General features: G+C 47.4%; 1 protein-coding gene across 1 annotated transcript; it reads left to right on the forward strand.

Moving 5' to 3' along the window:
- Positions 1 to 21,429: 21,429 nt before the first annotated feature.
- Positions 21,430 to 60,202, forward strand: LOC134350034 (neuronal acetylcholine receptor subunit alpha-2-like). The gene is made up of 7 exons (XM_063054943.1): positions 21,430 to 21,592; positions 22,226 to 22,469; positions 33,644 to 33,795; positions 44,196 to 44,240; positions 46,569 to 46,678; positions 49,535 to 50,504; positions 59,932 to 60,202. Exons 2-7 carry the CDS (start codon positions 22,400 to 22,402, stop codon positions 60,055 to 60,057), a joined length of 1,473 nt encoding a protein of 490 aa, XP_062911013.1. The 5' UTR covers positions 21,430 to 21,592; positions 22,226 to 22,399; the 3' UTR covers positions 60,058 to 60,202.
- The last annotated feature ends 11,887 nt before the right edge of the window (positions 60,203 to 72,089 follow it).

Here is a 72,089-nt window from a genome sequence, read left to right on the forward strand (position 1 = left end):
TGTGGCCCACACTAATGCACTTCCTCACAACAACCCCATGATACAACCAACCTTTGACTTATCCGTGGAGTACGTGGACGTCTGCTGTTCGAACACCAAGGAGCACTGAAGGAAGGCCCGGCACTTCCCCAAGTCTCCAGTGTAGTGCTCCGCTTCAGGTAGGTGAGGCTCTCTTGGTGGGGTTGTTGCTGACACGTTGTCGGGGCGGGGGGCGAGTTGCTGCTACTGACTGTCCGGTGTTGGCTTGGCTGGGTTCCAGGAGTAGGTTGAGTGAAAAGAGTGAGGACACAGTCGACCTGGTTACTGATCTGCGTGACGTGACCAGACAGGGAACAAAGGATTCTCCATGACCTCCCGGAGGAGTTGGTTGTGCTGTCCCAGTATAGTACCCAGGCTGGCGAGGGCTTGTTGAAGAGTGTTTGTGTCCATGGTGGCCAGATCGTTCTGTTACAGCGGACGAGGCGAACCTAAACGTAGGACACAGGCACGAAGACTGAGTTAGGATGCAGACGCGGGCGTGAGCGTTGAACGGCAAACAGTAAGAAGTGCAGGAAAGCAGGAGGCAGGCAGAACTTATCTTGACACGGAGCATAGAAGGGAAAACGGCAGACAAAACTTTAGTTTAGTATGGAGAGACGGAGTTACGCAGGTAAACCTCAGTGCTGAAGTAAAACTTAGAATACTTATCTTGACACGGAGAGACTGAGTTTCACAGATAAATCTCGGTACTGAAGCTAAACTTAAAACACACAATCCTAAGTAGCCTGGAAATGTTAATTACCACACTGGTAAAACCAACGATCTGGCAACTAGTGGGTGCAAACCCGGGCTTGTTATGCCGCCATCAAAGGGAATTAGGAGAAAATGGGGAATTAACGGTCGTTACCGTGACAGTTTTATTTGCTCATTCTGGCCAGGTCTTCAGTCGGTTTCAGATTGGACTGAGGGAATGATAGATACAGTTAGAATGTTTAAAAGGGAGTTACATTAGTAGGGATGATTTAAAGGCAGGCAAATAGGACTAGCTCAGGTGGGTTGGTATGGATGTGTTGGGCCGGAAGGATCTGTTTCCATGCTGTGTGATTCTATGATGTCAAATCCAAATAGTGACATTAGCTGCTTTTGATTTTTTTTCCACAAGTTGAGGAATTGTGTGGAAAGAGAGAGAAGGGTAAAGGTGTCTCACAGCGTGGGGAAAGGTAGACGTTTTGTTGTGGATCACAAAGCCTCAGGTGCGGAGAACAGACGGAGTGTAATACCTCAGGATTATTGAATATTTCCTAGCAATAATCTGTAAACTGAGGTTCTAGGGAGAGGTTGGGAAGGCTGGGACTTCATTTCTTGGAGGTTAGCAGATGGAGAGAAGACCTTACAGAGATGTATAAAACCTTGAGAGTAGATGTTCACAGTCTTTTTCCCAGGGAAATGGAACCAAAAATCAGAAAACACATGCTTAAGGTGAGTGACTATAAGACGATAAGACAGAGAAGCAGAATTAAGCCACTCAGTCCATAAATTCTCTCCGCCATTCCATCATGGCTGATTTATTATCCCTCTCAACCCCATTCTCCTGCTTTCTCCTTGTTACTTTTTTTAACAACGTTTCTAATCAGCAAGCTGTCGATTTCCACTTTAAATATGCCCAATGGCAAAGAATTCCACAGATTCTCCACCCTTCTGCTAACTAATTATTTAGTTCATCTGCCATTTCTCTGCCCACAAAGTGCATCTACTTGCCATTACTTAAGGAACAGGAGCTGCAGCTTGATGACCTTTGGATCATATGGGACAATAAGGAGGTGATAGATTGGAGTTACAAGGAGGTAGTCACCCCTATGTTGCAGGAGGCAATGCCTGGGTGACTGTCAGAAGAGGAAGATGGAATAGGCAGCCAGTGCAGAGTACTCCTGTCGTTGTTCCCCTCAATAATAGGCATGCTGCTTTGGATACTGTTGGGAGGGATGACGTACCAATGGGAAGCTGCAGACGCTGCATCTCTACACACTGAGTCTGGTTCAGGTTCAGAAGGGAACCGGGAAGAAGAGGAATGCAGTAGTGCTAGGGGGTTGCATAATTAGAGGTGCACAAAGTTGACTCTGTGATCGTGAAAGAGACACCTGGATGGTATACGCCTCCTAAGTGCCAGGGTCAAGGGCATCTTGGATCAGGTCCATGATATTCCAAAGCAGGATGGTGGTACATACTGGCACCAATGACATAGGTAGGAAAAGGGTGGAGGTCCTCTAGAGAGAATATAGGGAGTTAGGCAGACATCTGAAAACTAGGACCTCTAGAGCGGTAACCTCTGGATTGCTGCCTGTGCCACATGCCAATGAGGGCAAGAATAGGATGATTTGGCAGATGAATGCATGGCTGAAGAATCGGTGCAGGGGTCATTATTTCAGAGTTATGGATCATTGGGACTTGTCTGGGGAGGTTCTGACCTGTACACAAGGGACGAGTTACACCTGAAACCAAAGGTGACCAGTATCTTTGCAGGCAGGTTTTTTGGAGCTGTTTAGGAGAGTTTAACCAATATGGCAGAGGGATGGGAACCAGTATCATAGGGCTGAGGATGGGCCAGTTGATATACAAGTAGATGCAGTGTATAGTGAGACTGTCAGGAAGGGCAGGCAGATAATCGAGCAAAATTGCAGTCAGTGGGATGAGTTAAAGTGTGGCAGGGGACCAAAATTTCAAAGATAAGATTCAAAGATAAAAAGTGTGAGGGATACAGGACTGAAAGTGTTATATTTGAATGCGCATGGTAATATGAAATAAGGTGAGCTTGTAGCGCAGTTAGAGATTGGCAGGTGTGATATTGTGGGTACCTCTGAGTCGTGGCTGAAAGAGGATGATAGTTGGGAGCCTAACATCCAAGGACACACATTGTATCAAAAGGACAGGCAGCTAGTCAGAGGGATTGGGGTGGCTCTGTTGGTAAAAAAGAAAATGAAGTCAAATTGTTAGAAAGAGGTGATATAGGTTTGGAAGATGTAGAATCCTTCTGAGTGGAGTGAAGAAACAGCAAGGGTAAGAAGACCCTGGTGGGAGTTACAGGCAGGCCTCTGAATACTACCCAGGATATGGAATACAAATTACAATGGGAGATAGAAAAGGCATGTCAAAAGGGCAATGTTGCAATAATCATGGGGTTTTCAATATGCAGGTAGATTGGAAAATCAGGATGGTGCTCGATCCCAAAAGAGAGAATTTGTAGAATGCCTATGAGATGGCTATTTAGACCCACTTGTAGCTGAGTCCACTAGGGGAACAGCAACTCTGAATTTGGTGTCCTGTAATGACCGAGATTTGATTTGGAATTTTAAGGGAAAGGAACTCTTAGTAGGTAGTGATCATAATATGATATAATTCACCTTGCCTGCAATTTGAGAAGGAGAAGCTAAAATTGGATAGAACAGTATTACAGTGGAGTAAAGGGAATTACAGAGGCATGGGAGAGGAGCTGGCCAAATTTGATTGGAAGGAGATCAGGGATGATGGCAAAACAGCAATGGCTTGTGTTTCTGGGAGAAATTTGGAAGGTGCAGGAAAGATGTATCTCTAAGATGAATAAGTATTCCAAAGGGAGAACGAAGCAAGCATGGCCTGACAAGAGAAGTCAAAGACAACATAAAAGCTAAATATAGAGCATATAATATAGCAAAAATTAGTGGGAAGGTAGAGGATTGGAAGCTTTTAAAACCAACAGAAAGAACAAAAAAGCCACAAAGTAAATAAAATATGAAGGTAAGCTAGTTAATAATATAAAAGAGGCTACAAAAAGTTTTTTCAGAAAAAAGAGTGAAAGAGAGATGAGTGTGGATATCAGACCACTGGAAAATGATGCGGGAGGGGTAGTAATGGGGGAGAAAGAAATGGCAGATGAACTGAATGAGTTTTTTGTATCAGTCCAGCATAATGCCAGAAATTCTAGTGTCAGAGGGCAGAAATTAGTGTCATTGATATTACGAAGGAGATGATGCTTGGGAAGGTGAAAGGTCTGAAGGCAGATACGTCACCTGGACCAGATGGATTACACCCTAAAGTTTCTAATAGATGTGGATGAAATGATTAAGGAGCATTAATAATAATCTTTCAAGAATCACTATGTTCTGGAATGGTTCCTGAGGACTGAAAAATTGCAAATGCAATGCCACTCTTTCAGAATGGAAGGAGGCAGAAGAAAGGAGATTGTAGGCCAGTCAACTAGACCTCAGTGATATTGGAGTCAATTGTTAAGGTAGAAGGCCAAAGTCAGCATGGCTTCCTTCAGGGAAAATCTTGCCTGACAAATCTGTTGAAATTCTTTGAGGAAATAACAGGCAGGATAGACAAAGGAGCATCAGTGGAGGTTTTTTATTTAGATTTTTTTTTTAGATTATGAGGACACACAGTCCTCTTTTACTGTCATTTAGTAATGCATGCATTAAGAGATGGTGCAATGTTCATCCAGAATGATATCACAGAAACACAAGACAAACCAAGACTGAAAAACTGACAAAAACCACATAATTATAACATAGTTACAACAGTGCAAAGCAATACTGTAATTTGATAAAGAACAGACCATGAGCACGGTAAGAAAAAGTCTCAAAGTCTCTCGAAAGTCCCATCATCTCATGCAGACAGTAGAAGGAAGAAGAACTCTCCCTGCCATGAGCTCCCAGCGCCACAAACTTACCGATGAAGCACACTGGAAGCACCTGACCACAGCTGACTCTTGAGTCCGTCCGAAAATTTCAAGCCTCCGACACCGAGCACTGAGACCCATCTCTGCTGAGCGCTTCGACCCCGGCCCCGGCAACAGGCAAAGGGCAAACCCGAGGATTTGGGGCCTTCCCCTCTGGAGATTCTCGATCGCCCAGTAGCAGCAGCAGCGAAGCAGGCATTTCAGAAGTTTCTCCAGATGTTCCTCCCTGCTTCTCACGTCTGTCTCCATCAAATCAAGATTGTGTATGGTACCTACTTACAAATACGATATCATTTTGGAGCAGACGCGCGCGCTGCGTCGCGCCACCATCTTCTCCTCCCCTCCCTATTTTCATAAGGCCTTTAACAAGGTGCCACTCATGAGACTGCTTAACAGGATATGAGCAGGACTGGGTGCAGGTAGGAGGCAAAGAATCAGAATAAGGGGGTCCTTGTCTGATAAGCTGCCATTGAATAGTGGTGTATTGCAGGGGTCAGTGCTGGGACCACTTCTTTTCACAGTAAATGTCTATGATTTGGATGAAAGAATTGATGGTTTGTGGCCAAGTTTGTAGACAATATGACGGTAGGTGGAAAGGCAAGTAGTGTTGAGGGATCATTGTGTCTGAAGAAGGACTTAGACAGATTGGGCAAAGTGGCAGATGAAATACAGTGTTGGGAAATGCATGGTCAAGCACTTTAGCAGGAGGAATAAAGGCATAGCCTACTTCCTAAATGGGGAGAAAACTCAAAAATCAGAAATGTAAACGGACTTGGGAAACCTTGTGCAGGATTCTCTAAAAGTTAGTTTGGACGTTAAATCACTGTTAAGAAAGACAAATGCAATGTTAGCATCAATCTTGAGAGCACTAGAATATAGAAGTAAGGATTTAATGTTGAGGCTTTATAAGCATTAGTCAGACTGTACTTGGAGTATTGTGAGCTGCTTTGGGCCCATTATCAAAGAAAAGATGTGTCAGCATTGGAGAGGGTTCACAGGAGGTTCACGAGAATAATCCCAGGAATGAAAGGGTTAACACGTGAGGAACTTTTGATGCCTCTGAACCTGCACTCACTGAAGCTTCGAAGATTGAGGGAGTGTCTCATTGAAATCTATCAAATATTGAAAGGCTTAGATAGAATGAATGTGGATAGGATGTTTCCTATAGTGGGGGGAGCTGAGGATCAAAGGGTACAGCCTCAGAACTGAGGGTTGTCCATTTAGAGCACAGATGAGGAAAAATTTCTCTGGCCAGAAGAGGTGAACCTGTGGAATTCATTGCCACAGATGGCTGTGCAGGGCAAATTGTTGGGTATTTGTAAAGTGGAGGTTGATAGATTCTTGATTAACCAGAGTGTCAAAGTTTACGGCGAGAAAACAGGAGACAGGGTTTGAGAGGGATAATAAATCAGCCATGATGGAATGGTAGAGTAGGCTTATAGTGTGAATGGCCTAATTCTGCTCCTCTGCCATATGATCTTACAGTCTTTGCCTGGAAGTCATAGGAAGCTGATGCCAAGAAAATGAGATATACCATAAGACCATATACCTGGGAACAACTTGAAAGACTGACCCAAGATGGCAGTCTGGGAAGTTGTTGTCAGCAGCATATGCCCCATCAAAGGTGATGAGCTTAAGTAATGAGATCTCCCCTCATTCTTGTAAACTCCATGAAGTAGAGGTACAGGGCCATCAAATGCTCCTCATATGTTAACCTTTTCATTCCCAAAATCATTCTTGTTTGATCTTGGGAGTGCAAAGACTATCAAGAGTGGACCTGATGGATAATTTTTTTGTAACCCACAGGCTCGGCCAGCACGCGTTCGTCTCGGGGAAAACAACTTCTGGCCCCGCCAAAATGAGAAATCTCGTTTGTGTGGATGTTGCGTGATGTGTTGCCCGGATACTTGGTAGTGTGGAGGAGCAGAGGGATCTCGGGGTACATGTCCACAGATCCCTGAAAGTTGCCTCACAGGTGGATAGGGTAGTTAAGAAAGCTTATGGGGTGTTAGCTTTCTTAAGTCGAGGGATAGAGTTTGGGTCACGATGTAATGATGCAGCTTTATAAAACTCTGGTTAGGCCACACTTGGAGTACTGTGTCCCGTTCTGGTCAGCTCACTACAGGAAGGATGTGGAAGCATTGGAAAGGGTACAGAGGAGATTTACCAGGATGCTGCTTGGTTTAGAAAGTATGCATTATGATCAGAGATTAAGGGAGCTAGGGCTTTACTCTTTGGAGAGGAGGAGGAGGATGAGAGGAGACATGATAGAGGTGTACAAGATAATAAGAGGAATAGATAGAGTGGATAGCCAGCGCCTCTTCCCCAGGGCACCACTGCTCAATACAAGAGGACATGGCTTTAAGGTAAGGGGTGGGAAGTTCAAGGGGGATATTAGAGGAAGAGTTTTACTCAGAGAGTGGTTGGTGCATGGAATGCACTGCCTGAGTCAGTGGTGGAGGCAGATACACTAGTGAAGTTTAAGAGACTACTAGACAGATATATGGAGGAATCTAAGGTGGGGGCTTATATGGGAGGCAGGGTTTGAGGGTCAGCACAACATTGTGGGCCAAAGGGCCTGTACTGTGCTGTACTATTCTATGTTGTATGTTACAAATCTGCACCACAAAATATCAGACAGTACACCATATGCAATTAAATGATTGAACTTTATAAATCTTAATCTGCATAGAGGGTTGGTAAAGAAAGTAAAAAGTAAAAGGGCCCATTTTAAGGAAAAAGTCTGTTGCGCATTGTTGGAGTTCACTGTTTGTTCATTTGTTCCTGTCAACCTCCAAGCGTAGCCAGCCCTTGGACCCTCATTCCTCAGTCCACTCCATCCGGTGGTCTTCTGACTCTTTCCATTTGTGTCCTCTCTCTCCATTGCTCCCCGATGAAAAACTGTGAAAAACCCGGCTTCCAGACACACAAAAAAGAACAATATTTCCTCATTGGCTAACCCCTGCATTCCAAAGCCCCATTATCTCTAGCCATAACCCAAACATTGCTGCTAGAGAGAAATAATTTCCTTAGTAGTGGAACAATACATTGAAGCCATTACATTAGCCTTACCAGTGAAACCTTACAGTGTGTTACACCTTCATGCAGAGAAGGGTCACTGTATGTAATGAGCTGCCAGGGCGCAGGTTGTCTATGCAGTTACATTAACAACATTTAAAAGTCACTTGAACCGGTATATGGACAGGAAAGGTTTAGAGAGATAGGTGCCAAATGGGATTAGCTTAGATGTGAATCTTGACATGGAGCAGATAGGCCAAAAGGACTGACTCTTTACTTTCTGCCACTAAGACTTCATGACAATCTATAATCACCTCCCTTCTGCAACACATTTGTCACCTGGAGAGTTTCTAAACTTTGCTGGTGATGAGTGAATGTGAAATTTAAAAAGTGAGTGGAACCTGTCGGGGCTTGAGATCGTTGAGCAATTAGGCACTTGGCAAGGACCAATAAAAGGAAGTGAGGTTTAAGCAATGCAGCCATTAAGGGAGTGGCCACAGTGTGAGTGGGACAGAATTAAAGTGGGCTACTTGAGGCTTTGGTGAGGAGAGATGGAGGCTAAATTAAGTATGCGTTCAGATTTTTTTCTTTTTTATTGCACAGTAGAAGCAGAGGAAATGCTCGGCAGAATAGTGGATTGCTTCTCCAGTAGGATCTGGGAAGGCAGGGATACTTCCAGTGTCCCTGATGACTGCACCTGCAAGAAGTGAATCCAGCTGCAGCTTCTTCCAGACCGTGTTGGGCAACTGGAGCTGGGAACTGCACGAACTCCAGATCATCCCGGAGGCTGAGGGGTTGATAGACAGGCGATGCAGGGGGGTAGTTACACATAAGGTGCAGGACATGGGCAAGTGGATGACAGTCAGGAGGGAGGACACAGCTAGACAGCCCAGCCAGTGCACAATGCGTCTGTAGCCGTTCCAGAAAATAACAAGTATACTGCTGGTGGAATGAACCACAGCAGTCTGGCACTGAGTCTATCTCAGTGGCTCAGAATGGAAGGGGGCAGAAGAGGTGAGCTGTACTGATAAGGGTTTCCTTGGTTAGTAGAACAGAAAGGAAGTTGAATTGAATTGACTTTATTTCTTACATCCTTCACATACATGATGAGTAAAAATCTTTACATCTCCATCTAAATGTGCAATGTGCAGTCATAGCAAGTTACAATAATTTATAATAAATCAAACAGTCAATGTAATATAGAGTACACTCAAGTCTGTGTGAGTTCATCAGTCTGATGGCCTGGTGGAAGAAGCTGTCCCGGAGCCTGTTGGTCCTGGCTTTTATGCTGCAGTACTGTTTCCCAGATGGTAGCAGCTGGAATAGATTGTGGTTGGGGTGACTCGGGTGCCCAATGATCCTATGGGCCCTTTTTAGACACCTGTCCTTGTAAGTGTCCTGAATCATGGGAAGTTCACAAATACAGATGTACTGGGCTGACCGCACCACTCTCTGCAGAGTCCTGTGATTGAGGGAAGTACAGTTCCCATACCAGGCAGTGATGCAGCCAGTGAGGATGCTCTCAATTGTGCCCCTGTAGAAAGTTCTGAGGATCTGGGGGCCCATACCAAACTTCCTCAATGGTGGAAGGTGAAAGAGGAGCTGTTGTGTCTTTTTCACCACACATCTGGTGTGTACTGACCACAAGGTTCTCGATGACCTGGATGGCGAGGAACTTAAAGTTCTTTATCCTCTCAACTCCAGATCCATTGATGTCAATAGGGGTTAGCTCAACTCCATTCCTCCTGTAATCTACAATCAGCTCCTTTGTTTGTGCGACATTGAGGGAGGGGTTGTTTTCTTGACACCACTGTGTCTGAGAGATGACCTCTTCCCTGTAGGCCACCTCGTTATTGTTTGAGATAAGGCCAAACAATGTAGTGTCATCGGCAAATTTAATTAGCAGATTAGAGCTGTGGGTGGTGATAGTCATGGGTATACAGGGGGTAAAGGAGGGTGCTCAGTACACAGCCCTGAGGGGCTCCTGTATTGAGAGTCAGAGGGGTGGAGATGAGGGAGCCCACTCTTACAACCTGCTGGCGATCTGACAGGAAGTCCAGGATCCAGTTGCACAGGCAGGGTCAAGGCCAAGGTCTCTGGGTTCTTGTCAAGCCTGGATGAAATTATGGTGTTGAGTGCTGAACTGTAGTCCAAGAACAGCATTCTCACATAAGCATCCTTCTTCAGATGTGTAAGGACAGTATGTAGAGCTGTGGCTATTGTGTCATCTGTCGATTGGATGTCAGTAGGTGAATTGCAGTGCGTCTTGTTTGGGTGGTGGCAAGCTGCAGATGTAATCCTCGACCAGCCTCTCAAAGCATTCTGTAGATGAGAATGAGATTTCCAGATGGTGTGTTGCCCTCTGGGTGCCAGGGTCAGGGACGTCTCAGATCAAGGTCACAGTATTCTAGAGGAGGGTGAGCAGGCAGAAGTTGTGATTCATGTAGATACCAATGACATAGGCAGAAAAGTTGACAAGGTCCTGCAGAATGAATTCGGAGAGTTAGAGTCATAGACAGAAACAGGTTCGTCAGCTCAACTATTCCATGCCTAATCCCAACAACCTGACAATAGCCATGCATACCCTCACATCCACGTACTTTTCCAAATTTCTATTGAATATTGAAATCAAACTTTCACCCACTACTTCCACTGGCAGCTCATTCCACACTCACACCACCCTCAATGAAGAAATTTCCCTTCCGGTTCCCTTAACCATTTCACCTTTCACCCTTAGCCCATGATCTCTGGTTCTAGTCTCACCCAACCTCAGTGGAAAAGCCTGCTTGCATTTATACTATCTCTACCCTCAATTGTGCATACCTCTGCTGAATCTCTGCCCATTCTCCAACGATCCAGGGAATCAAGTCCAAATCTATTCAACCCTTCCCTGTGACTCAGGCCCTCAAGTTAGGCCACATGCTTGCAAACTTTCTCTGCACTCTTTCAGCCTTATGGAGGGCTATGGTTTGAGTACAGGCCAATGGAACTAAGCAGAATAATGGTTCAGCAAACATTCGATGAACCAAAGGATTTGCTTCACTGCTACAATGCTCTAAGACACTTTGACTTTGATTTTCTACATACCAAGAGCTACCAGAGATCAAATCCTTCTTGGGGATAGAGAGGTTCCTCCCCCCATTCAGGGACAGAGAGGTTCTCCCCCATTCTAGGGGACAGAGAGGTTCCTCAACCCATTTAGAGGCACAGAGAGGTTCCTCCCCTTATTCAGGGGCACAGAGAGGTGCCTCCCCCTACTCTTGGTGACCGAGAGGTTCTCCTCTGGCAGATAGAGGTTCCTCCCCCCATTCTGAGGAACAGAGAGGTCCCTGCCCCCATTCCGGAGAGATAGAGAGGTTGCCACCCTCCCCCATTCTGGGTGACAGAGAGGTTCCCCTCTGGCAGATAGAGAGGTCCCTTCCCCCCATTCTGAGGGACAGGGATGTCCCCCTCCCCTTTCTGCTGATAGCTTTGTGCAGCCAGTGAGAAGTACTAGAGGTTTTTTACTGTCCTTGAGGACATACAGTACATTATTCATACAGTCTACATTAAAGCAAAATGGAGATTCCTCGTTTGCTGATCACTGTACCGAACAACCCATCGCATCCACTAATGGAGATGTCAGCGTGGTGTCACTCTCACTCACAGAGCCCAACAACAGGAGGAAAAATATACAGCAGAAAACTGAGCTGCCCCATGTTCTGACCTGGCCACAGTGTGTATAGAACACAGAGCAGGGAGAGGACATCGAACCCTGCTAGAAGTTTATACAGTTGTGAGAGACAGTGTGCATGTGTGTGTGTCTCTCTGACTGTGTGTATCTATATGTGTATGTGTGTGAGTGAGTGCATAGATATGGGTGTTCTGAGGGAGACGGTGTGCAACTGAGTAAAATTTCCACCAGTCCACCCGCTCTCTCCACAATCCTTCGTTCTTTCATTTCCCCTTTTCTCAATCCTTTCCTCCTTTCCCCTCTTTTCTTATTTAATCTCTACCTCTCCATGTCTTCCCCCTTCATTCTCCTCTTCCAGTGGTTCCCTTTTTCACTCTTTCCATTGACAGTCTCCAGCTGTGTCCTCCTCTGCATTTCTCTCTCCACCCCTCCCTATCCCCTCTTTCTACATCCTCTCCCCATTCCCCCCGCTTCTCTTCACTCCTTGCTTCAGGATATGGGACACAATTGTAGAACATAAAACATAACATTATAACATAGTACAGGCCCTTCAGCACATGATGTTGTGCCAAACCGTTAACCTACTCTAACATCAATCTAACTCTTCCCTCCCACATAGCCTTCCATTTTTCTTTGATCCATGTGTCTATCTAAGAATATCTTAAATATACCTAATGTATCGATCTCTACTACCACTCCTGGCAGGGTTTTCCACGCACCCACCATTCTCTGCCTCTTCCCTACCTGTTATATATTCATGCAATCTCCTTAAAATTACACCCCCGGTATTTTCTATTGTCCTCTTGATCATGCCTCACACTCTGAGGGAGCCAGATTTTGATCCTCTCTCTCAGTTACTATGAACTTACATTTTCTTTTGATCATTGTTCACCATCAACCTCAAAGTTTCTGTCTGTCTCAGTCCACAGACACACAGACACACCTCCCTCCCTAAACCTGTGTGTTCTAGTTTTAGACTCCCCTATCCTGAGGAAAAGGCTGACTACTAAGGTCTCTTTATCAACACTCCTAAGGACCCTACCATTTAGGTCTGAGAATCAGAATCACTATCACTAACAGATGTCATGAAAAGTGTTGCTTTATGGCAGCAGAACAGTGCAATGCATTAAAAATTTCTACGCTGCAATGAGAACTGTCTAAAAACACAAGTACTGAAAAATAGTGAAGTAGTGTTCATGGGTTGTTTGTCCATTCAGAATTCTGATGATGGAATTGAAGTTGTTCCTAAAAGGTGGTTCTTCAGGCTCCTGTGCCTCCTCCCTAATGCAGCATTGAGAAGGGGGCAAGTCCTGAGTGGTGGGGGTCCTTCATGATAGATGCTGCCTCCCTGAGGCAATGCTTCCTGAAGATGTCCTCACTGGTGCACTGGCAGGGTCTACAACCCCCTGCAGCTTTCTCCAATCCTGTGCATGGGGCTGCCAAGCCGGACGGTGATGCAATGAGTCAGAGTGTTCTCCACCGTACATCTCCCAAATCCCTTCTCCTACAACTTGACTTCCTAAAGCGAACATAGACAGTACAGCACAGGAACAGGCCATTTGGCCCAGTGTTGTGCTGAACCGACTATAAAGCAAATCAGAAACACTCAAACACTAATCCCTCCTACCTATAGCATGTCCATATTACCCCATCTTTCTTACATCCACGTGCCTATCTAAACGTCTGTCAAAAGCCTCTGTTTGCATCTACCACCGTACCAGGCAGTGCATTCCAGGCATTCATCACTCTGAGTGAAAAACTAACCCCTCACATCCCCCTTGAACCGACCCCCTCTCACCTTCAATGCATGCCCTCTGGTATTAGACATTTAAACTCCGGAAAACAGATACTCCCTGTCTATTCAATCTATGCCTCTCATAATCTTATAAAGCTCGATCGGATTTCCCCTCAGCCTCAGCTGTTCCAGGCTGAGGGGAAATCTGTGCATCTTACCTGGTTGAATTCCACCTGTCACCTCTATTTTCCAGCTGATCTATATCCTGCTGTTTCTTTAGACAAACTTCCTCACCAACACGAGAGATTCTGCAGATGCTGGAAACACAGAGCAACACACACGCACACAAAATGCTGGAGGAGCCCAGCAGGTCAGGCAGCATCTATGGAAATGAATAAACAGTCAACATTTCAGTCTGTGACACTTCATCAGAACCGGAAAGGAAGGGTAAAGGTGGGGGGAGGGGAAAGAGGACAAGCTGGAAGGTGATAGGTGAAGCCAGGTGACTGGGGAAGGTAAAAGGCTGGAGAAGAGCCAATCTGGCAGGAGAGAAGCGTGGATCATACGAGAAAGGGTGGAAGGGAGGGCAGCGGGGTAGATGATAGGCAGATGAGGAAAAGCTTATGGGGTGTTAGCTTTCATAAGTCGAGGGATAGAGTTTAAGAGTCACGATGTAATGATGCAGCTCTATAAAACTCTGCTTAGGCCACACTTGGAGTACTGTGTCCAGTTCTGGTCACCTCACTATAGGAAGGACGTGGAAGCATTGGAAAGGGTACAGAGGAGATTTACCAAGACGCTGCCTGGTTTAGAAAGTATGCATTATGATCAGAGATTAAGGGAGCTAGGGCTTTACTCTTTGGAGAGAAGGAGGATGAGAGGAGACATGATAGAGGTGTACAAGATAATAAGAGGAATAGATAGAGTGGATAGCCAGCGCCTCTTCCCCAGGGCACCACTGCTCAATACAAGAGGACATGGCTTTAAGGTAAGGGGTGGGAAGTTCAAGGGGGATATTAGAGGAAGAGTTTTACTCAGAGAGTGGTTGGTGCATGGAATGCACTGCCTGAGTCAGTGGTGGAGGCAGATACACTCGTGAAGTTTAAGAGACTACTGGACAGGTATATGGAGGAATTTAAGGTGGGGGGTTATATGGGAGGCAGGGTTTGAGGGTCAGCACAACATTGTGGGCCGAAGGGCCTGTACTGTTCTATAAAAGAGGTGAGAGGCCAGAGTGAGCTATAGAAGAAAAGAAAAGGGGAGGGATAAAGAAAAAAAAATGAAAAAATAAATTACTGGAATGAGAATTCAATGTTCATGCTGCCAACAGGTTGGAGGCTACCAAGACAGAATACGAGTTGTTGCATCTTCAATCTGAGGGTGGCCTCATCTTGGCAGAACAGGAATGGGGATAGGACTGAAAATGTTTGGCCACTGGGAATTTCCATTTAAGGCAGATGGAGTGGAGATCCTCAACAAAGTTTTGGGGCTTACAAGTACAGAAGAGGCCGCACTGGAAACCAGAACAGATTCGTTACCTGATCTGGAAGGACTGCTTGGTACCTTCAGTGGAGGTGAGGGAGCAGGTGAATGGTCAGCTGTAGCACTTCTCTCACTTGTGCCAGGAGCAAGATTAATGGGGAGGGATGAACAGACAGGGGAATCAAGGAGGAAGCGATCCCTGCAGAAAGTGGGAAAGCAGAGTGTTAGGGGGTGTACTATTCTATGTTCTATGTTCTTAAGGCAGTGGGAAGATGGGTGAGCACAGATGTCTGGAAAATGGTGGAGATGCAGAGGAGAAACATCCTCACTAATCACAACTCCAGCAATGTTTGTGTCATCTGCAAACGTGTTAATCACACCACCTGCATTCTCATCTCACTGAATTGGATAGATATATGGACAGGAAAGGAATAGAGGGTTATGGGCTGAGTGCAGGTCGGTGGGACTAGGTGAGAGTAAGAGCTCGGCACTGACTAGAAGGGCCAAGGTGGCCTGTTTCCGTGCTGTAATTGTTATATGGTTATATGGTTATATGATTTATATGTTACAAACAGAAGTCCCAGCACCAATCCCTATGGAAAACCCCAGTGAGACAGGGATATGCCTACCGCAGCATCCGCAGCCAGTTCCAGCGGACTGTGCAGATGAGATCCAACAGCCAAGAAGGCTGTGCTGCAGTGCTTCATGGAGTGCAAAGAGCATGACAGGGCACAGAAGGTGTCATGGTTACCAACTGCAGCAGCCAAGGAAGTCTCCAGTCATGGTGAATTTTTTTTTGTACCAGTAGACCAAGATTTTTGAGGCCGAGAGAGTGGACCTGCCACAGTGCAACGGCTTTTTCACTGTAAAACACTTCCCACACATCGGAAATGGACAACCAGCACAATCTCCATCAACACAGGAAAGGTACTATTCATAAAGTTTTGCTTTATGCTGATGACCTGTTGCTTTTTATATCTAATGTTACAACTTCTTCACCCTTTATGTTTCTTTTACTGACTAATTTTAGTCCTTTCTCAGGATATAAATTGAATTTACATAAGAATGAATTGTTTTCTTTAAATAATTTGATATCAACCGATATTAACCTTCCTTTTAAAATTGTAAGAAAACAATTTACATATTTGGGTGTAACAATCACTAATAATTATAAAGATCTATTCAAAGAAAGTTTTCTAACCTTAATGAATTATGTGAAAAAAAGGCACTTTCTAATTGGTTGCCTCTCTTTATCATTGATTGGTCGAAGTAATTCTATTAAAATGAATATTTTACCCAAATTTATTGTCATGGTCCAGTCCATGAAGTCCGTGTTCCGGTTCACTGTCTGGTCCAGGTTCCTTGTTCCGGGGTTGCTGGTTTTCCCCATTTACTGTTGTGGGCCCACAATTCTCATTTTGGGGCTGACATATAAATACCTCTGCAAACCAGGGATTCCCTGCTGGACTGGACTGTTCCACTTCTTGTCTCCCCCCCCCCCCCGCCTCACCTGAATCTCTGCCTGGATACCTCACCTGGATACCCCACCTGTATCGCTGAAGTCTTACTGCCGGAGCAAGACCGGAGCCTTGTTAGGTCAAGATAAGGAACTGTGTCACAATGGGGGCGTCGGGAACAGACCCAACTGCAAGACACAGACACTGAAGTACAAGGAACAGGACTTCACTAGAGTAGGGACGTGACTGGATTCAGGCAAGGAGCAGGGACAAGAATGCAGACTTGAGCTAGGGAAAGCGGGACCAGGACTAGGAACCATGGAATAGGAGACAAGGCTTGGACTCCGAGCCCAAGACGGGACAAGGACCCAAAACCTGGGTCTTGCCTCGGGCTCAGACCCCTGAACCAGGCAAGGACATGACATGGCTTCAGGACAGGATGTGGCTGGGGTCTAGAGCCTAGAGCTTAGCTGCAGGATCCTCGAGGCTTGGGTTCTTGAGTCTAGAGCTTGGCTGCGGGATCCTCGAGGCTTGGGTTCTTGGAGCTAAGAGACAGACTGGGAACCGAACATCAACATAGAGCCAGGACTTATCCTTCAACAAGCTAGGACTCACCTTTAACACAACACTAACATGAGACAGGACAGAACATAGACATAGATCCAGGATTTATCCTAAAACAAGCCAGGACTCAACTTCATCTCCACACCAAGGTGGGACAGGTCTCTCCATCAGGTAACAGCAAAACAGCCAGACTTACCCAATAGAGGTAAGGACAAGACAAGACAGATCCCCCCCACAGGGTAACAACAAAACAGCCTGACTTACCCCACAGAGGCAAGGACAAGAAAAGACAAACACCAAAGAACAACAGACAGTTCCATCTCTGCTCTGGGGTAGCTCCAAGTCTCAGTTCAGCCAGAAACCTCAGCTGGCTACAGAAACAGCTAGATCCCTACCTAGCTCAGAGGGGTTGGCACCACTCAGCTGGCCCAGGAAACAGCCAAATTTCATCCACAAAGACTACTCCAACAAGTGGCAACAAGGCTCAATGAGGCAGTGATCCTCCAACCAGGCCTAGAGATCACAAATGGTTTCACTAGCCTTCCATCAGCAGGTTACTCCAAGGGGGACTGACAAGACAAACCAGCAGCCCATACTCACTCCCAAGGCTACTTATATTGCAAGCCCAAAGATGGGAATCAGGTGCCTATGATTAACTCAAACAAGACACAGCTGGAAGACCTGGAGTCCAGAGTCCACGGACCGGACCGTAAACCAGAATGCGGACTTCACGGACCGGACCATGACACTGTCTTTCATTGTGTGGAATTGTCTCTCTGTGTCCTCGCCTTCGCTAGGTGGGTCCAGCCATTTGCCGCCACCTTGTGTTGGGATCCGTCTCTTCATGTTCAGCGTTCTGTGTATGAATCCCGGCCCTACGTCCTGTTCCCAAGGAGGGGTCCTGGCTCTGTATTATGTGTATGAGTCCCAGCCCTATGTCCTGTTCCCAAGGAGGGGTTCCGGCTCTGTGTTCCGTGCTCCTGTCTCTCCTAGTCCAAGACCTCATGCTCCCGTCTCTTCTAGTCCAAGGCTTCGTGCTCCTGAAGGCCCTCGTCCAGTCCGTGCCTAGTCCAGTCCTATCCGAGTTCTGTCCATGTGCCTTTGCCTGTCCTTGTGTCTTGCCCTGCCCAGGAGTTCCTCACCCAAGCCATGTCCAGTCCTGTAGCCTCATCTTGTCCTCGCCTAGTTCTGGAGTCCGAGCCCAAGTCAAGTCCCAGGTTCTGGGTCTTTGCCCAGTCTCTGGCTCGGAGTCCTTACCCAAGCCTCAATTTACCCTAGACTCAAGACCAAGACCCCAACCTCAAGCCTCAAGACCCCAAGCCTGTCTCCAAGCTCAAGCCTCAAGATCCCAAGCCTGTCTCCAAGCTCAAGTCTCAAGACTCCAAGCCTGTCTCCAAGCTCAAACCTCAAGACCCCAGCCTCCAGTCCTGCAGCCATGTCATTTCCATGCCTGATTCTGGGGCCGGAGCCTAAGGCAAGACCCAGGTTCTGAGTCCCTGTCCAGTCTCTGGCTCGGGGTCCAAGCCCAAGTCTGTGTCCCTGTCCAGTCTCTGGCTCGGGGTCCAAGCCCATGTCTGTGTCCTTGTCCCTGCTCCTTGTCTGTATCCTGTCACATCCCTACTCTAGTCAAGTCCTATTCCTTGTACTTTCAGTGTCTGTGTCTTGCATTTGGGTCTGTTCCCGACGCCCCCATTGTGACATTTATATAGCTTTTTCAAGCCGTACCTGTTTTTATTCCTAAGTCTTTTTTTTTGATTCTTTAGATTCAATTCTTTCTTCATATATATGGAAGAACAGGAAACCCTGATTAAAGAAAGCCCACCTTCAAAAAATTAAAAAGAATGGAGGCCTAGCTCTCCCCAATTTTAGGTTATATTGTTGGGCAATTAACATACAAAATCTTACATTCTGGTTATATTATAGTATATTAATTATGAGGATTGTCCAATATGGGTCTTTTTGGAAGCCAACTCTGTTATGAAATTTTCTATTATTTCTCTTCTCGGATCCTCTCTTCCTTTATCTTTAAATAAATTAACTGACAGTTTGGCGGTTAAACACACTTTGAGGATCTGGCTACAGTTTAGAAAACATTTCGGCTTATTGAGATTTTCTCTTTCTAGTCCTATTTTTTCTAATTTTTTTTTAAACCATCTACGACCGATCTTTTTTTAGAGAATGGGATAGATTAGGCATTAAACAATTTCAGGATCTGTTTGCGGAGGGAATCTTTCTTCTTTTAAGCAGCTCTCAGTGAAATATAACTTATCAAATACCCACTTTTTTGATATCTGCAGATTAGAGATTTTTAAAAATCTAAGCTACATATATTTCCTACCAGGCCGGAAAAGAACATAATAGATGTAATTTTTAATTTGAAACCTTTTGATAATGGCCCAATATCTTATATTTATGGTCTGTTGTTGGGACTGAGAATGGCTCTTTTAGAGAAAATTTAAAAAGATTGGGAAAAGGATTTACAGACTTCATTATCTGATGAGACCTGGAGGGCTATTTTCAAAATGGTTAATTCTTCATCATTCTGTGCTCGTCATTCCCTCCTACAACTTAAAAGTGGTACATATGTCTAAAGATAAGCTCTCTTGTTTTTTTTCAGATATATCTCCTTATTGTGACAGATGTAATAATGGAGAGGCTTCATTAATTCATATGTTTTGGTCATGTTCGAGCCTTGAAATATATTGGAAAGATATATTCCAAACTTTTTCTGTACTTTTAAAGTTAATTTGAAACCCAATCCTTTGACTGCCTTATTTGGTATTGTTGAGGAAAGGGTTATAATTTTGGAGCCTTCTCATTTGCGGTCACTGGCTTTTATTTCTCTTATGGCTAGGAGGGCGATCTTGCTTAAATGGAAGGAGGCTGCCCTCCCTCCATACATATGCTCAATGGTTATGCGATGTTACGTCATGTTTAAATTTAGAGAAGATTCGTTGTTCGATTTCTGATTCTAATCAAGATTTTCAAACGTTATGGGAACCCTTTCTGAAATATTTTGAAAATCTTTGAAGTATTATTGTTATTAAAATATAGACTGGGCTATTATTACAAAACACTACATGGTAAAGTATTCTTTTTTTTCTTTTGTTTTTTTTTTACCAACCAGCTTTGTCTTGGTAGTGGATGTAGATTTTTTGTATAATATAATTAACCATATTATTGTATTTCATAATTCAATTTATTTTATTTGATTAATCAGGAATATGGGATACTGTGATTGTATCAGTGTGATTTATATACAGTGCATTTTGTGCTACCTTATTTTGATTTATAATAAGTATCCTTATGAATTCTGTTTTTGTGAATATGAAATTTAATAAAAATATTGGAAAAAGAAATAAAACTAATCAAACAATCAGCAATATACTTGATATATGGCTCACTGCCCTCCTGTTCCAGGCTTATCCTACCGAACAATGGGACAAGGTAAACTATCTGCTGGTACCTCACAAAGGCACAGAAACATCTCCATCAGAGCCCTAACAACTTCCTCCCTCTCTTCCCTTAACATCCTGGGGGGGGGGCACAGATATCAGAGATAGGTTATCGTACATAGCGTGGTGGGTGTGTGGAATACAATGGCAGTGGTGGTGGAGGCAGACACATTAGGGACATTTAAGGTGCTCTTCGGTAGACACTTGGATGATAGCAAAATGGAGGGCGATGTGGAGGGAAGGGTTAGATTGATCTTAGAGTGGGTTAAAAGGTCGGCACAACATTGTGGGTCAAAGAGCCTGTACTATTCCGTGCTCCATCGTCTCAGGTGAAATTCACCCTCGGATTCAGTCACTAACTCCAGGACCAATGTTATCTTACTCCACTACCTCTCTGGAGCTTACTAAGTGACGATCACTGGTCTCGCACACCCTGCACAGTGGGGGCCCGTCCCATTCAGTTGGGCTGAGGAGAGATGGATGCTGGTTTGAGCAGCCGTGCCCTGGGATGGGATCGGGAGAGCCAGTGGCAACTGCCCCTGCTGGGTGGTGGGCAGAGCCCTTGGTGACGGGTGGAAGAGCCATGGTGGTAGGGCTAGAGCCGGTGGAAGGTGCCCGCAGTGGGTAAATGAAAAGCTGGCGGGCGGTGTCAGTGGGCGAGTGGGAGAGCCGGTGGAGGATGTGATCCACACTCCGCCTCGGCGCAGTCAGTCTCCGAGGTCCAAGCGCCGGAGTCCGATTCTTCCGGCTGGTTTGCTGGTTGATTTCCAGAGTTTTGCTCTGTCAGTTTGGATTATACCTCTCCCCAGGAACAGACGAATTGCTCTCCGCTCAGGTGCTTCTAATGGGATTGTTTACGGGCTGACCCATTGCTCAGACCTGTTCTCACCCTACCTCTCTTGTCTCTCTGCCTCCCCTCCCTTCCCCTCCTCACCTCTCCTCTGCCTCTCCCTACCACAGATCGCTCTCCCCTTGCCACACTCGAGGCTGTCCTGCACAATCCTCGCCGATTTGATTTGACACAAAAGACGCATTTCACCGTAAATTCGATGTACTTGAGACAAGGCTCAACTCTTTTCCTCCCTCTCCCCCATCATTTCTCCACCTCTCGCCCTATCCTCCGTCCTTTCTCCACTCCACTCTCCTTTCCTCTTTCCCTTTATCCCGTCCTTCTCTCTCTCTCTCTCTCTATCTTCCTCCCCTCTCCCTCTTCTCTGGTCCTCCCCACTCCTTCTTCGCTGAGGATGTCAGTCTCCTGCTGTTTCCGTTGTTGAACCCCCTCCCTCGCTCTGTGAGAGGGAGTTTGGGTGGGGGGAGCGAATGCGCCCTCCTCCCTGCCACACCCCCTCCCCCCTTTGTCTCAGTCGCTCCGCCGCCGAGGAGATGGTCGGAGCTACGGATCGAGCTTGGCACCAGCTCTCCGCTTTCGACCGAGGTCTCCGCCGTCTCAACCCGCTCACCCTCGGGAAAGTGACACCGTCGTCCCTTCACACCATAAGCCGTGCAGCGACCGCAGTAGGCACAGCACTCTGTGTGTGTGTATCTGTGTGACTGTGTATTGTGTGTGGAGTGCACCTGTATGTGAGAGTGTATGAGAGCACGTGTGCACCGTGCAGATGTGTCAGAGAAGGAAATGTAAGGGAGAGGATGTGTGTGAATGTGATCGTGAGTGCAGATGCGTGTATGTGTGTGTGTGTGTGTGTGTGGTGAGTCTGTGCGATAGTGGGGTGGTTATATGCTGTACATGAGTGTGTGGGGGTTGTTTGCGAGCGGTGAGTTTATGCGTGTGTGAAACAGTGTGAGAACTTGAAACATTGTGTGAGAGAGATACTGTGTGCGTGTGTGTGAGAGAGGGAGAAAGACCTAGACAGTGTGAGTGTGAGAGGGGGTGTGAGAGAGGGGGAGTAAGAGTGGTTGTGAATGAGTGCGGGGGGGGGGAGAAAAAGAGAAAGAAAGAGACAGAGAGAGAGGGAGTGTTGAGTAGCTGGGGTGTGAATTGATCCAGTCTGGGACCGACTCTTGCTCATTGCCGTTGTCCGGTGCCGCCTCTCGGGACGCCGGCCCAACAAATCCCTCTCACCGCCCGCCCGCCCAACACTTTACTTTCCTCCTACCCCTCAGCATAAACATCTCTCTCCTACCCTTCAGAGCCGCTTTTAACTCGTTGTGCCCCCAACCCCCCGCGGGGCTCCAACATATCCCCAGAGACGGGGACAACGGTGAGACCGATTGTCGGTGGGGCGGCGGCCACTCGGCCCTTCAGCGCCGTATTAACGCTGGCGCCACCCGCCCGGGTCTGCAACGTGTCGGCGTGAGATTCTGATGAAGAACACAACGGTCGGAGGCGCCTGCCTCCTCCTCCTCTCCGTCTCCGCCGCTTTCCCGGGACGCGGTGAGTAGATAATGACCATCCGGAAAGTCAATATCCCCCTCCCTTCCCTTCCCTTCCCACTGCCGCACCATCACTCTTCATCCCGAACCTGTCGTCCTGTTACGTTAGTTGTGGGAAACACTGAGGAGAAAAGTGAAGACGCAGGACAAACTCACCACCCCCACATATTGTGATCAAGCCTGGATCTCACCCTCACCTTCCCCGCTGGGGCGGACACAATGATGGTGAGGAAGAGAGGGAGTGGGCTTGGGGGGGGGGGGTGCGGTCGGGGAAGAGAAGGGGTACGATTGCATGGAAAAGATTCTTAGAGATAGGATCTCTGTGCATTTAGAGAATCATGGTTTGATCAGGGACAGTCAGCATGGCTTTGTGAAGGGCAGATCGTGTCTAACAAGCCTGATAGAGTTCTTTGAGGAGGTGACCAGGCATATAGATGAGGGTAGTGCAGTGGATGTGATCTATATAGATTTTAGTAAGGCACTTGACAAGGTTCCACACAGTAGGCTTATTCAGAAAGTTAGAAGGCATGGGATCCAGGGAAGGTTGGCCAGGTGGAATCAGAATTGGCTTGCCTGCAGAAGGCAGAGGGTGGTGGTGGAGGGAGTACATTCAGATTGGAGGATTGTGCCTAGTGTTGTCCCACAAGGATCTGTTCTGGGACCTCTACTTTTCGTGATTTTTATTAACGACCTGGATGTGGGGGTAGAAGGGTGGGTTGGCAAGTTTGCAGACGACACAAAGGTTGGTGCTGTTGTAGATATTGTAGAGGATTGTCAAAGACTGCAGAGAGACATTGATAAGATACAGAAGTGGGCTGAGAAGTGGCAGATGGAGTTCAACCCAGAGAAGTGTGAGGTGGTACGCTTTGGAAGGACAAACTCCAAGGCAGAGTACAAAGTAAATGGCAGGATACTTGGTAGTGTGGAGGAGCAGAGGGAACTGGGGGTACATGTCCACAGATCCCTGAAAGTTGCCTCAAAGGTGGATAGGGTAGTTAAGAAAGCTTATGGGGTGTTAGCTTTCATAAGTCGAGGGATAGAGTTTAAGAGTCGCGATGTAATGATGCAGCTCTATAAAACTCTGGTTAGGCCACACTTGGAGTACTGTGTCCAGTTCTGGTCACCTCACTATAGGAAGGATGTGGAAGCATTGGAAAGGGTACAGAGGAGATTTACCAGCATGCTGCCTAGTTCAGAGAGTATGCATTATGATCAGAGATTAAGGGAGCTAGGGCTTTACTCTTTGGAGAGAAGGAGGATGAGAGGAGACATGATAGAGGTGTACAAGATAATAAGAGGAATAGATAGAGTGGATAGCCAGCGCCTCTGCCCCAGGGCACCACTGCTCAATACAAGAGGACGTGGCTTTAAGGTAAGGGGTGGGAAGTTCAAGGGGGATATTAGAGGAAGATTTTTTACTCAGAGAGTGGTTGGTGCGTGGAATGCACTGCCTGAGTCAATGGTGGAGGCAGATACACTAGTGAAATTTAAGAGATTACTAGACAGGTATATGGAAGAATTTAAGCGGGGGTTATATGGGAGGCAGGGTTTGAGGGTCAGCACAACATTGTGGGCCGAAGGGCCTGTATTGTGCTGTACTATTCTATGTTCTATGACGAAGGGATAGGAGGTGAGGTGAAAGGTAGAACAGAGCAATGGGAGAGGAGGAGGCCGTACGGAGGTAAGGCGAGGAAGGGGAGGTGAAGGAAGGGGCGGAGTGGAGAGAAGGAGGAGGACGAAGGGTGGAGATAGGAGGACGGAGGAAGATGAGGGGGAGGAAGGATGGAGAAGAGATGAGGGTAGGGGTAGGATGCATGATGGGTCTGAACTCTGGCTCTCCCCATCATGAACATCACACCCTCCTGTCACCGAGGCTGGGGTTGGGGGGATTCACCTGGCCTATCCCACCCTACAACCCACAGCTGGGGGGCGGGGGGGGTGTGGTTTGTGACCGTGATCAGGGACTTCATTCGCTTGGCGGTTTTATAAGGCTTCAGGCTTCGGTGGGACCCACGCTGTGCCGACTGACTTACCCCCTCTATACTGAACAGTAGAGCCCAGGAACAGGCACTTCGGCCTATCGTGTCTGTGCCGACCGTGCTGCCAAATTAATCCAACCCCATCTCCCAAGCAATGACCATAGGCAGGTAAGGAGAGGCCAGCGAAGGGAACAGAAGAAGAGGGAAGGGTGAGGGAAAGAATCCTGCCATCAGGTTTGAGGGTATCCAGACGGAATATTAAGTGTGGCTCCTACACCATGAGGGTAGTCTCATCCTGGCACAAGAGGAGGCTGTGGACCGACATATCGGAAAGGGATAGGAATTAAACTGTTTGGCCAGCGGGAAGTTTCGCTTATGGTGGAGGGAGCGTGGGGGGCTGGATAAAATAGACCTGCAGTTTCTGACGGGTCTTACTAGTGTAGAGGAAGACGCTGGTAAAGTGTTGCCTCACCTGCGAGGACTATTTGGGGCCCTGAATGGAAATAAGAGAGGAGGTGAATGCGCAGGTCGAGCACTTTGGCTGCTTGAAGGAGTAACAGCTGAAGGGAGATTAGTGGGGTGGGATGAATGGACAAGGGAATCACGGAGGAACAAAGGGAATGACATTTTACAGGAGATGGGGTGTAAGGGGTACAGTCGAGATAACAGTGGAATCTGGAGGTTTATAAAAGATGCTGATATACAGTTTGTCTCCGGACATGGAGGCAGATCGAGAAACGGAAGGGAGTGTCGGAAATGGGCCAAGTGACTTTAATGGCAGGGTGGAAGTTGGAGGCAAAGTTGATGAAATTGACGAGTTCAGCAGGCATACGTGAAGCAGCACCAATGCAGTCGTCAATGCAGCGGAGGAAAAGCTGGGGAAACATTTCCGGGGAAGGCCTAGAACTAGACTGTTCTACATAGCCAATGAGAAGACAGATATAACCGGGGCCCATGGGGGTGCCTATGGCTACCCCTTATATCGAAGAAAGTGGGAGAAGCCGAAGGAGAAGTTGTTGAAGATGAGGACCATTTCTGGAGGAGGGGAACTGGTTGGCTCTTTTTTTTGACAAAGAAGTGGAAAGTTTTAAGTCCATCTTGATGCCGGGATAAAACTGTATAACGACTGGACATCCACAGTGAAATTGAGACGGTCAGGGCAGGGAATTGAAAGTTGTTGGGGAGATCGAAAGCATGTGAGGGGGAAGGGGACGTCGACTCAGACCATGAGAGGCCTGCGTCGGGCATCTTCATGCCTTACAAGGCGCAGATTGGAAGTCTGTGTGGGGCGCCACTCCTCGCACAGACACTAGAGCAATGTGTGATTAAGTGTCTTGCTCAAGGGCACAAACACGCTGCCATAGCTGAGGCTCGATCTAGCGACCTTAAGGTAACTAGACGAACGCCTTAACCACTTGGCCACGTGCCCTACATGTGAAGTGTCGTGGATGTAAGTGGAAGGGACTGAACCAAGGGGGATAGAATGGAATCGAGACTTGAAGGCACCAGTTCAGTAGGACAGAAGCAGGCAGAGACAATGGGCCTGCACGAACAATCCAGTTTGTGGATATCGGTAGGGGGTAGAAGCGAGCAGAGCGGGGTGAGGGAGCTATGTGTTTGGTAGCAGTGGATGGGAGTTCTCCAGAGTGCATGAGGTTAGTGATGGGTCTGATTTTCTGATAGTCTGGTGTGGGGTCCTCTTCAAGAGAAGGTGTCTGCGAGTTGCATCAAAATGTAGAGGTCAGTCCGCTGCATTACAACAGCAACCCTTTGGTGGGTTTGGCGGTCAGTTTGGGATTGGTGCGGAGAGAGTGCGTTCAGAGTGGTGAGGGTCGAGGAATAGTGAGGAATGCTGAGCAATGCCTCGTTGGCAATTGGAGATGAGAAGATGCAAGGCAGGCAGTGAACCAGAGCGGAGTGTCCAAGAAGAAGAGGGGGGTTGAAGATGGCAGGAGGGGTCATCCGTGCGGGGTGGGGAATTCTTGACGAACAGGGAGCTCGTAAGTTGTAGGTATATTGGCGTCAGAAACATGGTGATAATTATGGGCTGCCCAGCACAATCCTCGGACTGCGATGGTCGTTGACGCAAACGACACATCTCACTCTGTGTTTCGATGCTTCGACGGACATGTGAGAAATAAGGTTAATGTCTAACACGCGAAGTGCAGCCTAACGCAAGTTTATACGGCTGCAACAGGATCTCCCGTCTTTAAATTGTGCAGGTCGGTGCGAGGGGGCGAACGGAGAATAAAGCTGGAGTTAGTGTAGCACAGCTTTCTTAAGGTTGTCATAGCGGGGAGTGCGGAGTGGGGATGGGCTCCCCCTGATCCACCCCCAAATAAATGCTCCCAAGCTTCTCAGATAGAGTCTCACAAACAAGTCTGACTCCTGGCCCGCACTTGCGGTTTAGCTACTAAGCCCGGTGGAACCGTTTCTGCTGATAGGAGAAGGGGCAACTGCGCCTTAAAACACGTCGCTCCGGGCAGATGGGGCTCGTCAGCTCGTCTTATCCTTAAATCTCAGCTGCCTTGCCGCTATACCCATTCACCTCGAGAGGAAAGCCGGAACAAAAATCCCGAGCTGGAGTTCTTAAGAAGTTCAACTCTGATTGGCAACTCGCTGGTGCCAAACCGGATCAGTCTCCGCCGCTCTTTCGGGTTCAGCAGCTGCATGGGGGTGGGGGTAATTCTGCTGCATGGGCAACAGCTTCCTTTTCATATTGTACCGTCCTGGCTTCCGTATGAACCACAGCTTGGGCACAACATCCGTGGTCGATCAACGGAGGGCCACTCTCCATTGTAGGAGAAAGTAAACGCACTGCACGTTCCACACTCCAGAAAATCTGCAGATGCTGGAGACCCGGAGCAACACACACACACACACACACACACACACACACAATGCTGAAGGGACTCAGCAGGCCAGGCAGCATCTGTGGGGAAAGCGCGAAGAGTCCGGCTTCTCTTCCTTTCCGATCATGATGGAGGGTATCGGCCTGAACCTTTGCCTGTTTACTCGTTTCCACAGATGTTGCCTGGCCTGCTGAGTACGTGGCCAAGTGGTTAAGGCATTGGACTAGCGATCTGAAGGTCGTGAGTTCGAGCCCCAGCTGTGGCAGCGTGTTGTGTCTTTGAGCAAAGCACTTAATCACACATTGCTCTGCGACGACCCTGGTGCCAAGCTGTATGGGTCCTAATGCCCTTCCCTTGGACAACATCGGTGTCGTGGAGAGGGGAGACTTGCAGCATGGGCAACTGCTGGTCTTCCATACAACCTTGCCCAGGCATGTGCACTGGAGAGTGAAGACTTTCCAGGCACAGATCCATGGTCTCGCAAGACTGAAGTACCTTGAAATGCGTGTCTTGTATTTATCCATCCAGATCAAGTCCTTGCACAGTGCACAAGGTGAAACCAAAATAAAAACTGGAACCCAGCATAGTCAGACAGCATCTGTGGAGGGGAATACACACAGCTGATGTTTCGGGTCGAGAGCACTAGTCCCGAAGAAAGTCTCGACCCGAAATTTCGGCTGTTTATTCAGTTCCATAGATGCTGCCTGACTTTTCGAGTTCCTCCAGCATTTTGTGGTTGTTGCTCTAGATTCCCAGCGTCTGCAGAATCTCTTGTGCTTGAAACAGTAAGAGAAAGCAGAATAAAATACATCAGGTGACCGAGACGGTACCGTGCAAATAAATCGATCATTACGATGACGATTATGAGGTCCATTTTGTCGTTCCGGGGGAAAGAAAGTCATTGGGTGTATTTAAAGCAGGTAGGCTCTTGATTAGTCAGGGCGTCAAAGGTCAGGGGAAGAAGGCGGGGTGGGGGGTGGGGAGGGAATTATAAAACAGCCGTAATGGAACGGCGGAACAGACTCGAATGGCTAAATGGCCCAATTCTGCTCCTTTATTTTATAATCTTATGGTCTTTACCAGTCTTGGTATAACGGTGTAGCAAATGTCCTTGAGTGCGTGTCTGTCTCCACAGACGCTGCCTGACCCACCGGCTGAGTGCTTCCGGCAATCTCTTTGTTCCGGATGTCCAGCAACAGAGCTCTTTGGTTTTAACCACTTCTCTTTCCCTCAGCACCTGACCTCCCCCAGCACGACAGCGCCAGGTCGCCTGGGCAAGAGTGGAAGGGTTCATGTTCCTGAGCCTCCCCGCGGCTGCTTCAACCCCCATCCTTTGCGACAATTCACCGCCCCATTTAGCAAGAGGGACTTTTCCCTTCCCACCCCTCTATAACCCCCACCCCCATCTTCCTGCAGCCATGGACTGCGGGAAGGGAGCGGAGGAGGAGAGAGGAGACACAGTGGGGCAGCGAGAAGGAGCTGACAGACACGGCTGGGGCGGGGGTGGGATGCCGTGATTACGGTGGGATTTGTCCAAGTTAATTCTCTCTCCACATGAGAGGCACGCAACAGTGTTCAGCCAACACCTGGATTCTGATTTAATTAACGGCCTGTAAGGGAAGTAAAAGTGAGTTAAATAGAAGAGTGATTCAATATTTATAGAATACGGCATAGTATGGTAGCGGTTAGTATAGGTTTTACAGCGTCAGCGAAGCGGGTTCAATTCTTGCCGCTGTCCGTAAGGGATTCGTATGTTCTCCCCGTGATTGCGTGGGTTTCCTAGAGTCATAGAAAAGTACGGCACAGAAACAGGACATTCGGCCCATCTAGTACGTGCCGAACCATTTATACTGCCTACTCTCATCGACCTATACTGGGACCATGACCCTCCATGTACCAATCCAAGCTTCCCTTGAGCATTGAAATCGGGCTCGCAAGCACCACTTGTGCTGGAGGCTCATTCCACACTCTCAGAACCCTCGGAGTGAAGAAGCTTCCCCTTGTGTTCTCCTTAAGTTTTTCACCTTTCCCCCTAACCTATGACCTCTAGTTGTAGTCCCACCTAACCCCAGTAGAAAAAGCCTGTTTGCAGTTCCTATCAACTCTCTCTCTGTCTTCTACGTTCTGAGGAATAAATTCAGAGCCCATTCAACTGCTTTGGTTTCTTCCCAAATTCCAAAGAAAATTCCAGGTTAATTGTTTGGGGAGGGAACGTCGACCCAGACCATGAGTGGCCTGCGTCAACGACCTGCACTCAGCCCATAACCCTCCATTCCTTTCCTGTCCATATAGCTGTCCAGTTTAACTTTAAATGACAATATCGAACCTGCCTCAACCACTTCTGCTGGAAGCTCGTTCCACACAGCTACCACTCTCTGAGTAAAGAAGTTCCCCCTCATGTTATCCCTATGTGCAGGCATTGGACAGTGTCCAGAGGAGGTTCACAAGAATCATTCTGGGAATGAAGGGTTAACGTATGAAGAGCGTTTGATGGCTCTGGGCCTGTACTCGCTGGAGTTTAGAAGACTGAGGAGGGACCTCATTGAAACCTATCGAATATTGAAAGCACAAACACGAGGAATTCTGCAGATGCTGGAAATTCAAGCAACACACATCAAAGTTGCTGGTGAACGTAGCAGGCCAGGCAGCATCTTTAGGAAGAGGTACAGTCGACGTTTCGGGCCGAGACCCTTCATCCTGACGAAGGGTCTCGGCCCGAAACGTCGACTGTACCTCTTCCTAGGAATATTGAAAGACCTGGATGTGGGGAAGATGTTTCCTATAGTGGGGGCTTCCAGGACAAGAGGGCACAGCCTCTCTTTAGAACGGAGATGAGGAGGAACTTCCTTTGCCAGAGAGTTGTGAATTTGTGGAATTGAAGCCACGGACTGTGAATACCAAGTCATTGGGTATATTTAAAGCGGAGGTTGATAGGTTCTTGATTCGTCAGGGCGTTGAAGGTTACAGTGAGAAGCCAGGAGAATGCGGTTGAGAAGGATAGTAAATCAGCCACGATGGAATGACGACAGACTCGATGGGTCAAATGGTCTACTCCTTTTCCTATGTCTTCTGGTCTTATTTATACCGTGGGATGCTGTCTCCGACAGTCTACCCTGCCTGTGCCTCTGATAACGTAACGGTGGACCGCCGTCCATGCCCTCCCGCTTCACGGCCTTTGTCGGGAAGAGTGCGAGATAGATCAGACCCCGGGGACGGTGCTCATACCATACCAGGCAGACAGAAACAGTTCGCGTTGCAGGTGCAAGACCCTTCGACAGAACACAAGCTCATCCGCAAAGTGTGTCCCTCTGCACCGAGGCCACCAAACCAGCCGCGTTTTACCGGCGAACGGTTCACACTCCCGACATCTCGCAAAAAGTTTGGTTACGTGAAGGCGTTGACTCCCGGGAGAGGGGTACTGAGGGATACTATGTGAGAGCGGTACTGAAGGAGAGTTACGCGCCGGGAGGGACTGTACTGAGGGAGCGCCGCACCTCGGAGGGGCAGTACGGGGCAGTAATTAGGGGGTATCACACAGCGGTAATGACAGAATTCCACTGCGGGAAACACGGTACTGAGGGAGCGGCGCACGGCAGGGGCAGTACTTGAGGAGGTGTCACCCTGCGGGAACAATGGTAATATAGGAGGTTCGCAGTGTGGAAGGGTCGGTACCGAGGGAACACCACACTGTGGGGGAGCAGTAGTGATATGGAGCGCCTCATTTTGCAAAACCGGTACTGAGGGAGCGTCACACTGTAGGAGAGGCAGACCGAAGACATTGGCCCCAAGCATTCTATATCACTACAGCGCCAACATTAACTCGCCGTCCACATGGAAGTCCCAATGCTATCGAAGTCCACGATACGGGAGTTGTACAATCATTAGTCATAGTCATAGTCGTAGTCATACTCTATTGATCCCGGGGAGAATTGGTTTTCGTTACAGTTGCGCTATAAATAATAAATAGTAATAAAACCATAAATAGTTATATAGTAATATGTAAATTATGCCAGGAAATAAGTCCAGGGCCAGTCTATTGGCTCAGGGTGTCTGACCCTCGAAGGGAGGAGTTGTAAAGTTTGATGGCCACAGGCAGGAATGACTTCCTATGATGCTCTGTGTTGCCTCTCGGTGGAATGAGTCTCTGGCTGAATGTCCTCCTGTGCCCAACCAATACATTATGTAGTGGATGGGAGACATTGTCCAAGATGGCATGCAACTTAGACAGCATCCTCTTTTCAGACACCACCGTCAGAGAGTCCAGTTCCATCCCCACGACATCACTGGCCTTACGAATGAGTTTGTTGATTTTGTTGGTGTCTGCTACCCTCAGCCTGCTGCCCCAGCACACAACAGCAAACATCGGGCCAATTAACGGTGACATCGAAGGAAAAAGCTGATATTGTGGTCCAAAAGGTAGAGAGCACTAGGGTTTGGATAGTTTCCGGATTCTGCAAAGAAAGATCACCACAGGGAAATTTGAATCCAGAGCATCTGACCAGAAAGATAAAAATAAGTTGTAAAAGCAGATTTAATAGAAAGGGAAGTATTAACAGGGGTTAATAAGGGTCACCGTCTGAAACAGCACAATCTAGGTTAGGTTAGAATGAAACAGCCCCATCATGGGCACTAGCGTCCCCAGCGTCGAGGACATCTTCAAAAGGCGATGCAGGACTGAAGGTTCTGAATCTAAGTGTAGGTGATATTTAGAGCGAGGTGGATGAACCCGTGGCGCAATGAGAGATTGGTCAGTATGACATTGTGTGCGTCACTGAGTCCTGGCTGAAAGGAGGTCACAGTTGGGAACTTAACATGAGCATCGAAAGGACAGGCAGGGAGGCACAGGCAGGGTGTGCCTCTGTTGGTAAGAGATAGAATTACCCCTTTAGAAAGCGGTGACATGGGGTCAGAGGATGTTGAGTCTTTGTGGGTGGAGTTAAGAAACTGCAAGGGTGAAAAACATTATGGGAATCAGAATAGACTTCATATATAGATTGTATTAGGGTGCTTAAAATAAAGCAAACCTGAAGAGGCAGTGATTATAATAAGATTGAATTCATACTGCAATTTGACAGGGAGAAGCACAAGTCAGATGTATCAGGATTGTAATGGAATAAAGGGAATTACAGAGGCATGAGAGAGGAGCTTGCCCAGTGGATTGGAAAAGGATACCGGCGGGGATGACGGCAGAGCAGAGATGGCTGAGGTTTCTGGGAATAGCTCACAAGGTGCAGCGTAGATACGTCCCACGGAGGAAATTGTTCTCAAATGGCAGGGATAGGCAACCGTGGCTGGCAAGGCAAGTTAAGGACTGCGTAAAAGCCAAGGAGTGGGCATATAATGTAGCAAAATTGAGTGGGAAGTTGGATGATTGGGATGTTTTTAGAATCCAACAAAAGGCAACTAAAAAGCTATAAGAAGGAAAAGATGAAATATCAAAAATCAGAATCAAAATCCTTTATTATCGCCAAGTATGTGGACACACACAGGGAATTTGATGCCGGTTTCCCTGAGCTCTCGCTGTACAGAATCAAAAAGCAAACAAAACAATAGTGCAAATAATCGTGAACTATATACAAAAAGGTGTGCCCGTGTATGTACAGGTGGACTTGGTTTATAATAGACTAAAATTCAAGTGTTCATAAGACTGATGGCATACGGAAAGAAACTGTTCTTGTACCCATTTGTCCTGGCATACAGTGATCTAAAGCGCCTACCAGAAGGAAGGAATTGGAACAGGTGATGTCCAGGGTGTGATGGGTCTACAATGATGCTGCTGGCTCGCTTCCTGACTCTAGATGCATATAAGTCCTGGATCGAGGGCAGCTTCACACCAATAATCCTTTCCGCAGCCCTGACGGTTCTTTGGAGTCTATTCTTGTTTGGTAGCTGATCCAAACCAGACAGTGATGGACGAACAGAGAACAGACTGGATTATTCCTGAATAGAATTGAATCAGCAGCTCCTGAGGCAGGTTGTACTTCCTGAGTTGACATAGAAAATAGAAAAAGATGCAAACCAGCCAATAATATAAAGCAGGGTACTGAACGTTTTTTCCCCAGTTATATAAAGAGTAAAAGGGAGGTGAGAGTTGATATTGGACCACTCGAAAATCATGCTGATGCGGTAGTAATGGGGGACAAGGAAATAGTGGATGAAGTTGATGCATACTTTGCATCAGTCTTCACTGTGGAATACACTAGCGGTGTGCGAGAGATCCGTGAGTATCAAGGAGCAGGAGTGAGTACAAAGAAAAGGTCCTAAGCAAACTGAATCGTACGGTATTCACTGCGACAGTGTGATCCCCTGACAACTTAACCTCTCTGTCTCTGGTTTGCTTCCAGTCTGTGGTCAGGAGAGGACGCACTCCCAGACCGAGGAGCGACTTTTCAAGCACCTCTTCACCGGCTACAACCGCTGGTCCAGGCCTGTGGCCAACAGCTCGGACACTGTCATCGTCAACTTCGGCCTCTCCATTGCCCAGCTCATTGACGTGGTGAGATACGAGTGTTTCTTTCCTCAGTGTGGGGGTAGGGTTGGCCTTTGTACTCGCACCGGGTAGATGGAGACCGGAAGGAGAGGAAAGGATTGTAGCGGGAAAACACGTCAGGCTGTCCCAGGTAAGTGGGTCTCGGGATTGGATGTCTGTGCGAACAGGAGGCACAAGGGCCAGTGCTGGCAAGCCCAGAGTTCACGAAGCAGTCCCGGCGTCGGTACAAAAAAATTGGAGCCTGAAAGTTGAATGGAATCCTGATTGCCAAAGGACGGAAACTTGGAGACCTGTCTGAGTGTGAGTGTGTGCGTGAGAAGGGGCTGTTTCTTGCAGCTGCTGTTATGTTGCTAATTGTGTTCCGTGTTAGTCTGTTGAACATTGTGGGTGGGCTGTTATGGCGCTGGAATATACGGTGACACATTCAGATCCAGTGGTGCCGCATCCAGCTATCTCGGTGATATTTGCTGCGTTCTTCATGCCTGTCCGGGGCCGCGGTTCCCTGATCTACTGTCCAGGGACTCAGTTCTCTGACCCACACTTTCCGTTCTGGACGCAGCTATTCAGATCGACAGGTTCACAATACACTGCTGAGTCTTTTAAAGGTAAGGAGGATGGAGTATGCTTCATGATCAACTCGTCGTGCTGTGCAAACGTGGCAGTGCTGCCTTAATCCTGTTCACCAGACCTGGAACACCTTGAAATCGGGTGCCGGCCATTTTACCTGCCGCGGGACATTTCAGCGATCATTTTGGTAGCGGTGTATATCCCACCGCAGGCCAATGACAAACAGGCTCTAGACGAACTGTGCAAAGTGATCAACAGGCAAGAAACTGCATGTCCTGATCCCTTCTCCGTCATTCTGAGGGATTTTAACCAGGCCAACTTGAAAAGGTATCTAAACAACTACATATTGCTTGTAGTACCAGTGGAGCCAACACACTGGACCACAGCCACACCACTATCGAGAGTGCTTACAGTGCTATCCCACACCCACACTTCAGAAAGTCTGATCACCTAGCTGTGCTTCTACTCCCTGAGTATAGGCAGAGACTGAAGACTGCAGCACCAGTAGTGAAGACCAAGAAAGTATGGACAAGGGAGGCACAGGAGCACCTACAGGACTGCTTTGAATTGGTAGACTGGACTGTATTCAGGGATCAGTTTTCGAGTTTCAATGAGTACGTCACTGAGTTAATTAAAACCCGTGTGGATGAGTGTGCGCCCACGAGAACTTACTGTACAGTACAAATCAAAAGCAGGTTCTTAGTCTGCTGAAGGCTGGATCTGTGGCATTCAAGCCTAGTGACCCAGGCCTGTACAAGAACACTAGGTGTGACTTGTGGAAGGCTACTTCAAGAGCGAAGGAACAATTCCGAGCGAGGTTGGAGGCGACTTCGGATGCACGTCAACTCTGGCAGGGTTGCGGGACATTATTTCCGACAAAGTGAAACCCAATACCATGAATGGCAGTGACACTTCACTACCATGTGAACTCAACACCTTTGTGCTCGCTTTGAAAGGGAGAATAAATCTACAGCTGTGAGGACCCCTGCTGCACCCGGTGACCCTGTGATCTCCATCCAAGAGGCCAACATCAGGCTGTCTTTCAGGAGTGCGAACCCTCACAAAGTGGCAGGCCCCGATGGAGTACCTGGTAAGGCTCCGAAAACCTGTGCCAACCAACTGACAGAGGTGTTCAAAGACATTTTCATTCTCTTATTGCTACAGTCGGAAGTTCCCACCTGGTTCAAAAGGGCAACAATCATACCAGTGCCCAAGAAGAGCAGGATGAGCAGCCTTAACAGTCGTCCAGTAGCTTTCACGTCTACGATGATGGAATGCTTTGAGGTTGGTCATAGCTAGAATCAGCTCCTGTCTCAGCAAGGTCCTGGACCCACTGCTATTTACTGATCATCATAATAAGTCTATGGTGGACGCGATCTCATTGGCTTTTCATATGGCCTTAGATCACCTGGACAATACACACACTTATGTCAGGATGCAGCGGCTCTGTGTTTAACACGATCATTCCTACAGTCCTGATTGTAAAGCTATGGAACCTGGGCCTCTGTACCTCCTTCTGCAACTGGATCCTTGACTTCCTAACTGTAAGACCACAATCGGTGCAGATTGGAAACAACATCTCCACCTCACTCACAATCAATATTGGCACACCTCAGGGATGTGTGCTTAGCTCACTGCTCTACTCTGCTGACAGTCATGGCAGCTTCAATGCCATCTGTACAGTTGCTGATGATTCAACCATTCTTGGCAGAATCTCTGATGGCAACAAGGCGGTGTACAGGCGTGAGATATACCAGCTAGTTGAGTGGTGTCGCAGCAACAACCTTGAGCTTGATGTTAGTAAAATCAAACAGCTGACTGTGGACTTCGGAAAGTTTAAAGACAAGGAAACACACACCAGTCCTCATAGAAGGATCAGAAGTGGAGAGAGTGAACAGTTCCAAGTTCCTGAGTTTTAATATCTCTGAGCACCCATCTCAGTTCTAACATATCGGTGCAGCTATATAGAAGGCAAGACAATGGATGTATTTCATTAGGAGTTTGAGGAGATTTGGTATGTACCCTAAAACACTTGCAAATTTTTACAGATGTACCATGGAGAGCATTCTGACTGGCTGCATCACCATCTGCTACGGGCCGGTGGTTGGGTACCGCACAGGATCGAAATAAGCTGCAGGAAGTTATAAAGTTAGTCAGCTCCATCATGGGCACTAGCCTCTGTAGTATCCAAGACATATTCAAGGGCATCTTATTAAGGATCCCCACCACCCAGTAAATGCACTCTTCACACTGTTACCATCGCGATGGTGGCACACACTCACTGATTCAGGAACAGCTTCTTCCCCTCTGCCATCCGATTTCTGAATGGACATTCAACCCATGAAAACTACCTCACTACTTTTTTTTTATTTCTAGTTTAGCACTCTTTATTTAACTATTTAATATACATAAATGTATTTACTGTAATTCACAGTTTTTTCCTTATATTATCATGTATTTCATTGTACTGCTGCTACAAAGTTGACAAATTTCCCGGCATCTGCCAGCGATATTAAACCAGATTCTGATTCTGGATCTATCAAGGGCCCTACTCCTTGAATATCTGTTGGGGGCCCCAGTTCTTGGTCCATTGTCAGGGCCCCAGCTCCTTAATCCACTGCCCAGGGCCCCGGTTCCCTGATCCACTCTTTGGGGCCCAACACCCCGGTTCACTGTCTGGGACTCTGGTTCTGTGAGTCACTGTCAGTGACGTCAGTTCCTTGAGCCACTGTCCTGGGCCTGGCATCCTGATTCACTGTCCGAGGATCCATTTCTCTGATCCACTGTCCAGATTCCTGTACTCTCGTTAAACCTACTTTATTTCTTGTGCTTCTTTCAAACTTACTCTGCAGAATCTAAAATATATAAGGTGGAGGGAAGAGAAATGTCCTGATGCAGATCTCAAGCCAGAGTATCGACATTGCTCCCCAAGTACGTGACATGACCTGCTGAGTTGCTCCAGCAGTTTGTTTTTAGCTTGTTTTTAGAGATGCTTTATCTTCACTTGTTGCATGTATGTACATCGAAACATACCGTCATCATCATTATGTGCTGTGTCATGTGACCATCACTGATCTTGGCAAATTTTTCCACACAAGTGGTTTGCCATTGCCTTCTTCTGGGCAGTATCTTTACAGATTGGATGACCCCATCCATTATCAATACTTCTCAGCGATTTTCTGCCTGGCGTCAGTGGTCACATAACCAGGACTCGTGATATGAATCGGCTGCTTATACGACCATCCATCACCTGCTCCTCTGGCATCACGTGACCTGGATCAGGGGGCGAAGCGGGTGCTACACCTTGCCCAAGGATGACCTGCAGGTTAGCGGAGGGAAGGAGAGCCTTACACCTGCTTTCATAGAGACATATCTCCACCCTGCCACCCCACAAAACATACAATGAACAACGTTAAATCAGATCAGTGGGTATGTGCGGGGGGCAGGCCACAAATGTCACCATGCTTCTGGCACCGACATAGCATGGCAACGACTGACTAAGCCTGGCGCGCATGTCTTTGGCCTGTGGGAGGAAACCGGAGCAGAGCGAGAAATCCACGCGGTCACAGGGAGAGTGCACAAACTCCTTCGAGACAGCAGTGGGAATTGAACCCGAATCAGTGATCTCCGGCATTGGAAAGGGTTGTGCTAACAGCTATCCTACCATGGCCGCCCTAGGCACAGGCAGCAGGGATCTGGGCTGTGTGTTTACAGAGGGTGTAGGAGGGAAGGCTGACTCTACAGGCAGCGGTGGGAATTGAATTCTGATCTTACAGCTAGTGATGTAAGGGCATTGTGCTAACCTTCACACTGTAAACAGTAAGGCATGACATTAACGATTGTGAGCTCATCAGACTATGGGACCTTTGAATAGTGGGACAGAAACTGTCCCTGACCCTGGTGTTGCATGTTCTTCGGCATTTGTATCTTCTGCTCAAAGGGAGAGAAGAGGCAAGAGAGAACATTTTATTGAGATACTGTGTGGAATAGGCAGCTCCAGCTCTTCCAGCTACACCACTCAGCAACCAGCAGTTTAACCCTAGCCGAGGGGTTCCCAATCTTTTTTTTTGCCATGGACTTTTTTTTTATAGGCATCCATTAGTCTTGTGAGACCATGGATTTACACCTTGGAAGGTTTCCAGGGCGCAGGCCTGGGTAAGGTTGTATGGAAGACCACCACTTGCCCATGCTGTGAGTCTCCTTCTCCACGCCACCGATGTTGTCCAAGGGAAGGGCATGAGGACCGATACAGCTTGGCACCAATTTTGTCGCAGAGCAATGTGTGGTTAAGTGCCTTGCACAAGGACACAACACGTTGCCTCAGCTGAGGCTCGAACCAGTGACCTTCAGATCACTAGACCGATGCCTTAACCACTTGGACATGTGTCAACACAAGACCATTAAATAAGGAGTACATGGACCTCGGGTTGGGAACCCCTGTTGTAGCCTAGTCACGGGAAAACTTTGATGTCCAATTAACTTACCAACCTTCATGTCTTTGGATTGTGGGAGGAAACCCATGCGGTCGTGCAGAGAATGCACAAACTCATATAGACAGTGGCGGGTCTATGATAGGTGATGCCCTGATAATCTTGGCTGCTTTACTGAGCCAGCAGGATGTGTGGACAGACTCCACAATGGAAAAACTGGTTTCTATGATGTGTCCACAAATCTCTGCAGTTCCAGTGGTCACGTTGCAGTTGTCATACCCAACGATTGGTCAGCCGAAGGACCCATTTCTCTGCTGTCTGACTCTGTAATTCTGTGATTGTGGAGGAACTAGATGACAAATAAACACACTTATGTTCTTGGATGTTTAATGTTTAATGACCCCTCTACTGAATCATTTATATTCACATTGTGGTACATTATTTGTGTTGTGGACATTGAGAGCTTCTCATTCTCTCTGACAATTTCCCATAACTTGTAACCCTTTAACACTCCCAGGGAGCCTCCCTCCACACGCAGTCCTGTGCTGGGCAAGACGAAACATTCTCCGCAGTGAGTCGGTAATCATTCCCCACCCCCACCCCCTGTGTTCCACTGAGGTCTCGCGTAGACCAGCGATTTCTCAAAGCCGCCTCGACCTGGGTGCAGGAACTGCTCTGGGCTGACAGAAGACCCCACCCACACCGCATATCCTCCCTTCTCCCTTCTCCCATCAGACAGAAGATACAACAGCCTCAAAGCACATCCCACCAGGCACAAGGACAGCTAAAGACTATTGAATGGAACTCTTGTATGATAAGATGCACTCTTGACCTTACAGTCTGCCTCATTGTAATCTGTCTGCCTGCCCTACACTCTCTCTGTAACCGTTACACTTTTTATTGCACTCTGTTATGTTTTATCTTGTACTTTCAACACACTGTAATGATCTAATCTGTAGGAACAGTACGCAAGACAAACATTTCACTGTAACTCAGTACACGTGACAATAATAAACTAATGCCAAAAATCCTCTTGGCTCATTGTGGCACTTCTGTGGTCAGATAGCTTGCCAAGTCTGCTTATGCAGATGTGTACCCTGGATTGACTCTTTGAGCTAGAAAAGGTTCTCGGACTTTTCACAGAGCAGAATGTTCGGAGAGAGCACAGAACATCGCACGGTACAGGGCAACGTTCCCTCTCATTGTTTTTTTACAAGATGCGCAGAGCAACCATTGCTCTGTGTTACTTAGCCTAAAAACTGTGCGACATTTTAAATGAGGTTATATAGGGGAAATTTCCAGCTGCGCAGCTTGGTGGCATTTTAGTTGCATCCACACAGCCTCGACAGAACAGTGGTACGGGCCCTTCGTCCAATGATATTGTACCGACCTTAAAACTACTCCAAGATCAGCCTCATCCTCCCCTCCGACAGAGTCTAATGTTGCAGGATGTAATGCGAGGGTGTAATGCTGAGGCTTTGTAAAGAATTGCTCAGACTACCCTCGGGGTATTGGGAGCATTTTTGGGCCCCTTATCTAAGAAAAGATGTGCTGGCAGTGGCTGGCACTGGAGCAGGTGCAGAGGAGGGTAGCAAGAATGATTCTGGGAATAAAAGGGTTAACTTAGGTGGAGCTTTTGTTGGCTCTGGGCCTGTACTTGCTGGCATTTAGGAGGGAAACCTCTCAAATATTGAAAGGCCCAGATAAAGTGAAAGTGGAGAGGATGTTTCCAATAACATGGGAGTCTGTGACCAGAGGGCACAGCCTCAGAACAGAAAAATATCCATTAAGAACAGAGATGAGGAATTTCTTTAGACAGAGGGGAGTGAAACTGTGGAATTCATCACCACAGATGGATGTGGAAGCCAAGTCATTACGTATATTTAAAGCAGAAGTTGATAGGTTCTTGATTAATCAGGGCATCAAAGGTTCTGGGAAGAAGGCAGGAGAATGGGGTTGGGAGAGATAGTAAATGAGGCACGGTGGAATGGTGGAGCAGACGCGATGGACTTATTTCTGTTCCTATCTCTTATGGCGTTATTTTTCTCTGAAGAGAGAAGAGGAAGGCTCTAGAGGGATATGGTACATGGGAGAGTGGATGAAGGGTGCAGGAACATCAGGAGGGAGTGGGAGACAGTAAGAGAATGAGAAGGAAGGTGCAACGCTGCTGGAGGGGGAATACGGATATGGCCGAACACGGAGGAGAAAGAGAAAGTGACGAGGATTTGGAGGCAGGGTTGGACGTACAGTACAGGGAGGGGATAAAGAGTGTGGGGAGGGGGAGAACTTGTTTAAACAAGGAATTAGGGCAGTGCAGGGCAGAAGGAGGGGACATGAGGAAGGAGATAAGTGAGGGGATGATGTACAAGGGGAAGGAGGAGATGGGCAAGTGAGGGGAGGAGGGTGCATGGAAGGGGGGTTCATTCTGGAGGAGGGGGTCACAGAGGGGAGGAGAGTGCAGGGGGGAGGGGTTCAATCTGGAGGAGGTGAGTGGAGGGGAGAGGAGGGGAGTGAAGGGAGAGGGTTTAAATCTAGAGGAGTGGAAGGTATGGAGAGCAGGCATTAGAGTGTGGGGATGGGGTAGAAGTGTTGGGGAGGGTTCACCGGAAGGGAGGAGATTCCTGCCTGCCGATAACGCACAACCATTACAGGTCCTCCAAGTCTCCTCTCCACAATGACTTTCAGAATGGGGGGCCGGGGGTGGGGGGGAGCCCAGACCCTGGCAGGTTTTTCTCCTCAGGCATCAGGAATATCGGCCAACAGCAGCGGCTGCCTGTGGGATCTTGCTGTGTGAAGACTGCTGTCATGTTTCCCATGTCACCACTCCAAATTCCATCTCCACTGGTTGTCAGGAGCTTTGAGGTAAATCACAGTCAGCTTTATTAACACTGACTTCTGTCATAAAAGTTGTTATTTTGATTCAGCAGTACAGTGAAATACATAAAAAATACTGTAAATTACAAAATAAATAGTGCTAAAGGGAAATAACTGATAAGTGTTTATGGACCGTACAGAAATCTGATAGTGGAGAGGAAGATTTCTTCCTCATTCATTAAGCATGTGTCTTCAGGCACCTATGCCTCCTCCCTGATGGTAGTAACGAGAAGAGGGTACGTCCTGGGTGGTGACAGTCCTTAATGATGGATGCCGCCGTTCTTGAGTCAACGTCTTTTGAAGATGTCCTCGATGCTGCTGGGGAGTGTCGTGCCCATAATGGAGATGGCTGAGTTTGCAACCCTCTCACAAACAAGAGCAAATCTGCAGATGCTGGAGATCCAGGCAGCACACACAATATGCTCACAACACACTGGAGGAACTTGGGAGGTCGGGCAGCATCCGTGGAAATGATCAGTCAACGTTTCGGGCCTGAACTCTTCATAAGGACTGAAGAGGGAATGGGTAGAGGCCCTATAAAGGAGGTGGGGGGAGGGTGGGAAACCAATACCAAAAATCTTGCACCGCTCTCCGCTTTCCACAGGGATTGATCCCTCTGCGACTCCCTGATCCACACGTCCCTCCCTACGGATCTCCCACCCGGCACTTATCCCTGTAAGCATAAGTGCTACACCTGCCCCTACACCTCCCCTCTTGCCACCATTCAGGGCCCCAAACAGTCCTTCCAGGTGAGGCAACACTTCACTTGTGAGTCTGTTGGGGTCATCTATTGCATCCGGTGCTCCCGGTGCGGTCTCCTCCACATCGGTGAAACCTGACGCAGATTGGGGGACTGCTTCATCGAGCACCTCCGCTCCATCCAACACAACAAACAGGATCTCCCAGTAGCCACCCGCTTCGACTCTGCTTCCCACTCCCATTCAGATATGTCCATACATGGCCTTCTCTACTGCCATGATGAGGCTAAACTCAGGTTGGAGGAGCAACATCTCATATACTGTCTAGGTAGTCTCCAGCCCCTTGGTATGAACATAGAATTCTCCAACTTCCGGTAATTCCCTCCCCCACCCTTCCCCTATCCTTATGTCACTGTGCCTCCTCCCCCAGCTGCCTATCACCTCCCTCATGGTTCCGCCTCCTTCTACTACCCATTGTGTTTTCCCCTATTCCTTCTTCACCTGCCTATCACCTCCCTGATTCCCCACTCCACGCCTTTATCTTTCCCCTTACTGGTTTTTCACCTGGAACCTACCAGTCTTCTCCTTCCCACCATCCCCCCACCTTCTTTATAGGGCCTCTGCCCCTTCCCCCTACAGTCCTGACGAAGGGTTCCGGCCCGAAACGTTGACTGATCGTTTCCGCGGATGCTGCCCGACCTGCTGAGGTCCTCCAGCGTGCAGAGTATTTTGTGTTTACACACAACATGCTGGAGGAACTCAGCAGGCCAGACAGCATCTGTGGAAAAGATTCTGGCCAGATGAAGGGACTCGGCCTGAAACATCAGCAGTTTACTCTTTTCCATTGATGCTGCCTGACCTGCTGAGTTCCTGATTGTGCGTTGTTTACAACCCTCTGCTGCTTTTCCCGAGCCTGTGCATTGGCTCCTCCATGCCAGTCAGAGTGCTCTCCACCAAAATTCTCCTGAGTCTTTGTAAGACATAAAATTGCTTCAAACTCCTCATGAAGTAGAGCGACTGGTGCGCCTTCTTTGTGATTGCGTCAGTGTGCTGGGCTCAGGACAGATCCTCTGAGCAGGAACTTGAAGCCTGTCTCCCTTTCTACCACTGACCCTTTTCCTGAAATCCACGATCAATTCCTTCGTCTTTCTGATCTTCAGAGCAAGGTTCTGGCTGCTGCACCACTCATCCAGTTGTTCTATCTCATCCCTGTACTCCTCCTCATCGCCATCTGAAACTCTGTCAGCAGTTGTGTTATCAGCGAATCTATAGAAGACATTTGAGCTGTGCCTGGCCACACAGTCATCAGTGTAGAGAGAGTAGAGCAGTGGGTTAAGCACAGATCCTCAAGGTGTGCCAGTGTTGATAGTCAGCGAGGAGCAGGTGATTTATTACCGAATCCTACTGATTATGCAGATTAAATTAAAGTGGTATTTTGGGTTGGTATTGTAACGTGTGCTGAGTGAAAGGATTGTCTTGCATACCGTTCATATAGATCAATGTACTGAAGGGTATTGGGGCAGTACGGGGGAAAACAAAGAGAGCAGAATAAAATGTTACGTTTACACTGCAGGTAAAGAATAGGTGCAAAGCCAGTAAGATGTAGATTGAGGTCAAGAATCTCTTTAATAGTACTTGATAACAACGGGGTAGAGGCTGTCCTTGAGCTTAGTGGTTTGTCTCTGGGGGGGGCTGGTCTTAGTTCTGTGATGTCGCTGGGTTCAGTCAGGGACCCATAGTCAATACTGGCCCTCGTCAGCCATGGCCGCGTGGGCTGATTTATTTTCGGGTGAGCACGGGTCAGAGCTGATTGTTCTCTCTGTTCTGCCTCCTACAGGATGAGAAGAATCAGATGATGACCACCAACGTCTGGCTGAAGCAGGTGGGTCTGTCCTCGTTCTAGCACTTCCCAGCTCAGGCATCGCCAGCCCAGCATCTCCTCAGAGAATCATAGGCCCACGCAGCAGGGAAGCAGCCCTGATGCTAACCAGGATTCTCAACTATGCTAATACCACTTACCTGTGTTTGGCCCATATTCCTCTAAAGCAAGGGTTCCCAACCTGGACCTCTCAGTTAGTGTTAGGGGTCCACGGCATAAAAAAGAATTGGAACTCCTGCTCTAAACCTCTGTTTTCCGTGTACCTGTCCAAGTAGAACATGACAGCACAGAGAGATCACAGTGGCAAATTTACTTCAGCCTGGGGATGTGTGAAGTGATTCACTTTGGAAGATTAAATTTGAAAACAGAATACAAGGTTAAGGGCAGGTCTCTTAGTAGTGTCCGATCTGATCCCTAGGGTTCTTCCGGGAGTCGGGAATGATGAGCAGTCTTAATTCAAAGATTTCGGTTTATTTTAGAGTACAAACAAACATACAAATTCTAAGAAAACTAAATAAAGAATAGAGAAATGATGCTAAAGGGAATTAATGCTAAGGGTTGTAAGATAAAGGAATAAAGAAATAAATAGTGGCACTTCTGAAAAATTCATCACTTTTATAGGTAAAATAAAGAAAATCCCTTAGATAGGAATGAATTATTTAATAGGCTACATAATTAAAACAACTGCATCACGTGGGTCATGGGCTAATACTTAGCTAATGAAAAATGAGAGAGGTGATAAACCATTAGTTTAGCTGCTATAAGCACTTACTGCCAGTGAGTGTGAAAATACAAGGAGTTTGTTAGAAAGTACAAATCTTATAAAAAGCATTATTTAAAAAAACAGTCATTTCCAATAATAATATAGAGGAGCAGAGGGATCTGGTTGTTGTCTGTTGCTGCTCAAGTTGTACCGGTCTAAATGCATTTTACATGTTGTTAACACACTTGCCTCAGCCACTTCCCCTGGCAGCTCATTCCAAACTGACCATTCTCTGTGAACTCTCTCTCATCTCTCTCATCAATGGGAAAGAGGTGATGTGCATTAACCCCAATTCTCTGGATTTCATGGTCCCTTCTCCTCTCCTATCAAATTCTTTCTTCTCAGCCCTTTACCTGTTCCACCTATCATCTCCCAGCTTCTTACTTCCCCCCTCCTCTACCTGCCTACCTTCCCCCTCACCTGGTCTCATGTAACCACCCGCTGGCTTGTACATCTCCTCCTTCCCCTACCTTCTGGCTTCTGTCCTCTTCCTTTCCAGTCCTAATTAAGTTCTCTGTCTGGAGCATTGACTCCTTATTCCGCTCCATAGGTGCTGCCTGACCTGCTGAGTTCCTCCGTCATTTTGTGTGTGTTGTCTTGTTGTCCAGAGAACTGTTTTCATTGGCCAGCCTGATGGGATCTAAATGTTTAACCTACTCTAAGATCATTCTTATCCTTACCTCGCACATAGCTCTCAAGTTTTCTATCATCCATGTGCCCATTTAAGAGTTTCTTAAATGCCTCTATGTATTGCCTCTACCACCTGACAGCACGTTCCACACACCCACCAGTGTGTTGTAAGAAAAAACTCCCTCTGATATCTCCCCTATACTTTCCCCAACTCAGCTTACAATTAGCCATTACTGCCCGACGAAAAAAACCTGGTTGTCCACTCACTCTCTGTCTTTGCTAACCAGAGGGTGGTGAATCTGTGGAATTCATTGCCACAGACAGCTGCGGAGGCCATGTCATTGGGTGCATTTAAAGTGGAGGTTGATAGGTTTATGATTAGTCAGGGCTTCAAAGGTTATGGAAAAGGGGCCAAAAAATGGATTTCAGAGAGATAATAAATCAGCCATGATGGAATTACAGAGCAGACTTGATGGATTGAATGGCCTTATTCAGCTCCTATTTCTTATGGTCCTATCACGTTGTATCCCTCTATCGTCACCTCTCATCCTCCTACTGTATAGTCAATACTAGACGCAGTGATGAGCACAAAACAGCAGACCGGTGCAGAGGTTGCAGTGCACTGTGATGTTGTGGAATAAGAAACGTTAAAGTGGCAATAATGGAATAACCGAGATGGAGAGCGAAGAGTCCGAGAACGGGGCTCCTCATCGGGAATGGGATTGGTTCAGCGGTCTGAGTACAGTGGAGTACCGGTGTTTGCAGAGATATGGGAATGTTCCAAGTTGATTTACTCAGTAACAAGTGTCAACTGTATCGCCAATAACACAGTCACCTTTCACCCTCACAGTGACGCTTCACCGCTGACCTCCTGCCAGGTACTGTTCCAGCTCCTTGTAAACTCTGCATAACTCCTATTTGTCTCCTGTCTATTGTAGGAATGGTTTGACTACAAACTCACATGGGATCCTGGGGAGTTCGATAATGTAACCTCAATCCGTGTCCCATCTGAGATGATCTGGATACCCGACATTGTTCTGTACAACAAGTGAGTCTCACTGAGGATAGCTGGGGAGAGGTTGTGGAGAAGGTGGGAAGCTGAAAGGAGGATGGAACTGAAAATGTGGGGATCTATAGAGACCTGCTGATCAACTAGACTAACTTCCTGGAAGGTTCAAGTACAGGCGTGAAACGCAAACTGGACATTTGACATTCTAGTGGTAAATAAAACCCTGGTTAGACCACACTTGGAGTATTGTGTTCAGTTCTGGTCACCTCATTGTAGGAAGGATGTGGAAGTATTAGAGAGGATGTGGAGAAGATTTATCAGGATGCTGCCTGGATTAGAGAGCATGTCTTATGAGGGTTGGTTGAGCGAGCTTTTCTCTTTGGAGTGAGAAGTGACTTGATAGAAGAGTACAGAATGATAAGATGCATAGATCAGAGACTTTTCCCAAGGCAGAAATGCCTAGTAGGAGGGAACATAATTTTAAGGTGATTGGAGGTAAGAATAGGGAGATGTCAGAAGTAGCCTTTTCATGTCGAGAATGGTGGGTGCATGGAACCACTGCCAGGGTGGTGGTAGAGGCAGATACATTAGGAGACATTTACAAGACTCTTGATAGGGCACATGGAGGGAGGAAAAATGGAGAGCTGTGTGGGAGGGAAGTGATCTTTGAGGGAAGGGTTAGATTGATCTTGGAGTAGGTTAAAAGGTCGCAGAACATCATTTGCCAAAGGGCCTGTACAGTGTTGTAATATTCTATGTTCTGTGCTAAATTGGAGAATCCATGAGCAAGTTCTGGTACACAGATCCCAGTATAGATAAGGTGATGAGTGAAGCTCCCTCTATGCTGTATTGGCACAAAAAAATGGGTTAGAGACAGAGTAAAACTTCCTCAACATTGTCCCATTACATAGTCTCAGGGGAGGGTCAACACAGGTTAGATATAGAGTGAAAATCCCTCTACACTGTCCCATCACACACTCCCAGGGCAGGGACAACACGGGTTAGATACAGAGTGAACATCCGTCTGCACTGTCCTATCACACACTCCCAAAGCAGGGACAACACAGAATAGATACAGAGTGAACATCCATCTGCACTGTCCCATCACACACTCCCAAAGCAGGGACAACACAGAATAGATACAGAGTGAACATCCATCTGCACTGTCCCATCACACACTCCCAAAGCAGGGACAACACAGATTAGATACAGAGTGAACATCCGTCTGCACTGTCCCATCACACACTCCCAAGGCAGGGACAACACAGATTAGATACAGAGTGAACATCCGTCTGCACTGTCCCATCACACACTCCCAAGGCAGGGACAACACAGATTAGATACAGAGTGAACATCCGTCTGCACTGTCCCATCACACACTCGCAGGGCAGGGACAACACAGGTTAAATACAGAGTGAACATCCGTCTGCACTGTCCCATCACGCACTCGCAGGGCAGGGACAACACGGGTTAGATACAGAGTGAACATCCGTCTGCAGTGTCCCATCACACACTCCCAAGGCAGGGACAACACAGATTAGATACAGAGTGAACATCGCTCCAAGATTAACCTGTCACACACTGTCAGGGCAGTGACAGCACGTTTTAGATATAGAGTGAGTCTAAGGCTAGAGGACACAGCCTCGGAATAGAGGTGTGTCCTTTTAGAATGGATATGAGGAGGAATTTCTTTTGCCAGTGTATGGTACTCAGTCCAAAACATTGACTGTGAGAAGGATCTTAGCCAAAGCGTTGATTGTACTTTTTTCCATAGATGCTGCCTGGCCTTCTGAGTTCCTCCAGTATTTTGTGTGTGTTACTTGGTAAATATGCGAAATTCATTGCCAAAGGCAGCTGCGGAGGCCAAGTCTTTTGTATATTTAAGGGAGAGGTTGATAGATTCTTGATTGGTCAGGGAGTGAAGTGATATTGGGGGAGGGGGAGGCTGGATATGGGGCTGAGAGGAAAAATGGATCAGCCATGATGTAATGGTGGAGCAGACTCGATGGGCAAAAAGTCCTCATTTTGCTCCTATATCTTATGGTCTTCTGGTTGTATGGTACCGGGGAACCATTCAGTAGCCTTATGACAGTAGGATAGAAGCTGTCCTAGAGCCTGGCACTACAGGCTTTCAGGCCTTTGTATCTTCTGTCCAATGGCAAAGGGGGTAGCAGTAGCTTCCCACTGTTGCTCGAGAGATTTGAGGTGGCAGGTTTGGGCTTAAGGAGGATGGAGTTGAGTCAATGGTGAGGAAAGCAAATGCAATGTTAGGATTCATTTCAAAAAAACTAGATCTACTGCTGAGGCTTAAGGCATTGGTCAGACCACACTTGGAGTATTGTGAGCAGTTCTGAGCCCCTGAGGAAGGATGTGCTGCCATTGGCGAGGGTTCCGGAGAATGAAAGGATTAACATGTGAGGAACATTTGATGTTCTTGGCTTATACTTGCTCGAGTTTAGAAGAATGGGGGGTTCTCATTGAAACGTGCTGACCATTGAATAGCCGAGATAGGGTGGATGTGGAGAAGATGTTTCCAATGGGGAAACAGATAGTGTTAGAGGGCACATCCTCAGAATAGAGGGATGTCCATTTAGAACAGGGTGAGGAGGAGTTTCTTCAGCTAGAGGGTGATAAGTCTGTGGAATTCATTGCCACAGATGGCTATGGAGATCAAACCATTGGATATATTTAAAGCAGAGTTTGATAGGTTCTTGATTACTAAGGGTGTCAAGGTTACAGAGAGAAGGTGTAAGAATGGGGTTGACAGGGTTAAGTCAGCCATGATGGAAAGGTGGAGCAGACTAGATGGGCCAAATGGCCCCTTTCTGCTCCTATGTGGTTTTATGGTCTCTACCCACTGGGGCAGGACAGCTGAGCTATCTTTCCTGTTTGCAGTGCTGATGGTGAGTTCGCTGTGACACACATGACCAAGGCTCACCTCTTTGCGGGCGGCCATGTCCAATGGGTTCCGCCAGCCATCTACAAGAGCTCGTGCAGCATCGACGTCACCTTCTTCCCCTTCGACCAGCAGAACTGCAGGATGAAGTTTGGTTCATGGACCCATGACAAGTCCAAGATCGACCTTCGCTTCATGGACAGGAAAGTGGACCTGAAGGACTACTGGGAGAGTGGTGAATGGGCTATCGTCAATGCTGTGGGCACCTACAACAGCAAGAAATATGACTGCTGCTATGAAGTTTACGTTGACATCACATACTCCTTCATCATCAGGAGGCTGCCCCTCTTCTACACTGTCAACCTAATCATCCCCTGCCTCCTCATCTCCTGCCTAACCGTCCTGGTCTTCTACCTGCCTTCAGGCTGTGGGGAGAAGATCACTCTCTGCATCTCTGTCCTGCTCTCTCTCACCGTCTTCCTGCTGCTCATCACGGAGATCATCCCCTCCACCTCGCTTGTCATCCCCCTCATCGGCGAGTACCTCCTCTTCACCATGATCTTCGTCACCCTCTCAATCATCATCACTGTCTTCGTCCTCAACGTTCACCACCGCTCACCCAGCACCCACAGGATGCCCCGGTGGGTGCGCCGGCTGTTCCTGGACTTTGTTCCCCGCTGGCTCTTCATGCGGAGGCCAACAGATCCAGCCGAGACGTTTGTCAACAGGCAAGGCCTGCTGGAGCTGGAGCTGGAGACAAGGGTCTCTAGCTTGGGCCTGGCACTCTGCCATGCCATGCCATCAGTGACCCCTCACAGTCATCTCTGCCAGTGCCACGGCTGGAATTACGGACCCGGAGAGGGCCCCGAGGTCGAGTCCCGTCCACTGCTCTCTGCCGGCATCATCCGTGCACTGGAGGGGGTGAACTACATCGCCAACCACCTGCGTGCTGAGGATGCAGACTTCTCGGTAAGCACTGGGCGGCGGTGGGGGGGGGGCGCATGTGATGTTGTCACACTGGGGAGTGGGAAGACATGGTGGGAGTTTAGGGTACAGAGAGAATCATGCAGAGACCAAGAGGGTTCGGGTCGGGAGATTCTTTGAGGTAGACTGCATGGCCCAGTTTTTCAATTCCGAGCAAGATTCTCATCCGAACTAATCCCAGTGGCTCGCATCGGTTTATTAATTTATTTATTTGTATTTGGAGATACAGCACTGTACAGGCCTTTGCAGACCAGTGAGCCATGCCACCAAGTTTATCCCTAGCCTCATTACAGGACAACTTACAATGACCAATTAACCTACGAACCAGTATGTCTTTGGACTGTGGGAGGAAACCAGAGCACCCGGGGAAAACCCATGCACTGTGAGAAGGACATCTTACAGATGTTGCTGGAAATGAAATCTGAATCCCCACGCCCTGAGTTGCAATAGTGTTGTAGTGGATCACCAGAGCTGTCCTATTGTCACCCTGCATACGTGAGCTTAAATACCACAGTTAGGGTATGTGGTCCCAGTCTGTCACTAAGGTCGCTGACCAGCCTGAGGGCAGTTTTGTTCACAGCATGTGGCGGGTGCCCAGTGTGGGCCGCCAGGGTTGGAAGTGGACGTAGATACGAAAGTGGTGTTTAAGAGGCTGTCAGACAAATGAGCAACCAGGGAATGAAGGATGTAGAATGTGTACATTGAAGATTCGGTTATTTTGAATTGGCATCATGGTGAACACAGACATGATGGGCCAAAAGGCCTGTTCCAGTATTGTACTGTTTTTCATTCTAACCAATCGTAACCATGGGATACCCCGGTCAAATCCCCCTTGGGTAGGTCCTGTGGTTGTGACCTTTCTTCACCTCGAGCTTCACCTGGGTGGACTTGATGTGTCCGGTGTAGACAACTTCTAACCTTCTCTGACAGTTCTAAGGTAATTGACAGATCACCCATTGGAATGAGTGGATCACAATGTCTTCCTCATCAGCCTGCTTAGTTTGATAGTGTGCTGTCTTAGTTTGATTTTCCCAGGGGTGTGTGTCCTGCCTTTGCCCAGACACCAGCTGACAGACTCTGCTGTTAAGCTGCTGTTAGAAGACTGTCTTCCGAAGCTGTTAAAAAGTTCAAGAACGTTGTCTCATCATCTTTTACTTGTTTCACTTGTTTCTCTGATCACACGACCTTCCACATTAATGTAGTTAATATTTTCATGTAATGAATACCTTCGTCATGCTGAGTGACTCAGAGTTTAACTTTCAACTTATTAATGACTTTATATGAAAACTATGGACCTAACTCACTGCCCCAGAACCCCATAAAGAGAGCCATTCCTGCAGTGACACGGCCTCTCAGAGCAGAGCAGGGTGACTGAATCTCCCTTTCCCACTGCCAAATCCGTCACACAGAGCTCAAAGGTTGTCTTCATCGACTATCAGTGAAATGCCTACCACAAGGCATGGGAGCACAATCAGGCCATTCAGCCCATCGAGTCTTCTCTGCCATTCAATTACGCTGATTCTTTACAACCCCATTTTCTCTGTAATCCTTAACCCTTTTACCAATCAAGGACTTACAAATCTCTGCATCAAACACAAATATGACTTGTCCTCCACAGCCATCGGTGGTAATGAATTCCACAGCTTCACCACCAGTGGCTCTGGCTGAAGAAATTCCTTTCTATCTCCGTTCTAAAAGCACATCCTTTATTCACTGTGTATTGATTTGATCTGTGTAAATAGTACACAACACCTGCTTTACAGAGGTACAGGTGACATTAATAAACCAAAATACCCCTTTGTTCGGAGTCTGCACCGTCTGTTCCGAGACTCCCCCACTGTTAGAAACATCTTCTCCATGCACAGACAATCCAGGCCTTTCAATATTCGATAGGATTTAATGTGGCAACCACCCCACCCCACACCCCGCACGACATCCTTCTGAATTCCAGTGAGTGCAGTCCCAGAAACATAAAACACTGTAAAATACCAGAGGGATATTCAGTAGTGTCAAAGTCTCTCGTCACCATCACATAACAGGTTAAATTTTACTTTGTGGGCACGTGGCCAAGTGGTTAAGGCATTGGACTAACGACTTGAAGGTCGTGAGTTCGAGCCCCAGCCGAGGCAACGTATTGTGTCCTTGAGCAAGGCACTTAATCACACATTGCTCTGCGACGACACTGGTGCCAATATGGGTCCTAATGCCCTTCCCTTGGACAACATTGGTGTCGTGGAGAGGAGAGACTTGCAGCATGGGCGACTGCTGATCTTCCATACAACCTTGCCAAGGCCTGCGCCCTGGAGAGTGAAGACTTTCCAGGCGCAGGACCATGGTCTCGCAAGACTAACGGATGCCTTTGTTGGTGTGACTGTATATTCAGGTGACACAGTGGAGCAATGAGAAGAGACTCTGCACACACAAAATGTCAGAGGAACTCAGCAGGTCAGGCAGTATCTATGGTTGGGAATAACTGGTTAATGTTTCAGGCTGAGAATAACACCATAAGGTATATGAGCAGAATTAGTCCATTCAGCCCATCGAGTCTATTCTGCTATTCCATCATGGCTGGCCCATTTCCTTCTTAACCCCATTCTCCTGAGTTCTCCCTGTAACCTTTCATGCCCTGAATAATCAAGAACCTATCAACCTCTGCCCTAAATACACCCAATTACCCTGGCGTCCACAATAGCTTGCGGTGATGAATTCCACAGATTCACCACCCTCTGCCTAAAGAAATTCCTCCTCATCGCCATTCTGAATGGATGCTCCTCTATTCAGAACTTGTGCCCTCTGGTCCTAGACTTCCCCACTATAGGGAACATCCTCTCCACATCCACTCCATCTCGGCCTATCAATATTTGACAGGTTTCAATGAAATGCCCTCCTCTTTATTCTCCAATGACTTCAGGCCCAGAGCCATAAAAATCTCCTATATGACAAACCTTTCATTTTTGGAATTATATTCGGGAATGTCATTTGAACCCTCTCCAATGTCAGTAGATCCTTTTTTAGATAAGGGTCCAGGTCTGTTCACAATACTCCAAGTGAGGCCTCACTGGTTCTTAAAAAGCCTTATCAAAGATTCAAAGATTCAAAAAAGTTTATTGTCATTCTAACCATACATCAGCTCTGCAGGGCAGAATGAGACAGAGTTTCTCAGGGGCAGTGCCTGTTACTTCCTTGCTTTTATACTCTAGTCCACTCAAAATGAATGCTAACGTTGCATTCGCGTTCCTCACCACCAACTCAACCTCCCTAATCTGTCAAAATCTTTCTGCAGCCTTCCTGCTTCCTCATCAGTATCTGCCCCTCCATCTTGTATTGTCTGCAAACTTGGCCACAAAGCCATCAATTCCATCATCTAAATCATCACAGTAATCGTGTCATGGGTTCCATGCCAAAACCATTTAAACTGTCTACTCCCATCATCCTACACTGGGGATCATAGCCTTCCACACCCCTACCATCCATGTACCTCTCCAAACTTCTCTTAAACATTGAAATCGAGCTCGCATGCACCACTTGTGCTGGCAGCTCATTCCACACTCTCACAGCCCTCTGGGTGAAGAAGTTTCCCCTTATGTTCCCCTTAAACTTTTCACCTTTCACCCTTAATCCATGACCTCTAGCTGTAGTCCCACCCAACCTCAGTGGAAAAGGGTGCTTATATTTACCCTGATTAAACTTCTCATAATTTTGTTTTGCTCTATCCAATCGCTACTCAATCTTCTACATTCTAAGGAATACAGTCCTATCCCTATTCAATATGTCCTTATATCTCAGGAAATTGTAAATTTTCTCTCTACTCTTTCAACCTTGTTTACATCTTTCTTGTAGGTACTTGACTAAAACTGTACTCAGTACTCCAAATTAGGCCTCATCAATGTCTTACACAACTTCAACATATTATCTTATCTTCTGTATTCAGTACATTGATATATGACAGCCAATGTGCCAAAAGCTTTCTTTACAACCCTGTATAACTGTAGTGCCACTTTCAATGAAATATGGACCTGTGTTCCCAGATCTCTTTGTTGTACCGCCTTCCTCAGTGCCCTAAAATTCATTGTGTAAAACCCACCCTAGTTGGTCCTAACAAAGTGCAAAACCTCACACTTGTCTGCATTAAATTCCATCTGCCATTTTACAGCCCATTTTTGCAATAGATCCAGATCCCTTTGCAAGCCATGATAGTCTTTCTTGCTGTCACTACACCCCCAATTTTGAAGTCATCTGCAAATATGCTGATCCAGTTGACCACATTGATATAGATGACAAGCAGTAAAGAACCCAACAGTGATTCTTGCCACACTTGACTAGTCACAGGTCTCCAGTCTATGACCACCCTCTGGCTTTTCCCACAAAGCCATTGTCAAATCCAATTTAGTACCTTGTCTTGAATACCGAATGACTGAACCTTCTTGACCAACTTTCCACGTGGGTCCTTGACAAATGCCTTGCTAAAGTCCATTTAGACCACACCCACTGCCTTGCCTTCATTCCCTTTCCTGGTAACTTCCTCGAAAAACACTATAAAATCGGTTAGACATGACCTGCTACTCATAAACCATCCTTAATCAGTCCATGTCTATTCAAATACTTGCATACCCGGTCCCATAGAATACCTTCAAATAACTTTCCCACAAATGATGTCAGATTCATTGGCCTATCATTTCCTGGTTTATGTTTAGAGCCTTTTTGAAACAGTCAAACAACAATCCTCTGGTACTTCTCCTGTCACTAATGTTGATTAAAATATCTCTTCTCGGGCCCTGGCAATTTCTGCACTTGCCTCTCGTAGGTTCTGGGGGAACAACTTGTCAGGCCCTGGGGATTTATCCACTCTGATTTCCCTTAGGATAGCCAACAGCTCATCCCCTGCAATCTGTGCAAGGTCCATAAAGCTGATGCCGTTTTGCCTCACTGCTATAGACTCTGTGTCTGTCTCATTGACATTCAGCATAAAAAGAAGCATCCCCAGCACAGCTCCCTGTGGAACTCCACTATTCACGGGCAGTCAATCTGAAAAGGCTCCCTTTATTCCCAGTCTTTGCCTCCTGCCAATCAGCCACTGTTTTAGCCATGCTAGAATCCTTCCTGTAATACCATGCCCTCGTATCTTGTTAAGCAACCTCATGTGCCTTGTCAAATGCCTTCTGAAAATCTAAATACACAACATCTACTGATTCTTTGTCTATCCTGCTTGCTATTTCTTCAAAGAATTCCAACAGATTTGTCAGGCAAGATTTTCCCTCAAAGAAACCATGTTGACTTTAGGTTATGTTATCACGTGCCTCCAGGTAACCTAACAATTGACTCCAGCATCTTCCCGACCAGTGAGGTCAGACTAATTGGCCTATATTTTCTTATCTTCTGCCTCTCACCCTTCTTGAAGAATGGAATGATATTTGCTGTTTTCCAATCTTCCAGAACCATGCCAGGATCCAGTGACTCTTGAAACATCATTACTAATGTCTCCACAATATCTTCAGCTGCCTCTTTCATAAACCTGGGATGTAGTCCACCTGGTCCAGGTGACTAATCTACCTTCAGACCTTTCAGCTTCCCGAACACCTTCTCCCTAGTAATAGCAATTGCACACACTTCTACCCCCTGATACTGTCAAACCTCTGGCATATATCTTGTGTCTTCCACAGTGAAGACTAATGCAAAATACTTATTTAGTTTGTCTGCCATTACTACTTCTCCAGCATCATTTTTCAGCGGTCCAGTAACTGCTCTGAGCTCTCTTTTACTCTTTAAGTATATGAAAAACTTTTGGTATCCTCTTCGATATTATTGGCTATCTATTTCATCTTTTCCTTCCTTATGGCTTTTTGGTTCCCTTCTCTTGGTTTTTAAAACTTCTCAATCCTCTAACTTCCCACTACTTTTGTTCTATGATATGCCCTCATATTTGCTTTTATGTTTGTTTTCACTTTCCTTGTCGGGCACAGTTGTGTCATCCCACCTTCAGAATACTTCTTTTTATTTGGCATGTATCAATCCTGCCTGCTCCGAAATGCTCCCAGAAACTCCAGCCATTGCAGCTCTGCTGTTCTCTGCTAGTGTCCCCTTCCAAACAACTTTGGCCAGCACCTCTCTCATGCGTCTGTAAATCCCTTTGCTCCACTACAATACTGTTACAGTACATTTAAGTTATATTGTCCCTTTCAGATTTCTGGGTGAATTATATCATATTATGGTTACTGTCTCCCAAGGGATCATTTATCTTCAGTTTTCTAATCAAATCCAGTTCATCACATATCACCCAATCCAGAATAGACTTTATCCTCGTGGGCTCAACCATAAACTGCTCTAAAAAGCTATCTTGAATGCGTTCTGCAAATTCTCTGTCTAGGGATCCAGCCACAACCCAATCTTCCCAATCTACCTGCCTATTGAAAACTCCCAAGATTATGGTAACATTGTCCTTTTGACTTTACCTTTTCTATCTCCTGTTAAGATCTGCAGCCCACATCGTGGCTAATGTTCAGAGGCCCGTATATAATTCACATTCATGTATTTTCACTCTTGCCATTTCATAACTCTACCCACAAGGGTTCTACAACTTCTGATCCTATGTCACCACTTTCTAAGGAGTTGATTTCATTTTTACTAACAGAGCCATGCCACCCCCTCAACCTGTTTGCTGCCCTTTTGATATAATGTGTGTCCTTAGATGTTAAGCTCCCACCCATAATCTTCTTTCAGCCATGAGTCTGCGATGCCCACAGTCATACCTGCCGTTGTCTAATTGCGCTACAAGATCATCTACATTATTCCTTATACTGCATGCTTTCAAATATTACACTTTCAGTCCTGTATTCATCACTTGTCGATTTTGTTCCCCTGAATCATCAGAAACATCAGAACTTGCCACAAAAGTTGCATGTTTATTCCTCTGCACAGTTGCTGCCTGACCTGCTGAGATCCTCTTACACAAGATTTCCAGCATCTGCAGACCCGCTTATGTCCCCAAAGTCAGACTGAAATCTACATTGAAAATTTGATGAATAATGAGAAGCGACAGGGAAAGCTGTGCAGAGTCAAGGCCGTCCCACGGGGAGATCCAGTCCCGCTGAATGGTCTCTTCCTGTGCTCTTCCTGTACATAACCAATAGAGTAAGAATCATACAGCACAGAAACAGGCCCTTCGGCCCAACTGGTGTATGCCGACCAAGATGCCCCATCCTAGCTAGTCCCATCTGCTAGTGTCAGCCCATAACCTCTTAAACCTTTTCAATCCAAGTGTCTTCTAAGAGTTGTTGTTTACAATATATATTAATGACTTGGATGAGGGAATTAAGTGCAGCATCTCCAAGTTTGCGGATGACACGAAGCTGGGTGGCAGTGTTAGCTGTGAGGAGGATGCTAAGAGGATGCAGGGTGACTTGGATAGGTTGGGTGAGTGGGCAAATTCATGGCAGATGCAATTTAATGTGGATAAATGTGAAGTTATCCACTTTGGTGGCAAAAATAGGAAAACAGATTATTATCTGAATGGTGGCCGATTAGGAAAAGGGGAGGTGCAACGAGACCTGGGTGTCATTATACACCAGTCATTGAAAATGGGCATGCAGGTACAGCAGGCGGTGAAAAAGGCGAATGGTATGCTGGCATTTATAGCGAGAGGATTTGAGTACAGGAGCAGGGAGGTACTACTGCAGTTGTACAAGGCCTTGGTGAGACCACACCTGGAGTATTGTGTGCAGTTTTGGTCCCCTAATCTGAGGAAAGACATTCTTGCCATAGAGGGAGTACAAAGAAGGTTCACCAGATTGATTCCTGGGATGGCAGGACTTTCATATGAAGAAAGACTGGATGAACTGGGCTTGTACTCGTTGGACTTTAGAAGATTGAGGGGGGATCTGATTGAAACGTATAAGATCCTAAAGGGATTGGACAGGCTAGATGCAGGAAGATTGTTCCCGATGTTGGGGAAGTCCAGAACGAGGGGTCACAGTTTGAGGATAGAGGGGAAGCCTTTTAGGACCGAGATTAGGAAAAACTTCTTCACACAGAGAGTGGTGAATCTGTGGAATTCTCTGCCACAGGAAACAGTTGAGGCCAGTTCATTGGCTATATTTAAGAGGGAGTTAGATATGGCCCTTGTGGCTACGGGTGTCAGGGGGTATGGAGGGAAGGCTGGGGCAGGGTTCTGAGTTGGATGATCAGCCATGATCATAATAAATGGCGGTGCAGGCTCAAAGGGCCGAATGGCCTACTCCTGCACCTATTTTCTATGTTTCTATGTCTCTATGTTATTGTACCTGTCTCAACCACTTTCTCTGTCAGCTTTTTTTTTGTAAATAAGCTGCACCACAAGTTTTAATAAAATCTCTGCTCTCTGTCCTTAACCCTCCAGTTTGTAATTCCACAACTCTGGAAAAAGACTGAGTGACTGAGGTTTTATAAAGCCAGACCACACTTGGAGCACTGCAAACTATTCTGGGCCCCTTATCTAGGAAAAGATGTGCTGGTATTGTAGAGGCCCAGAGGAGGGTCAGGAGAATGATTCCTGGAATAAAATGATTAATGTATGAGGAGTGTTTGATGGCTCTGCGCCTGTACCCATTAGAATTTAGAAGAATGATTGGGGTGTGGGCATTCACAGAAACCTATTGATTATCGGCAGGCATAGAAAGAGTGGATATGGAGAGGATGTTTCCAACAGAGAGCACAGTCTCAGAACAGAGGGACATCCCTTAAGGATAGAGATGAGGAGAAATTTCTTTTACCAGAGGATGGAGAATCTGTGGAATTCATTGCCACAAATGGGTATGGACACCAAGCACTGGGTATATTTATAGCTGAGGTTGATAGGTTCTTGATCAGTCAGGGCATCAAAGAATGGGGAGGACCCCATAGTAAATCAGCCATACTGAGAAGGTGGGTCAGACTTGATGGGCCAAATGGTCTAATTCTATTCCTTATGGTCTTATGTGCTCACACAGTCCCTGCCACTCATGATTTTATACACCTCTGTAACATCACCTTTCAGTTTCCTGCAGATTAAGGAATAAAGTCCAACCTTTCTTCATACCTCAGTCTCTCAAATGCTGTCAGCAGTCTCTCGTGGTTCCAACTGTGACAAAAGTGTTTAATGAATGAGCTCCCACATTTTGGTGAGAGCAGAGCCCAGGAGATTAATCCACTTCCCCAGGAATTCTGGACCATCCAGAGTATTATAGCACAGCTCAGAAGGTCACAGGTTCTTGCCACACTCTCTCTCTCTCACTCATTTCTAGGTGCATGAATATCTAGTAGACCTGGAATTTCTAGTCCTGACACTGGAGAAGTTTAAAGCTCTCTATTTAGATCGAGAGCAGCAGATATCCTAAAACTACTGCACATTCCATTTTCCCAATTTCACCTGATTTTTCCCCATTCTCCTCCACCACTACAGGTCAAAGAAGACTGGAAGTACGTTGCCATGGTGATTGACCGGATCTTTCTCTGGATATTCATCATTGCTTGCCTGTTGGGAACCATTGGACTCTTCCTGCCCCCGTGGCTGGCTGGAATGATCTGATGGTGGGAGGACAGTGGAGCCAGGATCACACACTCCAACCGACCCTGACTACCGTGACCCTGTTCTCCGAGGCAGGGGGTACCTGTGCTCCCACGTACCGGACACCAGGACCACTCTCTACACCCAACTGTTACCAATAATGAAAGCAGATATTAATAAAAAAAATTTTAATGTTGTGGATTTGTGGTTCAGTAAAATTTTTATCATCGGTTGATGCTTCTTCAATGTAATGGAATATTCCAGAAAATGCTTGTTTCTGTTGGTCTTCATTAGTCAGAGAATTGAGTTCAAAGTTGCAAGATAATATGGCAGCTCTATAAAACTCTGGCTGGACCACACTTGGAATATTGTGTTTAGTTGGTCACACCATTATAGGAAGGATGTGGAAGTTTATGAGAGGGGGCAGAGGAGATTTACCAAGACACTGCCTGGATTAGAGGGAATAATTTATGAGGGTAGAATGAGTGAGCCTGGGCTTTTCTCTCTGGAGGAAAGGAGGATTAGTGATGACTTGACAGAGGTGTACAAGGTGATAAGAGGCATAGATTGAGTGGATAGATGGAGAGTTTATCCAAGGGTGGAAATGATTAATATGAGGGGGCATTATTTTAAGCTGATTGGAGGGAAGTTTGAAGTCAGAGGTAGATTTTTTACACAGCGAGTAGTGAGTGTGTGTTGAATGGGGTGGTGGTAGAGACAAAAACATTAGCGACATCTAAGAGGCACATATATGATAGAACAATGGAGAGTAAAGTGGGAGTGAAGGTTTAGATTGATCTGTATGTATTCAAAGATATAGAGTGGCCTTCTCTTGTCATCCCCCTCAACAGCAGGTTATCACTTTGCATGCTGTTGGGGGGAGTGACATAGCTGAGGAAAGTCACAGTGATTGGGTCTCTGGCACTGAATCTGGCTCTGTGACTCAAAAGAGAAGTGGGGAGAAGAGACGAGCTATGGCAACCCGAGTTTCATTAGATAAGAGAATAGAAAGGAGGTGCTGTGAGCAAGAATGAGATTACTGGATGGCATATTTTCTCCCAGGTGCTAAGGTCCAGGACAACTCAGACTGAGTCCTCAGCATTCTTAGGTAGGAGGGTGAACAGCCAGACATCGTTGTCCATGTAGTTACAAATGACATTTGTTGGAACAGTGACAAAGTACTGCAGAGTGAGTTCAGGAAGTTAGGGGCTCAGGTAAAGGGCAGGTCCTCCAGAGCTGTGACCTCAGGAACGCTACGCATGCCACGTGCTACTGAGGCCGGAGCTAGGATGATTATAGTATTTAATATGTGGCTAGGGAGTTGGTGCAGGAGGGAGGGCATAAGATTTTTGGATCACCGGGCTCTCCTCCAGGGCAGGTGGGACCTGTACGGAAGAGACAGTTTCCATCTGAACTGGAGGGGAACTAATACTCTCCTGGAAAGGTTCTCTAATGCTGCATGGTGGGGTTTAAACTAGAGTCACAGGGGGATGGGAACCAGTGCCAGAACAGATAGTAGAGTTGTGGAGGCAGATGCTGGTAAGACATCAGACAAAGTCAGGAATCAAAGACTGAGCATGGTGCGACGAGTGTCCTGAGTTGCGTATATTTTAATGCAAGAAGTATCACAGGAATGGCGGATGAACTCACGGCATGGATGAACACCAGAAATTATGACATTGTAGCCATTAGTGAGACTTGGTTGCAGGAGGGGCAGGACTGGCAGCTCAATATTCTGGGGTTCCGTGTTTTAGACCTGACAGAGCGGGGGAGATTAAAGGAGGAGGGGTGGTGTTACCAGACAGGGAAAATGTTTCAGCAGTGCATCGTCAGGACAGACTGGAGAACTCAACGAGTGAGACAATATGGGTGAAGCTGAGAAATAAGAAAAGTATGACCACACTATGTTACAGACCACCCAACAGTACAAGGGATTTTGAGAAACAATTTTGGGGAGTTTGCAGGCTGTTTCAAGAAACATAAGAGTTATAGAAAGTGATTTTAACTTTCCACATATTGACTGGGATTCCCATACTGTAAAAAGATCAGGTGAGATAGAGCAACACACATCAAAGTTGCTGGTGAACGCAGCAGGCCAGGCAGCATCTCTAGGAAGAGGTACAGTCGATGTTTCGGGCCGAGACCCTTCGTCAGGACTGAGATAGAGTTCGTCAGCTGTGTTCAGGATAGTTTTCCTCATCAGCATGTAGGGGGAGTGGGAATGGCCGTGGTTTGTGATGCACATTGGCATCAATAACAGGCAGAAAAGGGGAAGAGGTCCAACGCAGTGAGTATAGGGAGTTAGGAAAGGGAAGTCATCTCCATATTACTCTCTGTGTCACGGGCTAGTGCGGGTAGGAATGGGGTGATAGCACAGATGAATGAGTGGCTGCGGAGAAGGCACAGGGGACAGAGTTTCAAGTTCTCTGATCAATGGAATCTTTTTTTGGCGAAGGGGTGACCTGGATGAGAGGGACAGGTTGCACCTCAGCTGGAGGGGAGCCAATATCCTGGCCGAAAAGTTTGCTGATGCTGCTCAGCAGGGTTTAAACTGGTTTTGCAGGGGGCTGGGAACTGCAGTCCCTGGTCAGTATGGGAAGGATCAGATCAGAAGGTAGATGTCAGGAAAAGTATTGAAAGGTAAAATCGAAATAACAGGTACGATGGGTCAGACAGTTTGAAGTGTGTATATTTTAATGCTTGGGGTATTATGGGTAAGGGTGATGAACTTAGAGTATGGATCACGACATGGAACTACAATGTTGTAGCCATTACTGAAATTTGGCAAAGCAAAGGGCAGGAATGTACCAGGTTTTCAAAGTTTTAGAAAAGATGGAGGAGGAGGTAAAGAAGAGTTCAGAGTTACACGACTAATCAGGGACAATATCACAGCTGCACCCAGGGGCAACAGAATGCAGGGGTCAGGGACAGAGCCCATGTGGGTAGAACTCGGGAGAAGGACGGGTGCAATTACACTGATGGGATTGGTCTGCAGACCCCTAATATCTCAAGGACATTGAGGAACAGATATGTAATCACATAGGGGAAGGTATAAAGATAAGGGGGTTGTTGTCGTGGGGGATTTACACTCATTAACACTGAGATACTTGCAGGCCACGGCCTCAGCTCAGTGCAGAGATGAGTAAACCTTGCAGAGCAGTGAAATGAAGTTCAGTGAAGAGACAAGTAAACCTCATGGATTAGCGATCTGAACTGGCCCGTCCCTCACCTCTGGCTGCTCCAACACACTGACTTTTTCAATATAGTGTCATAGTCCGGTTGTGAAGTCCGTGTTCCGGTTCACGGTCTGGTCCATGGCTCCTTGTTCCGGGGTTTCTGGTTTTCCCCAGTTTCTGTTGTGGACACATGTTTCTCGTTATGGGGCTGAGACATAAATACCTCTGCAAACCCGGGATTCCCTGCTAGACTGTTCTGTTCCCCTCCCTGTCTTTCCCTCCCTCGCCAGACTCTCTGCCTGGATACCTCGCCTGATTCTCTGCCTAGATACCTCACCTGACTCTCTGCCTAGATACCTCACCTGACTCTCTGCCTGGACACCTCGCCTGACTCTCTGCCTGGATACCTCACCTGACTCTCTGCCTGGACACCTCGCCTGACTCTCTGCCTGCTCACCCAGCCTGGATACCCCGCCTGTACCACTGCAGTGTTACTGCCAGAGCAAGACCGGAGCCTTGTTAGGTCAAAATAAGGAACTGTCTTTTGTTGTGTGGAATTGTCTCTCTGTGTCCACGCCTTCGCTAGATGGGTCCGGCCGTTTGCTGCCACCTTGTGTTGGGATCCATCTCTTCCTGTTCAGTGTTCTATGTATGAGTCCCGGCCCTATGTCCTGTTACCAAGGAGGGGTCTCAGCTCTGTGTTACGTGTGTGAGTCTCGGCCCTACGTCCTGTTCCCAAGGACGGGACCCAGCTCTGTGTTCCGTGCTCCTGTCTCTTCTAGTCCAAGGCTCCATGGTCCTGAAGGCCTTCGTCCTGTCCGTGCCTAGTCCATTCCTATCTGAGTCCTGACCACGTGCTTTTACCTGTCCTTGTGTCTCACCCTACCCAGGAGTTCCTCATCCAAGCCATGTCCAGTCCTGTAGCCTCATCTTGTCCTCGCCTAGTTCTGGAGTCGGAGCCCGAGTCAAGTCCCAGGTTCTGGGTCCATGCCCAGTCTCTGGCTCGAAGTCCATACCCAAGCCTCGAAGTACCCTAGACCCAAGATCCCAGACCCCAGCCAGCAGCCAAGCTCAAGATTCCAGACCCCAGCTGGCAGCCAAGCACAAGATCCCAAGCCAAGCTCCAAGAACCCAAGCCTTGAGGATCCCAAGCCAAGCTCCAGGAACACAAGCCTCGAGGATCCCAAGCCAAGCTCCAGGAACACAAGCTTCGAGGATCCCAAGCCAAGCTCCAGGAACACAAGCTTCGAGGATCCCAAGCCAAGCTCCAAGAACCCAAGCCTCGAGAATCCCAAGCCAAGCTCCAAGAACCCAAGCCTCGAGGATCCCAAGCCAGGCTCCAAGAACCCAAGCCTCTAGACCCCAGCCTGTCTCCAAGCTCAAGCCTCAAGACCAAGACCCCAGCCTGTCTCCAAGCTCAAGCCTCAAGACCCCAGCCTCCGGTCCTGCAGTCATGTCACGTCCATGCCTGGTTGGGAGGGCTTGGCCAGGCCCCATCCCCCAGCTAGGGTTGAGACCTCCAAGTTAGCAGCCGCCATGACCACCCTGGTGAGAAGGGTCGAGGGGCCCCGCCCGAAGCTGAGAGTTTTCTCAGGAGCCACGCCCACCCCGGAAGGGGAGGACGAATATGAGGTATGGATTGAGAATATGTCTCAGCTGATAGAGGCGTGGTCAGGTTCGTATGAGGAAAAGAGACAGTGATTGGTGGAAAGTTTGAGGGGAGGGGCAGCAGGTGTTGTCCGAGAGCTGAGTGCGGAAAGGCTCTCGACTTCCCTGGCGGAGTATCTGGAAGTTTTGGAGGGAGCGTTTGGAATGTCAGGAGATCCCTGGGAACTTTTAGCGGAGTTTCAACACATGGGGCAGGGAAGAGGGGAAAAGCTTTCAGAATACATTTTCCGGCGGGAAAGAATGCTTACTGGGTTCTGGCGCCGAGGGGTAGTGAAGGCGGACGAAGTGGCGAGCTTGAGAATGAGTCAGATATTTAGTGGTTCCCTGGAGGAGGACAGGGTGGCTTGGAGTCTCCGGCAGTCATATAAGAGGAGCCCCTCACCATCATTCGGGCAGCTGATTAGAGAGGTGCGGGACGAGGAAAGCGCTTTGGGCCGGAAAAGGGGCTCGGGCCACCGGGGACGATCCTCAGCGGTTCAGGAGGTGGTACCTGGTTTGAGAACAGACCCCCCGCTTGAAGGGATGGACAGGGAGAGTACCTCCTTCGGGGGACGGCCCGCTCCGTGGGTTGGGAGTGGGGGGCGTCCCGGGAGGAGAGGGGCGGCGGGTAGCGTGTGCTATAACTGTGGGATAGAGGGGCATTTCCGGCGGGAATGTGAGTGGCCGGGGGTGTGCTACAGCTGTGGGGAAGCAGGTCACTTGCGGAGGGATTGTGAGAGACAAGATACCCCGCGGAGGGAGAGCCCCCGGGCCACTAAGAAAGGAGAGGTGTCGGGAAACTTAGGAGAGGCACAGTGAGGGAACGGATTGGAGTCTCAGGAGGAACACGTTCCCAGAAATCGGCCATGGAACCCCCGAAAGCACAAGCCCTGATTCCGGATGGACTGGTGGGACCCCGTTCCAGCGTGTCCCTACGGATAGAGGGAATCTTTGCAAGAGCCGTCCTTGACACAGAGTCGCAGGTTGGTCTGTCCGGACCAGGTTGAAACCGGTGGCGCTGCCCTGCTGGTGGGGACTAACTCCCCTCTTGTGCGACGGCTCCTGGGAGCCTGTAGGGAGAAGGCGGGTGAGAACTTTCTGGAGACGCTCTCGGTACACCCAGTGTTTCGAGCGGTGTTCGAAGAAGTGGGTGACCCCCAGGGGCTGGATCCTGAGTGCAAACGATGAACGGGACTTCGAGAGCAGGCTTATCCATGAATTACTGGGTATGCTTGGGGTTGAGAAATCCAGGACCACCCCCTATCACCCGCAGGGTGATCCTCAGCCCGAGAGGTTTAACCGGACCCTGCTGGACATGCTCGGCACTTTGGAGATCGGACAGAAGAGTAAGTGGAGTCAGCACATCGCCCATTTGGTTCACTGTTACAATTGTACTCGCAATGACGCTCGAGGTACTCGCCCTATTATCTGATGTTCGGGCCGGAAGCGAGGTTGCCCATTGACCTGTGTTTTGGGACTGAAGCGGGTGAAATACCTTCGAAGCCATGTCTGAAGTACGTGTCCGATATGAGGAGAAGTTGAAAAGGGCGTACGAGTTGCCTGAGGCGGCGGTAGCCAAGCAGAATCAGCGGAATAAGAAGAGATATGATCAGAAAGTAAAGTTCGTCCAGCTATTGCCGGGAGACCGAGTCCTTATCCGGAATTTAGGACTACAGGGTAAGCACAAGTTGGCGGACTGTTGGGCAGCCACCCTCTATGTGGTGGAGAGTCAGATGCCGAATCTCCCTGTTTACCGGGTGAGACCTGAGGACGGGAAGGGGCCTGTCAATGTACTCCATCGGAACCACCGGTTGCCTCTGGGTCGCGAGGTAAAGGTAGACCAAGAGCCCGAATGGGAGTTTACGCCGAGTACGAGGACTCTGCGAGGGCGCGGGACGAGGGAAGAGCCCGCTGCGAAAGAGACGGGGCCGGTCCCCAACCCGGAAAGGGATACTTCATCGGAAGATGATGAGTCGGACGTGTGGTACCTGTTTCCGTTCGCTGATTCCCCGGTGCCGCAGAAGAGATTCCTGGCCCTTCCCTCACTGAGTTAGGGGAGAGGAGGGAGGGTGTTGCAGAGCCGCCTGTAATACAGCCGGGACTGGGGGAAGAGAGGGTGGAACCAGAACCCAAGGCAGAGGGCTCACAGGTGCCGAGGGGTCCCGGTGAGGGGGAGGGTCCGACAGGTAGGCCCAGGGTGTCACCTGGGGTTTCTGAGCCGGAAGGGTCGGCAGAGGAAGCACAGAGGTCTCGGAGAAGTAGGCACCCCCCGGAGAGGTTTACCTATACAGCGCCGGGAGAGCAGGGTGTGATCTCTACTGCCCTGGGAAGTTATGTCACTGCTTTATGCACCTGGGTTGGGTTTTGTGTTTGGTAAGGAGCACTGGTGAACTCTGTTAATGTCATGAAGGCATGACTTTCATTTGGTGGGGGGAGAGTGTACGGGGTTTCTTCTTTGTATGTTAAATTTAAAATGGCTTCTTTGTTATGTTAAATGCTGAGAAACTCTCTAGCTGGACATTTGCTTGGGTTAATACAGACAGCAGGGTGCTATTAGCCAATGGGCGTACGTGTTATCATTTCTTGGGATGATAATACTGTATCATATGACTGGGAACCAGGGGGTTCTGGCGGGGAGTCGGAGGAGAGACGGGGAAAACGGCGGACGTGCGGAAGGACTCAGGTCGATCACTCCGGGCGGTCCCAAGCCGCGAGTCGACGGGGTCCGGGTGGTCCTGAAGAAATTCCTGAGCTCCAACTTCTGCACGAAGAACTTGAAGTCTGGCGCCTTTTCTTCCCCTTTTCTGTATTGAACTTATATTAATTTCATAGCCTTAGTAATATCTATAAAGTGTACTTGGTAAAACGTACTGTGTGTGCTGGCTGATGATTGATGTTTGAAACTGATTTTGGTGGCAGTTGTACAGCAACTGACAGAACCAGGAGACCAGGCGGGCGCCGGACGCGATTTCCCCCAGATATATACGAGCCAATATAGCTGAGCGTTACAGGTGGTTTTCTCATTGCTGAGGCCAGTGGCTGTTAGTGAGGGGTTAATGAGATGTGTCTCGAGAAACGCCCAGTAAAAAGGGGCTAATGCTCATCATATAATTGGATTCACCCTGAGATTTGAGAAAGAGAAGCTGAAGTCAAATGTATCAGTATTTCAGTGGGGTAAAGGAAATTAGAGGCTTGAGAGAAGAATTGGCACAAACTGATTGGAAAAGAAGACTGGTAGAGATGACGACAGAGTTGGAATGGCTGGAATTTCTGGAAACAATTCAGAAGGCACGGGATATACACATCCCAAAGAGAAAGGAGAATTGCAGAGGCAAGGTGAAATAACCATGGCTAACAAAGGAAGTCAAAGCCAACATACAAGCTAAACAGAGGGCTTATAATAGCACAAAAATGAGTGGGAAGTTAGAGGATTGAGAAGGTTCTAAACACCAACAGAAGGCAACTAAAGTCATTAAGAAGGTAAATAATGTTAATAAGTACTTTATTGATCCCGAGAGGAAAATTCCTTCTTTACAGTAGCAACATTTAAAAACACACTTAGCAGTGTGCAGTCTTAACTAATAATAAGGTACAGAATAATAATAATGTACACAATAATGTACTAATGTGCAATACTAATGTATGAAATAATAAAAGAACTTCTGTACTATGATGTGTGTTCTCCAGTCTCTCAGAGATGAACCGTTGTATATGCTTATTGCTTTTGGTAGGAAAGATTTTCTGTTACGATCCTTGTGACAGCAGAGCTGAATGAATCTGTTTAAAAGGGTGCTCTGTAGCTTATTCAGCAGGTCATGGAGAGATGTTCCACATTGCCCATAATAGATAACAGATGGAGTGTCAAACTAGGCTAACCAATAATATTAAAGAGGATATCAAAAATACCTTCAGACACATAAGGTGTAAAAGAGAGTTGAGAGTGGATATCAGACCACTGGAAAATGATACTGCAAGTGTAGTAATGAGGGACAAGGAAATGGCGGATGAACTCATTCAGTATTTTGCATCAGCCTCAACTGTGGAAGACTCTGGACGTATGGTGGAAGTTCCAGGTGTCAGAGCTCATGAAGGGTGTGTGAAGTTGCCATTTGGTCCCCTAATCTGAGGAAAGACATCCTTGCCATAGAGGGAGTACAAAGAAGGTTCACCAGATTGATTCCTGGGATGGCAGGACTTTCATATGAAGAAAGACTGGATGAACTGGGCTTGTACTCGTTGGAATTTAGAAGATTGAGGGGGTATCTGATTGAAACGTATAAAATCCTAAAGGGATTGGACAGGCTAGAAGCAGGAAGATTGTTCCCGATGTTGGGGAAGTCCAGAATGAGGGGCCACAGTTTGAGGATAGAGGGGAAGCCTCTTAGGACCGAGATTAGGAAAAACTTCTTCACACAGAGAGTGGTGAATCTGTGGAATTCTCTGCCACAGGAAACAGTTGAGGCCGGTTCATTGGCTATATTTAAGAGGGAGTTAGATATGGCCCTTGTGGCTACGGGGATCAGGGGGTATGGAGGGAAGGCTGGGGCGGGGTTCTGAGTTGGATGATCAGCCATGATCACAATAAATGGCGGTGCAGGCTCGAAGGGCCGAATGGCCTACTCCTGCACCTATTTTCTATGTTTCTATGTTTCTATAACTAGAGAAACTGAAAGGTCACCTGGACCCTCATGGCGTACACACAGAGTTCTGAAAGAGGTGGCTGAAGAGATCGTGGAAGCATTCATAATGATCTTCATGATTCACTTGGTTCTGGACGACTGGAAGATTCCAAATGTCACTCCTCCCTTCAAGAAGGAAGAGAGGTAGAACAATGGAAATTACAGGCCAGTCGGCCTGATCTCAGTAGATGGGAAGATGTTGGAGCTGATTGTTAAGGATGTGGTTTCAGGGTACCGGGAGGCTCAAGAGAGAATCTTAGCTGACTAATCTTTTGGAATTCTTTGGGGCAATAGCAAGCAGGATACACTAGAGAGCATCAGTCGATGTTGTGTACCTAGAATTTCAGAAGGCCTTTGACAAGTTGCCACACGTCTGGCTGCTTAACTAGCTACGAGCCCATGGTATTACAGGAAAGATTCTAGCATGGATGAAGCAGTGGTTGATTGGCAGGAAGCAAAGAGTGGGAATACAGGGAGGTTTTCTGGTTGGCTGCAGGTCACTAGTTGTGTTTCACAGCAAACTGTTGAGACCGACTCTTTTTCCATTATGTGTCAACGATTTGAACGATGGAATCAATGGCTTTGTTGCAAAGCGCGCAGATGATACAAAGATGGTTAGAAGGATAGGTAGTTTCAAGGAAGTAGAGCAGCTACGGAAGAACTTAGACAGATTTTGAGAATGGGCAAAGATGGAATATAGTGTCGGGAAGTGTATGGTCATGCACTTTGGTCAAAGAAATGAAAGGGTTGACTATTTTCTCAATTGAGAGAAAATACAAAAAACTGAGGCACAAAGGGACTTGGGAGTCCTTGTGCAGGATTCATTAAAGGTTAATTTGCAGATTGAGTCTGTGGTGAGGAAGGCAAATGCAATGTTAGCATTCATTCAAGAGACTGAAATATAAAAGCAAGGATGTAATATTGAGATTTTATAAAGCACTGGCAAGGCCTCACTTGGAGTATTGTGAGCAGTTTTGGGCCTCTTATCTTCGAAAGGGTGCGCTGAAACTGGAGAGGGTTCAAAGGAGGTTCACAAAAATGATTCCAGGATTAAACACCCTGTCATAAAGAGAGTGTTTGATAGCGCTGGCCCTGTATTCACTGGAATTTCACAGGATGAGGAGTGACCGATCGAATGGTGAAAAGCCTTGATTGAGTGGATGTGGAAAGGACGTTTCCTGTGGTGGGTGTCTAAGACCAGAGCACATAGCCTCAAAATAGAGGGGTATCATTTTAGAATGGAGGTAAGGGGGGACTTCTTTAGCCTGAGAGCGGTGAATCTGTGGAATTTGTTGCCACAGGCAGCGGTGGAACCCGTTCTATGTATATTGAAGGCAAAGGTGGATAGATTCCTGATTGGTCAGAGGATAAAGGGAGAAGGCAGGAGATTGGGGCTGAGAGGAAAATTGAATCAGCCATGATGAAATGGCGGAGCAGACTCAATGAGCCAAATGGCCGAATTCTTACGGTCTTATGGCCTTTCCTAAGTCACTGAAACCGATATGTACCAAGACATCTGCTGTTCTCCCTCCCACTTTAGAATGTCATAGACACAATCTGAGTCGTACTTGACCCTGGTACCTGGGGTAACATACCATGTGTATCTCTCTATTGCATCGACAGACTCTCCCATCTACTCCTCTAACTATGGAATCTCCTTTCACCACTGCATTCCTCCTCAGACACATCCCCTTCTGAGCCACAGCACCAGACGCAGGGCCAGACACTGCGGCTCACCCCGGTATGTCATCCCTGCCAACAGTATCCAAAACAGTTAAGTTTTATCAGACACTCCCAGGGCAGGGAAAGGATGCACTGGCACTTTTAGCTTGAATGCTATTGCTGGCAAAGTATAGTTTTTTTTTTCTCTCTCATTTAAGTTTTTTAATTGTTATGGTTTGCAATGTACTGCTGCCACATAACAAGTTTCACAACAGATGCCTGTGATATTAAACCTAATACTGTACTGATTCTCCTTGTCAATATTGTCTAGTTGAGGCTTTCTGTGGGTCAGCGAGCCTCAGGGTCCCACCATCGTCAGGGCAGAAATGCATCCCATCCGCCCACCCCGTGTGAGTGGGATAATGGGCCACCGGCGCCCTCCTGTGGCCATTGTGCTACATGACAAACACTTCCCTTCCACCACAGCCACACGCAAAGTGCTGCCGGAGCTCAACGGGTCAGGCAGCCTCGGAGGAGAGAAATGGACAGTCGACGTTTCAGGTCGAGACCTGTCCTCACAGAGCAGATTCCCTTTGATATTTGGGTAATATGGTGTGATAATGGAGAGTTAAATATTGATGAAGACTCTGAAAGGGAGAAATGAGGGAGGGAGGAAGTTCCAATGAGCAAGATCTAAAGTTGCTTTGAAGTGCAGTTGCTGTTGTTGGTAAAACACAAACATCTAACACCCAGCAAGATCCAGCAAGAAGGATATGGAACCGTGCAACATTTGGGACTATGATATTCTGGGTGTATCTCACTGTGTCATGGCTGAATTTTGCAGTCTGAAGCGTACACAGGTTGTACGTGGGGGGCTGCATAAGTTAAG

The sequence above is a fragment of the Mobula hypostoma genome, chromosome 8, assembly GCF_963921235.1.
Source record: "Mobula hypostoma chromosome 8, sMobHyp1.1, whole genome shotgun sequence".
In the NCBI taxonomy this organism is placed as follows: Eukaryota; Metazoa; Chordata; class Chondrichthyes; order Myliobatiformes; family Myliobatidae; genus Mobula; species Mobula hypostoma.

Coding starts and splice junctions, on each gene's coding strand:
- LOC134350034 (XM_063054943.1), top strand. CDS start 22,400: ATGAAGAACACAACGGTCGGAGGCGCCTGCCTCCTCCTCCTCTCCGTC. Junction 33,796..44,195: donor TTGCCCAGCTCATTGACGTG/GTGAGATACGAG, acceptor TGCCTCCTACAG/GATGAGAAGAATCAGATGAT. Junction 50,505..59,931: donor CTGAGGATGCAGACTTCTCG/GTAAGCACTGGG, acceptor CCACCACTACAG/GTCAAAGAAGACTGGAAGTA.